The following is a 72089-nucleotide window of genomic DNA, read 5'->3' on the forward strand; positions in this document are numbered from 1 at the left end:
CAGCCCAGAGCCTGACGCGGGGCTCGAACTCACGGACCGCGAGATCGTGACCTGGCTGAAGTCGGACGCTTAACCGACTGCGCCACCCAGGCGCCCCTGGTGTCTCTTCTTATAAAGACACGAATCCTGTTTAACCAGTGTTCTACCCACATGACCTCATTTAACCTAAATTCCTTCAAATACACACTGGGGACTAGGACTTCAACATACGAATTTTGGAGGACCAGAAACATTTTGTCTATAACATCAGGTAAAGTCTATCGTCTGGCTTAGAAATGAGGAACTTTAGCAGATATACCTAAACCTAAATTTGCTAGTCTTACTTTATCCTTCTGAAAAATCACTCCCCCCCCCCCCCCCCCCCCCCTGCTTTTTTCCATCTTGCTCTGCCAGTCTGGCTTTATTCAGTTGGTTGAAATAGGTCTATTTAACAAAAAGTGAGGGCCTTTTGACAACATTAATTCCCCCTCCTACCTCTTTTCTGTGGTCTCATTGGCATTTTTTGAGCAAGGCTGTCAGTCAAGCAGGTGATTGGAGACTCTCTGATGTCATTCTCCACACTGATGTCAGACGCCAACCTTGGGGCTGGCTGAGTGGAAAAATGACCAGCTTGGCTCTTACAGTTATGGCTCCATGTTGCAAGAAGTTGGCAATTCTCTTCTTGCTTTTTTCTTTTTATTGCTTGTTCCACAGTCTGGGAAGCATACACAGCTGCCTGGCAGTTCTGCTCCTGAAGCTATGGCACTCACCATCAAAGGCTCTTACTCTGCTTGCTGCTCCAGATAGAAGAACAGTGACAAATAATAGTAAGCCATGCCCTTCCCCTAAGGGTCTCTGAGCTAGAAGTCTTGTACGGAACTTACCAGAGGAAATCTGCCTGAAACAGTCCCCAGTAGCACATAGTGCCACATGTTACCTTTATGTGCAGAGTTACCAACCAGAAAGGTGTATGTGAATATGGCTCTGGTAAAACTTTTGGTTAATGTTCATTTCATTTTTTATTCTGCCCCACTATCCCCCTTCACACCTGGGAATCACTCAGTATGAAGTAAACTACAGTAGTTTCCAGAACTCTGTGTGTGTGTGTGTGTGTGTGTGTGTGTGTGTGTGTGTATTTTCAACTGCAGATGTCCAGGAAACAGTAAACTCTTGTTTTGAAGCTTTTTAAAAATTGAGCTTTTGATTCCAAGCAATTGAAAATTGTTCCTGTTTATGCTTCTTATTGGTGATAGTTTAACTAGCTCGATTTTGTTTTCTCTGGATTATGTTTTTTTTAAAATTTTTTTTTTTTACGGTTTTCCTTTAGGAGTTTACCAGTCCTTGGAGCTCACTGGTAGCAGAGGAAAAAAGTGTCTAGAGAAATTGAATTTCTTTCATGTTCACAGAAAAGGTGGCCACTTGCCATTATAGGATAAACTCAGGGCATTTTTCCCAGGGGTTCATGGATTAGTAAAAATCTGAGAAATATTCATACCCTTTTTTTTCTTCTTTTTTCAAGGCTAGAATATATAGCCTCTACCTACACTTAAGTATCTATAAAATTAAATCAAGATAATCACTTACTTCTGGCATTTGTGATGGGATAATTATACTAATAATTCTTTACTCTTGTAACTTAGCAAAAGGGATGTTTTGTGGTGCTTGGGAAAGCATGACTAATGGTCATTCAAGTGTAGATGGTTTATTCAAATGTCTAAATCCTTCTCTTACATTTACTGTAACAGGTACTTGTTACTATCCTTCAGTATTTTCAACAGTTCTTCCCGTATCCATCAACTAAAATCACCCAAGCAGTTACTGAGAATTCACTGTGTGTACATTCCTGAGTTCTGGGATGAGGGTTGAAGAATTGGTATAATGAATAAAGGCTTTGCCAGGGTATATTTCTTACAGGAGAGTTGAGGCTTTATGTGGATTATGTGGAATAGATGGTGAGAAGTGGTAATTCTAGGCTGGAAGATAGCTGAGAAGAGATGTGCATGGAAAAGCCAGTTGGTAAAAAAACCAAATACTATTGGACAGGCACTTTGCTAAATGCCTTACCATGTCATGAAACATTTAATCTCTATTAATTTACAGTATGGGAGGTTTTGCCTTTATTTAAAACTGAAGTCATTTAAAGAGCATATATTGGAGTTGATAATGAAATTCTAGTCTACTTGACTCCAAAGAATGCAAATGAGCAAGACTTGCTTGGGGGAGCTTTCCCTGGCTGGAAGGGAGGTCCTCCATAGGGTGGAGTGAGAGATGAAGTTTGATACTTTGGCAGGGGGATAGTGAAGGCACATTTATACCTCCTAGTAAAGATAATCCAGAGCTCCTGTAGATCCTAGAGTTGAGGCAGTGACATGAAGGGAATGAGAGTAGGGGGTTACTGGCTGGGGATCTTGTGCCCCTTCACAGGTAACTGAGAACAGTTAGCATGAAACCTTAACATCGTGACTTTCATTCTTGCCCAGCTTGCTCTTAGCCATCTACATTCTAATTGGTCCTGCTCTCAGCAGTGAGACTTGGCTCTTCTAAGTATCATTTGGAGTACATTCCTTTCTTCTCTTGGAATAGTTCTGAGGACCTCAACAGTGTGCTTCCTAATTGCAAGCCCACTGTCTCTTCTTTTGTACCTTCTCCAGCCCAGCACCCATCTACCCTTCTGATGGCAAAACTCTTGTATTCTGCCAGAGTTTCTCTATTTTGTTAAATGAATTTGACCTTTCCTGTTAAGGTCCATCTTTCTAGATGGAATAAACTTGGTTTTGAGGGTCATTCTAACAGGTCTCTTGGTTTTTGTGATCAAAATAGAGGTATATTCACTAATATTTTTCATTAACTGTGTTTACATAAACTGATGTGTAAACTCAAGGGCAGTCAAGGGACTGTCTTGTTTAAGGCTTTGCCATCTCCCCAAAATGCCTGGTTAAATACTTTGTCTTTGATAGTCACCAGATTGTTGCCCAAGTAGGTATAGCACACTTCTTCACCTCTTTGGTTCGGTTTATTCCTAGGTATTTTATGTGTGTTTTGTTTTTTTGTTTTCTGGGTTTTTTTTTTTTTTTGGTGCAGTTATAAATGGGATTGATTCCTTGATTTCTTTTTGTTGCTTCATTATTGATGTATAGAAATGAAATCATTTTCTGTGCATTGATGTTATATCCTGAGACTTTGCTGAATTCATGGATCAGTTCTAGCTGTTTTTTGGCGGAATCTTTTGGGTTTTCCATATACAGTATCACGTCATCTGAGAAGAAAGTTTGACTTCCTCCTTTCCGATTTGGATGCCTTTTATTCCTTCGTGTTGTCTGATTGCTGAGGCTAAGACTTCCAATACTATGTTGAATAACAGAGTGGACGAGTGGCGAGAGTGGACATCTGTGTCTTGGTCCTGACCTTGGAGGGAAAGCTCTCAGTTTTTCCCCATTGAGGATGATACTAGTGTTGGGTCTTTCATATATGGCTTTTAGGATCTAGCGGTATGCTCCTTCTATCCCTACTTTCTTGAAGGTTTTTATCAAGAAAGGATGCTATATTTTGTCAAATGCTTTCTCTGCATCTATTGAGAGGATCATATGGTTCGTGTCCTTTCTTTTATTAATGTGATGTATCACATTAATTGTCTGGTGGATATTGAACCAGCCCTGCATCCCAGGTATAAATCCCACCTGATCATGGTGAATAATTATTTTAATGTATTGTTGTACCTGGTTGGCTAGTATCTTGTTGAAGATTTTTGCATCCATGTTCATCAGGGAAATTGGTCTATAGTTCTCCTTTTTAGTGGGGTCTTTGTCTGGTTTTGGAATGGAGGCAATGCTGGCTTATAGAAAGAGTTGGGAAGTTTTCCTTCCATTTCTATTTTTGGAATGGCTTCAAGAGAATAGGTGTTAACTCTTCCTTAAATTTTGGTAGAATTCCCCTGGAAAGCCATCTGGCCCTGGACTCTTGTTTTTTTTTTTTTTTTTTTTTTTTTTTTGGGAGATTTTTGATTACTGGTTCGATTTCTTTACCGGTTTTGGGTCTGTTCAAGTTTTTCTATTGCTTCCTGTTTCAGTTGTGGTAGTTGATATGTTTCTAGGAATTCATCCATTTCTTCCAGCTTGTCCAATTTGTTGGAATATAATTGCTTGTAACTCTTATTGTTTGTATTTCTGCAGTATTGTTTGTGATCTCTCCTCTTTCATTCATGGTTTTATCTGTTTTGGTCCTTTTTTCTTTTTGATGAGTCTGTCTAGGGGTTTGTCAATTTTGTTAATTCTTTCAAGAACCAGCTCTTGTTTTCATTTATCTGTTCTGTTTTTATTGATTTTGATATTGTTGATTTCTGCACTAATTTTTTTAAATTTTTTTATTTTTTCAAATTTACATCTAAATTAGTTAGCATATAGTGCAACAATGATTTCAGGAGTAGATTCCTTAGTGCCCCTTACCCATTTAGCTCATCCCCCCCTCCCACAATCTCTCCAGTAACCCTCAGTTTGTTCTCCGTATTTATGAGTATCTTATGTTTTATCTCCCTCCCTGTTTTTTATGTTGTTTTTGTTTCCCTTCCCTTATGCTCATCAGTTTTGTCTCTTAAAGTCCTCATAGGAATGAAGTCATATGATTTTTGTCTTTCTCTGACTAATTTTGCTTAGCATAATACCCTCCAGTTCCATCCACATAGTTGCAAATGGCAAGATTTCATTCTTTTTGGTTGCCGAGCAATACTCCATTGTGTGTGTGTGTGTGTGTGTGTGTGTGTGTGTACCACATCTTCTTTATCCATTAATCTATCGATGGACATTTAGGCTCTTTCCATACTTGGGCTATTGTTGATAGTGCTGCTATAAACATGGGGGTGCATGTGTCCCTTTGAAACACCACACCTGTATCCCTTGGATAAATGCCTAGTAGTGCAACTCCTGGGTCGTAGGGTAGTTCTATTTTAAGTTTTTGAGGAACCTCCATACTGTTTTCCAGAGTGGCTGCACCAGCTTGTCTTCCCACCAACAATGCAATAGAGATACTCTTTCTCTGTGTCCTCGCCAACATCTGTTGTTGCCTGAGTTGTTAATGTTAGCCATTCTGACAGGTGTAAGGTGGTATCTCATTGTGGTTTTAATTTGTATTTCCCTGATGATGAGTGATGTTGAGCATTTTTTCATGTGTCAGTTGGCCATCTGGATGTCTTCTTTGGAGAAGTGTCTATTCATGTCTTTTGCCCATTTCTTCCCTGGATTATTTGTGTTTTGGGTGTTGAGTTTGATAAGTTATTTATAGATTATGGATACTAACCCTTTATCTGATATGTTACTTGCAAATATCTTCTCCCATTCTGTTAGTTGCCTTTTAGGTTTGCTGGTTGTTTCCTTCCCTGTGCAGAAGCTTTTTATTTTGATGAGGTCCCAGTAGTTCATTTTTGCTTTTGTTTCCCTTGCCTCCGGAGACATGTTGAGTAAGAAGTTGCTACGGCCAAGATCAGAGAGGTTTTTGCCTGCTTTCTCCTCGAGGATTTTGATGGCTTCCTGTCTTAAATTTAGGTCTTTGATCCATTTTTGAGTTTATTTTTGTGTATGGTGTAAGAAAGTGATCCAGGTTTATTCTTACATGTCGCTGTCCATTTTTCCCAGCACCACTTGCTGAAGAGACTGTCTTTATTCCATTGGATATTCTTTCCTGCTTTGTCAAAGATTAGTTGGCCATACGTTTGTGGGCTTATTTCTGGGTTGTCTATTCTGTTCCATTGATCTGAGTGTCTGTTCTTGTGCCAGTACCATACTGTCTTGATGATTACAGCTTTGTAGTATGGCTTGAAGTCTGGGATTGTGATGCCTCCTGCCTTGGTTTTCTTTTTCAAGATTGCTTTGGCTATTCGGGGTCTTTTCTGGTTCTGTACAAATTTTAGGATTCTTTGTTCTAGCTCTGTGAAGAATGCTGGTGTTATTTTGATAGAGATTGCATTGAATATGTAGATTGCTTTGGGAAGTATTGACATTTTAACAATATTTGTTCTGCTAATCCATGAGCATGGAATATGTTTCCATTTTTTGGTGTCTTCTTCAATTTCTTTCATAAGCTTTCTGTAGTTTTCAGTGTATAGATTTTTCACCCCTTTGGTTAGATTTATTCCTAGGTATTTTATGGGTTTTGGTGCAACTGTAAATGGGATCGATTCCTTAATTTCTCTTTCTGTCACTTCATCGTTGGTGTATAGGAATGCAACCGATATCTGTGCGTTGATTCTATATCGTGCAACTTTGGTCAATTCATGAATCAATTCTAGTAGTTTTTTTGTGGAATCTTTTGGATTTTCCATATAGAGTATCATGTCATCTCCGAAGAGTGAAAGTTTGACCTCCTCCTGGCCAATTTGGATGCCTTTTATTTCTTTGTGTTGTCTGATTGTAGAGGCTAAGACTTCCAATACTATGTTGAATAACAGTGGCGAGAGTGGACATCTGTGTCTTGTTCCTGACCTTAGGGGGAAAGCTCTCAGTTTTCCCCACTGAGGATGATATTAGCATTGGGTCGTTCATATATGGCTTTTATGATCTCAAGATATGTTCCTTCTATCCCTACTTTCTTGAGGATTTTTATCAAGAAAGGATGGTGTATTTTGCCAAATGCTTTCTCTGCATCTGTTGAGAGGATTATATGGTTCTTGTCCTTTCTTTTGTTGATGTGATGAATACGTTAATTGTTTTGTGGATACTGAGCCAGCCCTGTATCCCAGGTATAAATCCCACTTGGTTGTGGTGAATAATTTTTTAAATATATTGTTGGATCCGGTTGGCTAATATCTTGTTGAGGATTTTTGCATCTGTGTTCATCAGGGAAATTGGTCTATAGTTCTCCTTTTTAGTGGGGTCTCTGTCTGGTTTTGGAATCAAGGTAATGCTGACCTCATAGAAAGAGTTGGGAAGTTTTCCTTCTATTTCTCTTTTTTGGAACAGCTTCAAGAGAATAGGTGTTAACTCTTCCTTAAATGTTTGGTAGAATTCCCCTGGAAAACCATTTGGCCCTGGACTCTTGTTTTTTGGCAGGTTTTTGATTACTAATTCGATTTCCCTACAGTTATGGGTCTGTTCAAATTTTCTATTTCTTCCTGTTTCAGATTTGGTAGTGTATGTTTCTAGGAATTTGTCCATTTATTCCAGATTTCCCATTTTATTGGCATATAATTGCTCTTAATATTCTCTTTTTTAAATTTCTGCTGTGTTGGTTGTGATCTCTCCTCTTTAATTCTTGATTTTATTTATTTGGTCCTTTCCTTTTTTTTTTTTTTTTTTTTTTTTTTTGATCAAACTGGCTAGTGGTGTATTAATTTTGTTAATTCCTTCAAAGAACCAGCTTCTGGTTTCATTGATCTGTTCTACTGTTTTTTTGGATTCAATAGCATTAATTTTTGCTCTAATATTTTTTTTAATTTTTTAAATGTTTTTATTTATTTTTGAGACAGAGGGAGACAGAGGATGAGCAGGGGAGGGGCAGAGAGACAGAGAGAGAGACATGGAATCTGAAGCAGGCTCCAGGCTCTGAGCTGTCAGCACAGAGCCCAATGTGGGGCTTGAACTCACGGACTGTGAGATCATGACCTGAGCTGAAGTCGGACGCTTAACTGACTGAGCCACCCAGGTGCCCCATCTGCTCTAATCTTTATTATTTCCTGTCTTCTGCTGGTTTTGGGTTTCATTTGCTGTTCTTTTTCCAGCTCCTTAAGGCATAAGGTTAGGTTGTGTATCTGCAATCTTCCTTCTTTAGGAAGGCCTGGATTGCTATATACTTTCCTCTTATGATCACCTTTGCTACATCCCAGAGGATTTGGGTTATGGTGTAATGATTTTCATTGGCTTCCATATACTTTTTAATTTCCTTTTTAACTTCTTGGTTAGTCCATTCATTCTTTAGTAGGATATTCTTTAGTCTCCAAGACTGTTTTTACCTTTCCAAATTTTTTCTTGTGGTTGATTTCGAGTTTCATAGCGTTGTGGTCTGAAAATATGCACGGTATGATCTCGAACTTTTTGTACTTACTTAGGGCTGATTTGTGTCCCAGTATATGGTCTATTCTGGAGAACGTTCCATGTGCACTGGAGAAGAATGTATATTCTGCTGCTTTAGGATGAAATGTTCTGAATATATCTCTTAAGGCCATCTGGTCCAGTGTGTCATCCAAAGCCATTGTTTCCTTGTTGATTTTTTGATTAGATGATCTGTCCATTGCTGTGAGTGGAGTGTTGAAGTCTCCTATTAAGGTATTACTATTGATGAATTTGTGATTAATTGATTTATATATTTTGGTGCACTCACATTTGGCACATAAATGTTTAGAATTGTTAGGTCTTCTTGGTGGATAGACCCCTCGATTATGATATAATGCCCTTCTGCATCTCTTGATACAGTCTTTATTTTAAAGTCTAGATTGCCTGATATAAGTATGGCTGCTCCAGCTTTCTTTTGTTGACCATTAGTATGATAGCTGGTTCTCCATCCCCTTATTTTCACTCTGAAGGTGTCTTTATGTCTAAAGTGGGTCTCTTGTAAACAGCATATAGATTGATCTTGTTTTCTTATCCATTCTATTACCCTATGTCTTTTGATTGGCGCATTGAATCCATTGATGTTTAGAGTGAGTACTGAAAGATATGAATTTACTGCCATTATGATGCTTGTAGAGTTGGAGTTTCTGGTGGTGTTCTCTGGTCCTTTCTAGTCTTTGCTGCTTTTGGTCAGTGTTTTTTGTTTTTTTGTTTTTTTGTTTTGTTTTGTTTTTTTTTTTGGTCTTTCCTCCCCTCAGAGAGTCCTCTTTAAAATTTCTTGCAGGGCTGGTTTAGTGGTCATGAACTCCTTTAATTTTTGTTTGTCTGGGAAACTTTTAATCTATTTTCAATGACAGCCTTGCTGGATAAAGAATTCTTGGCCACATGTTTTTCTGATTCAGCACATTGAATATATCCTGCCACTCCTACCTGGCCTGCCAAGTTTTTGTGGATAGGTCTGCTGCAAACCTGATCTGTCTTCCCTTGTAGGTTAGGGACTTTTTTCCCTTGCTGCTTTCATGATTCTCTCCTTGCCTGAGTATTTTGTGAATTTGACTATGATATGTCTTGTTGATGGTCGGTTTTTGTTGAATCTAATGGGGGTCCTGTGTGCTTCCTGGATTTTGATGTCTGTGTCTTTCCCCAGGTTAGGAAATTTTTCTGCTGTGATTTGCTCATATAACCCTTCTACCCCTATTTCTCTCTTCTTCTTCTGGGACCCCTATGATTCTGATGTTGTTCCTTTTTAATGGGTCACTGATTTCTCTAATTCTTAAATCATGCTCTTTTGCCTTGATCTCCCTCTTTTTTTCTGCTTCATTATTCTCTATGATTTTGTCCTCTATATCGCTGATTCTGTTCTGCCTCATCCATCCTTGCTGTCGTGGCATCCATCCGTGATTGCAGCTCAGTTTTAGCATTTTTAATTTTCATTCTGACTAGTTTTTACTTCATTTATCTCTGTAGAAAGGGATTCTAATCTATTTTTGACTCCAGCTAGTATTTTTATTATCGTGATCTAAATTCTGGTTCAGACATCTTGCTTGTATCTGTGTTGGTTAAATCCCTGGCTGTCGTTTCTTTGTGCTCTGTCTTTTGGGGTGAATTCCTTCATTTTGTCATTTTAAAGGGAGAAAAGGAATTAATGAGGTAGAAAAATTAAAATTAAAATATTAAAATTAAAAAATTAAACACACACACAAAATTGAATAAATGATGCTAGATCCTAGGTGTGTTTTGGTCTGGGTGTTGAAAGTGGTTTGAAAGATTAGAGAAAAAAGGGAGGTGGGAAAATGAAATCGTTTGAGAATTTGAAAAAATGAATACACTAAAGTGGACTAAAATGAGATGATGGGAGTAAATAGAATTTGAAAAAATTTGCACAAAAGTAAAGAAAAATATTAAAGTAGAAAAAAGTAGAAAAAAATTAAATAAAAATATTTTTAATAAAGATTAAAAATAAAAATTTTTCGCTTTCTGTAAGAAAAAGAAAAGAAAAAAAATCGTTTGAAAATTTGAAAAAGTGAATACACTGAAGTTGACTAAAATAAAATGATGGAAGTAAAATAGAATTTGAAAAAATTTACGCAAAAGTAAAAAAAATATAGTAAAAAAATAAAAATATTTTTAATAAAAATTGAAAATAAAAATAAATTTTTTCTTTCTGTATTCAAGAAAAAGAAAAGTGATAAAGAGAAAAAATAAGAAAGAAAATTGAACAGATGGACCTGCTAACAGATTGAAATAGGACTAAAATTACTTTGTTTTTCCCCAGAAGTCAGACTATGAACTGCTTTATAGTCCATAAACTAAGCAGGCGGAGAGACTTGTGTTCTTGTAGAGCCAGGTTGGCCCAGTTGGGCGGGCTCAGTGTAATGGCTCCGTTGTCCACTAGATGGCGCTGCTAGCCTACTGGGGTGGAGTGTTGTTGAGCTCGCAGGTGCATTTGCGCATGCACGGAGTGGTGAAAATGGCATCACCCAGTACCCAGTCTCTAATATCGGAGCTCTGTTCTCCCGGATCAGCAGTTGTGCACCTGTGCTCTGTCTTTAGCTTATGTCCACTCCCCGCTTTTTCACTGTCTGTGACCAGGCCCCAGGCAGTACCTCTCTCCCGAGTTTTGTCTCAGATGTGGCTGTTTTCCCCGGCCCTTTACTTCTGAAGGACTGCCGCTTTGACCTGTTCTGCCCCTCCGCGGGAGGGTCTCAATGAGCAACGGCTGAATGTTGGCTGTACCCAGGAACGCTTGCTGGACCCTGCTGCTGCTGGTGTCCCAAGATCGCGGCCAGGTGCCAGCCCACCCCAGAAAAAGTTCGTGAGATAGTGTAGCAGCACCTTTTCAGAGATTATGGAAAATCACAACACACATCTGGCACCGGACTTCACCCTTAACGACCTTGTTCCAGCACCCAGAAATGTGGCAGTTCTCTGGGGTCTGCTGGGACCAGGTGGTTTCAACAGTCTCTACCAAATGTCCTTCCAGCAGTGGAACCGCTTTCCCCTGTGTGGCCCAAGAACCTCCCGGACCCCACTCTGCTCCTGGGGATTCACCCTTCCCACCAGAACACCACCTGGTATGGAGCTGTGGAGTTGCAGACTTTGTGCTCCCCTTGTTTACAGTCTTAATGGAATTTAAACCCTCTCCTTTCTCCCTTTTTAGTTTAGTCCCTGTGGCTGTTTCCAATTTTCCACTTTTTCTCCAGCTGTTTTTGGGGAGGGGTGCTTTTCCCATATTCTTCCCCCTGCCCCAGCCTCTCTCTGCCTGCAAAAGCACCTCCCTTCCCATGGCTTCTCGCTCCCCAAGTTCACCTCTCCGCACTGCATACCTGCTGAACTCTGTGGTTCATGTTGTGCAGATTGTTGTGTTAATCCTCCAATCAGTTTTCTAGGTGTGCAGGATGGTTTGGTGTTAGTCTGGCTGTATTTTATGGACACGAGACACAAAAAACTTCGATGCTCTTCCACCATCTTGGCCCCACCCTCCCCAAGACCGATTTCTGCGCTAATTTTTATTATTTACCTTCTTCTGCTGGTTTCGAGATTTATTTGCTGTTCTTTCTCCAGCTCTTCAAGGTGTAAGGTCAGGTTGTGTATCTGAGACCTTTCTTCTTTCTTTAGGAAGGCCTGGATTGCTTTACGCTTTCTTCTTATGACTGCCTTTGCTGCATCCCAGGGGTTTTGGGCTGTGGTGTTATCATTTTCATTGGCTTCCATGTACTTTTTAATTTCCTCTTTAATTTCTTGGTTAACCCATTCATTCTTTAGTAGGATGTTCTTTAATCTCCAAGTATTCGTGGTCTTTCCAAATCTTTTCTTGGGGTTGATCTTGAGTTTCATAGTGTTGTAGTCTGAAAATAAGCAAGGTATGATCTCGATTTTTTGTACTTGTTGAGGGCTGATTTGTGACCCAGTATGTGATCTAGTCTGGAGAATGTTCCATGTGACCTTGAGAAGAATGTGTATTCTACTGCTTTAGGATGAAATGTTCTGAATATATCTGTTAAGTCCGTCCAGTCCAGTGTGTCATTCAAAGCCATTGTTTCCTTGTTGATTTTCTGCTTTGGTGATCTATTGCAGTAAATGGGGTGTTGAAGTCCCCTACTATTATGGTAGTGATATCAATGAGTTTCTTTGTTTGTGATTAATTGATTATATATTTGGGTGCTTTCATATTGGGGGCATAAATATTTACAATTGTTAGATCTTCTTGGTGGATAGACCCCTTATTAAGATAGAATTCCCTTCTTTATCTCTTGTTATAGTCTTTATTTTAAAATCTAGGGGCGCCTGGGTGGCTTGGTCGGTTAAGCGTCCGACTTCGGCTCAGGTCATGATCTCACGGTCCATGAGTTCAAGCCCTGAGTTGGGCTCTGTGCTGACAGCTCAGAGCCTGGAGCCTGTTTCAGTTTCTGTGTCTCCCTCTCTCTCTGCCCCTCCCCTGTTCATGCTCTGTCTCTGTCTCAAAAATAAATAAACGTTAAAAAAAAATTTAAAAAAATCTAGTTTGTCTGATTATAAGTATGGTTATACCAGCTTTCTTTTGACAATCATTAGCACAGTAGATGGTTCTCCATACCCTTACTTTCAATTTACAGGTGTTTAGGTCTAAAACGAGTCTCTTGTAAGCAGCATATAGATGGGCCTTGTTTTCTTACCCATTCTGATAAGTATAGCACACTTCTTAAACTTTCCTTCTGGTGAAAATTCTTGGCTGATAGTGGCTTCATTTTCTTTAGGCCTTAATGATTATTTTTGGTTCTTGGGCCTTCTCACTACTCTTAGCATGTATGCTTAATACTACAGGTAGGTCAAGAGAAGCCTGCTGGAAATGAGGTTAGTGATTCTGCCTTATGTGGAGGTGGGGTACAGGGAAAGGAATAATAAAAAGAAATCCAAACCTCCTAATTCTCTTTTCTCTTGTACCCCCTTTGCAGCCCCAAAGCTCTCCTAGAGAGATCCTAGCTGCACTGCCCTCTGGAAACCCCATAGGGACATACACAGCTCAGCAACATGTCCTGCTGGGGTACCCAGCATAGTGTCTGGACAGCTGCCTGATTAGGCCAGGGAGGAGCCCTTTACTTGTCTCCTGGTACCTACATTATTCCCTTGCCTGTGAGTGGCCAGCCAGGATGCCTCTGCCTTATTAAGCCAGGTACTTAATATTGAGCTTATCCCTGCACATGCTTCTCACTTTAGATTAGTATAACCATCTCTAGTTGACACAGGAGTTGGCCTCTTTATGCACAATTGGATGTGTGTTCTTTAGGCACAGTGACAAACAAATTTCTTTGATTATTTTATGTTGATTATTATGTCAACCAGTCCTCTTTTTTGGTTAAAGCATATAACAATATTTATGGCTACTCTATATTTCATACTTTGATAGGGCACCTGGGTGGCTCAGTCGGTTAAGTATCTGACTTTGGCTCAGGTCATGATCTCGCAGTCTGTGAGTTCGAGCCCTGTGTCAGGTTCTGTGCTGACAGCTCAGAGCCTGGAGCCTGCTTTGGATTCTGTGTCTTCCTCTTTCTCTGCCCCTCCCCCACCTATGTGCACGTGCTCTCTCTCTCTCTCTCTCATTCAAAAATAAACATTAAAAGATTTAATATTTTATAGTTAGAGATGCTAAAATAGTTAAAACTTAGCTAAGTGAGTCTCCTGTAATATCTCCTAGTTAGGAGGTATTCCTCCAGGAAGCTATTAAAATACTTAGTGAATCCTTTCTTGACTCAGGAGAGTTGATCTTTCACTGGGTTCTGTTCTCCAGATGAACTTGCTTCAATCATGGTCTTTCCTCTTCTTCCCAGAGCCCTAACTGAGCTTGCCAGTGGCTCACCCTTACTGAGAATGGTTTGATTATTGATATGTGTGTTTCTGAGAACCTATAACTGCTTCCTATCACTCTGTGAAGGAAGTGATAGCCTCTTTGGCTATCTTCTTCTTCTAGTCTCTTCTCATTCTTGTCTAACAGAATTAGCTGACAGGGTTTCAACCAAAAAAAGAAGAAAAGGTTTGTGCCTAATGTTTCTGGAGGTTAGTTCCCTTAGGTGTGGGCTGTTCTGGAGTATAAGAACATGAGGTTCAAGATTCTATCTGTTTAGGCTTTTTATGCAGCAACTAGCAGTTAACTATAAACATGCTTGGAGACCTAGCTCCAGGCTTACCTTTTAGATAGATCCCTTTAAGTCCGACCTTGGTCATGGAGTGCCCTGCCATTGTTTGCATTCATAGTGCGTATTTGTATAGTGTTCTTGGCGACTCTTCTTATTCTGATATCTCTAAGCTAAATCTCACACAGCTATTGAACTTCCATTTTTAAATTGCACTGTAACTTGCACATATCATTTTAAATTTCCTATCGATTAAATCTTACTTAATTTTTACATGTGTGTATAGCCATGTAATGACTACTCAGGTTATTTCCAACACTCCAGAAAATTGCCTTGTGCCCACTGGTAATATCTCTGTCAAAGTAGCCACTATTTAGACTTTTATCACCATAGATGCATATCAACTATTTTTAAACATACATATAGAATTCTATAGAGTACAGCTTCTGCTCGACATTATATCTGATATTCCTCCATGTTGTTGAAAGTTGGTATTTTTTTTTTTTCTTATTGCTGTCATATCTTATATAAATAGATCATGATCTATTATTCCACTATTGATGAATATTTTGGTTTCCAGTATTGGGCTACTATGACAAAGCTGCTAATGACATTCTTATTCAGGTCTTTTAATGTTCAAACCCACTCATTTTTGTTGGAGATATACTTAGGAGTCATAGGCATACGTGTGTTTGGCTTCAGTAGGAACTTCTAAACCAAAATGTGTTGTACCCACTTACATGCTTACCACCTGTGTAGGAGAGTTTCAGTCCATGTAACTTTCATATCTTGTCTCCCTGACATGACTTGACAGGACAGTGTGCAACCAGGCTCATATATTTTGTATTAGACATGGGGCCTGTACAGAGACTGTGGGTGGTAGGAGTGTGATAAGCCTCAAAAGACTGAACAACATGAAGCTCACACTGACCAGATCTCTACATTGCAGAAAGACTACTATAAACTGCAGGAAAATCAAGATCATTTAGATCCTGAGAAAGGGAACAGTATGACTCAAAACTTCCATGCACTGTTTGAAAATCTTACCGCAGTCCTTACGATTTAATGTCAGGATATTACCCAAGGTGAACTGAACGACTGTTTGTAGACAACGCAGCCAAAAAGCCTGTTTAAATAATAGTCTTCTGCAAACAGCGATCTTTTTTATTTGAGAATAATAAAATGGTTTTGTCATCTTAGATGATCTAACATTTTCTAGGAAATAACTGTAGCTCTTTGTTCTAAGCTCTCCTGTAGGTTCAGGCAAGGGTCTGAAATAACTTCTAGCTAGTTAATGACCATGGATGGGACACTCCTTGCAGAGACTGATGCATGATGTAGTAGAAAGCACATGATTTGGGTTTAAAATCTCACCTTTGATAAACCCTCGCTATGTGACCATGACCAAGGGTTTGTCTTTCTGGGTTTGTTTGTTCATCTTGGTGAGGACCATGTCTACCTGTCTTTGGGTTGAGAAGATGGTGATTGTGAATATGCACCTCTGGAGATGGCACATAGTTGAGGCCTTAAAAAAATGTCAGCCTCTCTTCAGTTTTTTTTTTCTTTTTACTAATTTTTTTCAGCTTTATTAAGCTAGAATTGACCTATAACATCATGTAAGTTTAAGGTGTACAACGTGTTGATTGGATATGCTTATATGCTACACATGTTTTCATCAGTAATGCTAGCAGACCTGTTATCACATCACATAATCACCATTTTTTTTTTTGTGGTGAGAACATTTAAGACCTACTCACTTAGCAACTTTCAAGTGTATAATACAGTATTATTAACTATAATCACCATGCTGTGCATTAGGTCCCCAGAACTTATTTCATACTTGGAAGTTTGTACTCTTTGGCCAACACTGCCCTCCTCTAGCCCCTGGTAACTACTAACTCTATTCTGTTTCTAGGAGTTGGACTTTTCAAGATTTCACACATAAGTGATATTGCAATGGTATTTGTCTTTCTGTATCTGACTTATTTCATTTAGCACGATGTTCTCAAGGTCCGTTCATGTTGCAAATGACAGGATTTCCTTCTTCATGGCTGAGTAGAATACCATTGTTAATATATACCACATTTTCTTTATCCATTCATCTATTGACAATTAGGTTGTTTGTGTTCTTTGGCTATTGTGAATAATGTAGTGAACATGGGGGTGCAGATATCTCTTTGGGATCCTGTTTTCATTTCCAAGAAGTGGGATCATATGGTAGTCCTATTTTTAATTTTCTGAGGGACCTGTGTACTATTTTCCATAATGACTTCACTTCAATTCCTTGGTGATAGTGATGGTTGATGTTAGCATTGGTTTAGAGTCTGACCTGAATGGGAACCTGGAACCTGGCTTTGACATGAACTACCTGTTTGATTTGGACAAATTACTTAACCCTACTAAGCCTCAGGTTCTTCATTTGTAAGAAGATATTTCCTACTTTATAGTGTTGCAGTGGGATTAAATGAGCAAAGTAGACTTCTTAGTTATATGTAAAGCCACCTACTTAGAGGCTGATGCATAATAGTAGTTTGATATCTTTGTTTTCCTATTCTAGGATTTCTCCAACACAAGAATTGTGACTCTTAAGGTTTTGAATTTCCCAAGAATCTTAGCATAAAAGGTCCAAGTTGCAAGGTGTTCAGTGATATGAAAGACTTGCAGTTATCTGTTTATCTATAATCAGAATATGCAAATCTTGAGCTTTTGGGGCAGAAACTAAGTTTTCTAATTGAGTAAAAGAATGGTACTACTAAACGGTTTCAGTTTTATGAATAATCATGTAGTAGGTAGTATATAATCAGCTTTTCAGTTTGTATTTGTTGTATAGGTTTAACCCTTTCCCTCACCTCCCAAAAATAATTGAGAAACACTGCCTGTGAACCCAACTTCCACAGCAGTCAAGGTGGATGTACACTGAAGTTCAAAAGGATAGCCTGTTTTCAGGTGGAGACTTTTATTCTTTATTTTTAATTTTATTTAAATCCAAATTAGTTAACATATAATATAATAATGGTTTCAGGAGTAGAATTTAGTGATTTATCACTGACATATAACACCCAGTGCTCATCTGAATAAGTGCCCTCCTTAATTCCCATCACCCATCCGGTGAAGACTTGTAGATCAGTGGTTCTCATTGGGGACATTTCTGAAATCTCGGAGTGGGGTATTAATGTGCAGCACAGAGCCCAAGGATGCAGTGTCCCCATAATATGTGGAATTGCCTCACATATAAAAAAATATCCTATCTCCTGCATTTTTGAATGTCTTCATCTTCAAGGTTAATCCCTCATTTTCCTTATTGCCTTCAGATATGAAGTTGCCAAAGGTAAGTGTATATTATAATATAATTTAGTATGCACCAGTAACTTCTCTTTCATTTTCTTATCCTTATACAGAATGGTTTCTGATGTGTTCTCAAAAGCAAACATTCATAAAGAGCAAATATATGTGTCAGATCATTTCATTGTTTTCTGCTACTGTAATCCTGCACAAGCATTTACATGTTGAAACACAAATCATTTTATCTATTATAGTTAAGGTAGTACGTATAAACAGTTTCAGAGATGGATACATGTGTAGGTTAGGATTTTTCAAGGCCATTTCAGAATTGTACAGTGATGAGACGGATAGGTTGGATCCCTTCTCCAGAAGTCCTTTGGAGAATTTTTTTTTTTTTTTTTTTTTTTTTTTTTTTTACTTTAATGAGCTTTCCAGTTCTATGCCTCTCCAGTGCAACATTCCTACATTACAGATAAGTCACACTTAGGTTTGGAGGAAAAAAAAAAGGTGGAGAGTCTTTGCACTGTGCCCTGATTATTCTCCTGTTGTGTACTTACGATTCTTCTAGGTGTCAGGACATTTTTCTATTAAAGGGCAGAGGCACCTAACTGCCAGAAGGACTGACCCTACCTTGTTTTCATTTCTACCCCCTAACACCTTCTTGTTCAGATGCCTTAAACCATACACCTGCCTCTTTGGAGACTTTGCTTCTCTCCTCCTTATCTCCTTATCTGCCTAGGATTTTTGCCCCATCTTCTGCTGGATCTAAGGCATTCCCTCCACTTACGGCTCTTTTCTTTGTTGTTCCTTTTACTCCCTCCTGCCCTCTTACCTGCTTGTCTGGTAAACATATGAAGGGATATGGTATTTATGAGCAGATCCCAACTGAGTAGGAAAGAGTCTTAAGCTCAGGAAGCCACATGGCAGAGCATAGCCTAGAGGCACAGCTACCAGAACAAATCATACTAAACAGAGATTCCCTTCTTTGGTGCCATTTTGCTCAAAAGGCAGAACTAGTCCAAGATAAGGGTAGTATCAATTCTGGGCATCAAAGAAGGCTCTCCTTTTGAAGCTTTGGGATTCTTTCAACAGTCTGATTTCTTTGTATCCTGTTGAGCTGAGTAGAAACAAAGAATCTTATGTCCTGTTTTCTTGCTAGGGGTGAGTGTAATGTATGAACTAATCCTAATGTAGAGATGATGTAGTGGTTAGAATGCAGGCTCTGGGATCATGTCCTTCACTTGATACTCCCTAGCTATGTCATCTTGGGCAAGTTACAAACTTCTCTGTGCCTCAGTTCCCTCATTTATATAATGGAGATGATAAAAATGCTTACCTCAGGGTAGTATGTAAAGGCTGACTTTTGTCTGTCGTATGGTAGGAATTTCTCCTGTCCAAGTATTAACTAGGCCTGACTCTGCTTAGATCTGAGATCAGATGAGATTGGGCATGTTCAGGGTGGTATGGCCATAGACTGGTAGGAATTTCTAGGTTATAAGTATGTAATTGTAATTTGTGAAGTAGTTTCACTTCCCCTGACCCTCGACAGAGGCCTCATATTTGTCATTAATTTTACAACCTAAGTTCAAGAATAAGTGTTAGTTATACATTTTATTGTGTTGCTAGGTTTTGAAAGATAAGATTAAATTTGTGGCACATTCAGATTCTTATAATGAGTTACTTTACAATGGAAGTCTACAACACTGGCTTTCCCAAGATTTTTACTCCATAGAGCACTATTTTTGCAAAAATGTTCTCCAGAAAAATTTTCTGGTTTGCAGCATGTAAAATGTCACTCTTGGAGACCCATGACCTACACCAGCATGTCAAAGGCTTGTACAAAAGCTTGTCAAAGTACTGTAAAGAAACTTGTTTAATTAAAAAAAAAAAGTATTATTTAATAGTTTTCCTAGAAAATGGAGCCTGAGCCAAAGTTTGCATCCTAAGGATTTATCAGAGGTGCAATCCTAGGGCAGTAAGAGTGAAGCAAAAAGGGAAGTGACACAGGGAAAGCAGATGCTAGACTACCTGTGTTACCCAGGTAGTCACAGCTTCATTAGTGGGAGCACCTTATGACCACACCAGGCAAGGGCTGTGTCTTTCAGAGCGGCTGTGTGGAACTGCCACACCTTGGAATCATCTGGAGTCCTTTCCCACTGAAGTTTACCCGTGAAGTGCTAAAGCCACTGCACTTAGGGGTTGTGTTACCTGGCCTTTTTGGACAGTTTCTGGGCTAGGTAGATCTTTTGCTCTGCAACATGGCCTTGGATCCCTGTTAGATCTGACCACCAGAGCCCCTATGGACCCTCTGCAGAGGACACAGTGATGGCTTTGTTAAAGCCTTGTCCTCACTCCAGGGGAGGCTGAGATAGCCTGTGGTGCAGTGCTAGGGGATGAGGCCATGGTGCCTGATGGCTTGAAAGAGTATGAGGACAAGCAAATCTGGAAGGCATATAAAGTGGCCCTGCATTCCTATCTGTGTACAAACTTGGCCGGTATAAATCTCACTTCTTCTCCTCCCCCCTTTTAAAATTATGTTATTTCCTAAAACTTACCTCCTGAGGCATAGATTATGGAGCTGAATTCAAGAACTGTTTATAATGTGGTAGAGAATTAATAAGACTGAATTGCATAGCTTTTGTGAAGATGTTTCTAGATACAGTGATATTTAGAATTGTAGAGCCCTGTGTTTTAGTTAAGATGGCCCATTTTAAATTTGGGCCAACAGTCACACTGAGTTAGAATCCTAATTCATTGTATACAGTATTTCTTTGCAAATAGATGATCCCAAGTAATACACTTAGGAGCAGTTGTGTTTCCTCGTAGTGTCTGTTTCCTCTTTTTCTGCAACCCTCAGTTTGTCATTTATCTTCTGACTTTGCTTTTGATTTTTTTAAAAAAACCCTGTAGATATTTAAAAATTAAGCCTTTTAATAACACTTTTTTAAATCTTGAGACTATTTGAGAAAAATTTAAAAACTTTACAGAGAATTCCCATATATCCTTCACCTAGAGACCCTACTCAAGGTTTGCCAGTTATCTCCGCGATCTCTATAGCAAGAGGACTGAGGTCTGAATCATGTGTGCTTTTTAATTTTTTAAATTTTAAAGCAAGAGAGAGGGGAGGGGGCAAAGAGAGATAATTTAAAGCAGGCTCCACACTCAGCGTAGAGCCAGATGTGGGGCAAAATCCAAAGACCCTGGGATCATGACCTGAGCCATTAAGAGTTGGATACTCACCTGAATGAGGCACCCAGGTGCCCCAGAATCATGTATACTTTTAGTGATCATGTCTCTCTAGAGTGCTTGAATCTGAATAGTACCTCAGTCTTGTAATGACTTTCATGATAAATATATTTTTAAAGATTATAAGCCAGCCATTTGGTAAAACACTGCTCGATCTGGGTTTTTCTAATGTTTCCTTATGACTAGACCCAGTGTGTCTGTGTTATTATTATTATTATTTTTTAAGTTTATTTTTTGAGAGAGTGAGCGGGCGTACAAGTGGGAAAGGGGCAGAGAGAGAGGGAGACACAGAATTGGAAGCAGGCTCCAGGCTCTGCACTGTCAACACAGAGCCCGACTCGGAGCTCAAACTCACGAACTGAGAGGTCATGACCTGAACCAAAGTTGGCACTTAACCAACAGAGCCACCCAGGCACCCCATTTTTTTTTTAAAAGTTGATTTATTTTGAGAGCAAGCATGAGCAGGAGAAGGGCAGAGAGAGAATCCCAAGCAGGCCCTGTGCTGTCGGAGCAGAGTCTTATGCGGGGCTTGAACTCACAAACTGTGAGATTATGACCTGAGCCAAAATCGAGAGTCAGACGCTTAACTGACTGAGCCACCCAGGCACCCCGAGTCTGTGTTCTTCATAAAACATAATGTGGCATATGTTATTGACTAATTACTGGTGGTTATTAATTTTATCAGTTGGCGAAGATGGTGTCTGCCAGGTTTCTCCACTGTAAATTTCCTTCCCCGCCCCTTATTGATGTAATTCATGAGTATTTTGTGGACGTATAGTTTGAGACTGTAAAACCCATTCCTCATTCCACTTTGACCCACTAGTTTGAGAATGCATTGGTTTCTTGCCTCCGTTATTATAGTTCTAGTTGAAAAACATGATTTCATGGTGCCACAATTTTGTATTTGTTGACATTCTGCTATAAGGAAGACCTTTCTTTTCTTTCCACTTATTTTTTCACCTATATATAGGAGTATGAACTACTGGATTCCAATTTGTTTAGTGGGTCTTAATCCATTACTATCCTTATTTATTTTGGTGCTCAAACTGTCCCAGACTTGACCATTAAGAGACCTTTCAAATTGGTTTCTGTGTTCTTTTGATACCTCTCCTTCATGTTAGGAGTACTTCCTTACTCGCCCATTAGACTGGTGTTCCAGGTTCATCTTGGTCTTTCTCTGCCCTAGTCTGAGAATCAGCCATTCCTCCAAGGAGCCTTTGTTTCTTTTAGTGGAGGGTGATACATTTTTTGTGAGTGTGTGTGTAGTTTTATGGTTTTTTTAAAAAAATTTTTTTTTAACATTTATTTATTTTTGAGACAGAGACAGAGCATGAATGGGGGAGGGGCAGAGAGAGAGGGAGACACAGAATCGGAAGCAGGCTCCAGGCTCTGAGCCATCAGCCCAGAGCCTGACGCGGGGCTCGAACTCACGGACCGCGAGATCGTGACCTGAGCTGAAGTCGGACGCTCAACCGACTGAGCCACCCAGGCGCCCCTGTAGTTTTATGGTTTTATTAACACAAATACTATGTGTGTATAAGCTTGTCTATCCAATTTCTTTGCTGTGCAGCTTGGTGTTGGGATTGGTGACTCTGGCCAGCTGGGCTGCTCTTTCTAAAATGGATTTGGCGTTCTTGTAAGAGACCTTACGAATAATCTCTGCACAGTAAGATTTGTTGCACATCAGCAGTATGTCAAGCTCCTTGACATTGTGGACTTGGAATTTCCAGAAACAATTAGGCAGCATGTGCTTTGTTTTCTTGTTGCTCCTGGAACCAATGCTGGGCATCAAGATGTAGCCCTTGAGTCTTCTGTGTACCCTATTGTCAATGTCTCTGGATTTGTGCCAGTTGCACTTAATTTCGACCTATTAGTCTGGTGCCGGATGAACTTCTTGGTCCTCTTTTTAACCATGTTGGGCTTTACCAGAGGTCTGAGGGTGGCAGTGATGATGAGTAGGAGATGGCTGCCACCTCTGCAGGCATCACTGAAGAGTGTGGAGAGTGATACTTAGAAATCTATATCTGAACAGTAGCTGTGCTCATTGTTTTTTTTTTTTTTTTTTTTAATTTAAATTCAGGTTAGTTAACATATAGTGTAGTACTGATTCAGGAGTAGAACCCAGTGATTCATCACTTCCATATAACACCCAATGTTCCCAACAAGTGCCCTCCTCTTTTTTTTTTTTTTTTTTTTTTTTTTTTGGTGCAAAAAAGGTGATTTTATTAAAGCACGGGACAGGACACAGGTGCAGGAAGAACTGCACTGGGGTCCTGATGTGTAACTCATTATATACCCTTAGGTTGCCAGGGGGTCAGGGATAGAGTAAGTCTCTAAGGAATTTTGGAAGCAAGGTTTCCAAGACTTTGAGGGGCTAGCTGTTGCTAGGGAAATGCCATTTATTACCATTTAATAAAACTTCAGTCATGAGACCCTTCAGATGTATAGTGGGGGGCCATAAGTTTGGAGTGTGATTGCCAGCATATATTTTGGGGCAGTTGAAATAAAACAAGTTGACTTACAGGGTCCTCGAGGTTGGGATAATGTTAAGCTAAGGTTCTCTTTTGCCCCTAGCAAAGTGTCATTATTGAGGCAGTTGAGCTGAGTTGAGCTCTTTGGACCAACTGTTACTAGTTGAGGGGAGCCTAGAATGCAGGGACCTGAACCCAATTAGAAGGGATAATTGTCCCAAGTGACTGGTAAGAGGTAAGCCAGAGGATAAAAGGCATTGTTGTCTTAGGAACAAGGGAGGCCAAATAGGGTACACAGAGAGCAAAAGAGGCCGCTGAGCAATTGCCATAAATGGAGCTATGGGACCTGATATAGTATTGAGGGGCTCTGGCTTCTTGTTTTATTTCTATTTTTTATTAAAATTTTTTTTTAAGTTTATTCTGAGAGAGTAAGAGCGTGAGCAGGGGAAGGACAGAGAAGGAGAGAGAATCTCAAGCAGGCTCCACACTGACAGTGCATGGCCCAGCGAGGGGCTCAAACTCACAAACCGCACCATCATGATCTGAGCCAAGATCAAGAGTCAGATGCTTAAGTGACTGAGCCATGCAGACACCGCTCTGGCTCCTTGTTTTAAAGACTAGAGTTAAGGCAGACAATAGCAGAACATGGAACTAATGTTTTGTGGGAATAAACTACAGTAAATGTGAGCTCCTTTTCCTAGATCAAAGTCCATTTGATCCCTTCATTTTATATGCATGTTTTAAATAATTTTAAGTAACACATTTGAAACATATAAGCCATTCTTTTGGTCAGTCACAGAAACCAACTTTGTATAAACCCAGATTTTGACTTATTTTTCCTGTCTCAGTGGGCTCTTTACCTGAAGGCTGTGGCAATTCCAGTTCTAGACACAGGTCCTGATCCAGGACAGGCCTTATCAACAGCTGTGATGCCAACGCTTGGCAGGACTTAGAATTAAATTTTCCTTTAAGACTTGGGAACTGGTGGCTCAGTTAACACTGGGAAACAGTGTGGTACAGTAGAAGGGTTCTGAGCTTTGTGTTCAGAGTCCAGCCTCAAGTTTCTATTCTGTCATTTACTAGTTGTAGGTATAGTTGTAGTTGTACTATAGTTGTAGGTGGGTAGGTTGCTTAAATTAAAACTCCTTTCCTTACCTGTGAAATGGAGATTAATCTATACCTTACATGACTTATTTGCAGAACCTGTTTATGAAGTGTACCTAAAGTACAATTTGGGTTTACTGCTCAGAAAATGGTAGCTTCTTTGTAATTAGGACTACTACGATGTTCCATGTTGCTTCTTGAGTTGCCCTATTGTGAAACATTCCTGGGATTCTCTAGGAATGACCACCAGATACTTGCAACTCAGAGGAATAGCAATTTCTTTCTCCATTCCAATGGGACTGGAGGTTTTGCACTCAGCATTTACTTACTCACTTATTCCACTATGTCTTTCTGTATGGTGGAAGCTGGGAAACCTGGGGTTCTGGATGAGAATCCATTTCCACCAGTTAGACACACTTGTGTGGTATTTGGAGCACTGCTTAACTATCTGTTAGTGAAAAGCAAGGTAGAGTAGATGCTGGCTTTTTTTGTGGCAATGATTCTACCACTTGACCCCTTGGTGAGGGTCGAGGGGTGACTGTAGTGATGATGGCAGTCGATTTGTACTGATTTCATTGATTGCAGAAGCATTCCAGGGTTTACTCCCTAGTGTCATGGGGGCAAGAGGCTGTTGTGGAGATGGTAGAAGCTTCTTGATTCTACACCTTCTTCCTGAAGGCAGAGGAAGCGACTCCCTTGGCAGGCAAATTTGGCATTGTTGTTTCACAAGTCCTTCTTGGAGTCAGCCTTGAGCCCATTTATCCAGCATTCTAATGATATTCCAATGAGGACTTGATTGTATTGAATCCCTTTTTCCTGAAGATAGCTAGAATGACTTTGGTTTTTTTCAGTTGAATGCTGTCAGATACAATTTCCACTGTCTAATTTTGTTCACGTTCTATTGGTCATATGCTCAGGCTTGTGACTACAGATCCTGGTCTTGTACCTTGCCTTCCACTTTTGAGACTTGTTCTGGGACTAGAGCCTTGACTCAAACCTGTCCTGTAGCCATGCACAGATATTCTGATTGGTACCTGCTGGCCTGAGGGAGCTCTAGCTTTTATTGCTGCTTAAGTTCCCCCACTGGGCTCCACTTGTCTGACTGGACTGCCTAGTGCATACTGTTGCTTGGGGTATCTTGAACTTGATACAGCTTTTGAACTCCATGAGTGGACTTCCCAACTGCCTCCCTTAATAGCCATTCATTCTCCCAGCCTGACTCTGGTCTTAAGCTGAGATGATTCTTGTGGTCTGTTCTCTATGGCCATGAATGATCCATGGCACCATGTACCATTGGCTTGATCACAGATCTCCATTGGGTTAGTTCCATGGCACTCGCCCTTTACCTAGAAGAGTTTAGGGTGAGGCACCAGTATATATTACTAGGTACTCATTTTAGATCACATGCAGAAATAGTAAATCTTATAAACCAAATTGTGCAAAAATATCAAAAAGTCTACTTTTCATATGTTTCCAGTTAGAGAAGATTTAAACTGCTCCTGAAGTAGTTCTCTATTGTGAAGAAATTGAAGGATGCCATTGTTTTTAAAATGTTTCTACTGAAGTCACCATATGTTTCTACCTATGCCATGATTGATAAAAAAGATGATTTTTCCCCCATCTTTAAGAGGATAGGAATAGTTTTTATTTTGGTTGAATTATAAAATTTGTCAGAGTAGTAAGTAGGTTAAACAGTGCTACACAAATTTTCTTATAACCAATGAGAAAATACATAAGTGAAAAGTTTCAGTTTGGGGGTGCCTGGGTGGCTCAGTCAGTTGAGCTTCCGACTTCAGCTTAGGTCATGATCTCACTGTCCATGAGTTCAAGCCCCACGTCGGGCTCTGTGCTGACAGCCTGGAGCCCATTTTGGATTCTGTGTCTCCATCTCTCTTCTAATAAGTACTCCATAGTACAGTAAGATATAAAACAAATTCTTATTTTATTTTTTATTTATTTTAATTTTTTTTAATGTTTATTTACTTTTGAGAGAGAGAGAGGGAGAGAGACAGCGTGAGCGGAGAAGGGTCAGAGAGAGAGAGGGAGATGCAGAATCCGAAGCAGGCTCCGGGGCTCCGAGCTGTCAGCCCAGAGCCCGACGCGGGGCTTGAACTCACAAGCTGTGAGATCATGACCCAAGCTGAAGTTGGACGCTCAACCAACTGAGCCACCCAGGCGCCCCAACAAATTCTTATTTTAAATAAGAGCTTTATCCCCTAGCTAAAATTTGTATTTGAGAGACTGAATGTACACATGGACAATGGTCAGACTATATATACAAATAGAACTTTGACCCACAACCTGCAGCAACCTGCCTAGGAAACTCATTTCTTTCTTTCTTTTTTTTCCTCCTTTTTTAAATTAATAGCCAGCCTTGGAAGCCAGAATGTTATCAAATCAGATTTGGAGGAGGTCAGACAGCTATTTTTAGTAATAATCCAGGCAGCCAAACAATAACCTCTGTAACACTTGGCCCCAAAGTAATCAGGACTTGATTAATAACTGACAGCTTCCCTAATCTTTGCCCCTGCTTCCAGCTGAGGAGCAATTGGAGAAAGCCAAATGTGCCCCCTAATCAGTCACATATCATGCCCCCCTTCTAGTTACCCCACCACCTCCGATCAGGGCATACCTAAATCATTCCCTTTGCTCCATTATGAAATACCCCATTCCTCTGCTTGCCTTGAGTCTTTGACAAAACTGTAGTATGGTGACTGACTCTCTTGCTATATAGCAAGCTCTGAATAAATAGCCTGCACCTGTTCTCATTTGGTTGGTCTTGCTTTATTTCCACATATCAATAGTGTCTAGGGAATCTTATAAAGTTGTTTCTTTTTTCCCTCTTGCCTTGAGTATGCTGATATTCTCAAAGTCCTGAGTCATTAATTTAAGGTTTCTTGATCTCTCAACTTTCCTGTTAGTAGAAATCTGTGTCTTCTGATTTGAACTTTAATTAAGGCTGAATTTGAAAATTTGGCTTATAATTTAAAATTCAACATTCTCTATCCATAATGAAATAGTTTGTCTATGGTTCTAGATTGCATTATAACTAATATTTTTTTTTACCAAAGATTGTTAAATTTGGAGCCCATTCTGAATGTTAACTAGAATACACCCATTAATTTAGTTTTATGTGTATGCTTATGTTTCTCCTCTGAGAAATGCAAATAATTAAGCAGGTGTCGACAAACTACAGTGCCTCATTTTTCCTTAAGTGTTTCCTGGCCTTCTAACATCTTCTCCTTATTAGTATTCTCATCTTATTACAGTCTTTATTTCTTTTTATTCTCTCTTCTTCCCTCGCATTATAGTAAGTCATTGTTTTTCAAATTGTGGTCCTCAAGCCACCTATATTACCCAAGAATCATGTCAAAATGCAGATTCTTGGGCCTCAGTTAATATCTACTGAAGCAGACTCTGGAGTGGGTTTCAGGAATTTGCATCTCAAACATGTCCCTCAGATGATTTCTGTATACATCACATTCATTTTAATCTTTGCATCTGTCTATATATGTTTACCTATGTATCTGTATACAGACTCCAATTTAGGAATCACTGGTCTATGTGACAGGCACTTGACAGGCATTATAATTTATCGCCATTTTCAAGATTAAAGAGATAATTTCTACTTTATTATTAAGGGGGACTGTGGCTCAAGATAGTGACTTGTCCATGCTCACAGCTAGGAAATTATAGAACTGGGAGTACAAGCCAGATTTCCAACCCAGAAATAATCCTTTATGTCAAAGAAAAAAATCTTTACCTTTTCTATGGGGACTAACCTTAATGCCTTACTGAGTCACTCATCCAATTCAGCTGCCAGAGTCTCTTTGGTAGCTGGATATAGACCTAGGCTAAGTTGTGAGATATGTTTTTGTCAGTGAAACTTAATCATCATCCCATTTATAAGATAAAGCAACATCTCAGTGGGGAACCTTGAGCAAAGGTGTAAATGATGAATTGCACCCAGGGCAGTTGTGGACGATTGGCTTAGAGCAGCAAGCAATATAGTTTCAGCAACGAATCCTGTGATTGTTGAGATTGGGACTAAACTTGAACTACGGGGATCTAAGTTCATTTTCTTTTGGCAAAACATCTTTAAGGGAAAGTCTTAAAAAGGCTTATAAAAACTTAAAAGGCCCTTGGACATCAAATGGCTCTTACAAATTAATCAGAAACATACGGATTAGATTTCTCATAAAATACATTTAAGTTTAAAATTATGGGAAAAAGCATCAGGCAAAATGTCTTTTAGGTTTGTCCAAACCAAACCCTAAATGCTTGGGAAAAGTTGGAAATACTTTAACAAAAGCAGGATGACACTGAGTACATATGTGGCATCTTTAGGTGACACAGGAAAACAGAATCCCTTTCTATAGTGGGGTGGGGCCTGAACTCACATGGAAATGTAGAAAGCAGCTCTAGCAGGTTTTGGTGATGCTAGGTAGTGGGATAAAAGTTTCAAGAGGAGACAGGAAGGGAGGAGGAGAGTTTGGAGTATGAGGAGATGGGCTTTCACTCTTTCTAGGGAGGCTGGCATTCTTTTTCTCCCTCAGTGCTGGCTCATTCCCACCCTTTGCGAGTCTTCTAGGAGCAACCTGGGTGTAAAGGAGTGGTATATGGCCAGGTGGCAGAAAAATCTACATTTAATCCTAGCTCTGTCTTTTCCTAGCTGGCTGATGATCTAAGGCACTACCGTCTAAGACAGAGGGATGACTACTGTAATCCATGAGGCTCACTAAGCCTCCATTTCCCATCCATTAAATAGGAGGTAGTACAGTCTTTGGCTGTAGTGTTGTAAAGGTTTGGGTGAGATGATTGTTTAATTCATTGAAGCACTAATTCGTGGCACCTTCTAAGGTTATTCTTTGACATAATCTTAATGTACTTGTTCTGAGATTTCTAAGGAAAAGGGAGACTTGCTACACAGAATGCATCAAGATTGAGGAATGGAGAAGGGTCTGGGGGAAAGAAGGGTTTTCCTTGCGTCCAGGTGGAAGAGAAATTTTAGCACTGAATTTATTATTTTTTAATGTTTATTTATTTTTAGAGAGAGAGACAGAGAGGGAGAGAGACAGTGTGAGTGAGGGAGGGGAAGATAGAGAGAGGGAGACACAGAATCCAAAACAGGCTTCAGGCTCTGAGCTGTCAGCACAGAGACTGATGTGGGGCTTGAACGCAGGGACTGTGAGATAGTGTCCTGAGCCAAAGTTGGACGCTTAATGGACTGAGCCACCCAGGTGCCCCAGCACTGAATTCAGAACTAAATGTGGAAATGAGTGTTCCCTTGTATGGAGGGGTGAATGTGATCTATTAGTTCTTCCTTTGGATGCAGACAGCTTTTGAGTCTTAAAAAAAATAAGTATCAGTATGGATGCACAAGTGGTTAGTCTTCTAAATTTGTATTCTGTTTTGGAAATGATCTAGTTTTTTAATAATATATATTTTTGTATGAACTATTGTTCCAAAGAATTTTGAGGCTGCAAAAATCTTTCCATGGACATGGTACCTTTCCAAAACCAAAAGGAAAGGTTATTGTAAATGAATAATTTGAGTGTTATGAAAATCCTCAATCCAGTTTGATCAGTTTCTTCCCTCCTCTCTGATCTAGGCTTCTGTGTAGAGAGCATGGCCTCCATAAGGGTAACTCAACTTTTTGTAAAGCTGACTAGGTCTTTGGAAGTGACCCAACTTTTCTCCCTCCTCCAACCCAAACTCACAGCTTACTCAAAGCTTGGGGAGAGGGAGTACCTGACTAAATTTGTCTATTTTTGGAATCCACCCACAAAAATGATTTCTTTTAAAATGTTTTGGTTACTGTCTTCCAGTTTAAAAAATAGCTTGAATTAAAATGCATAGACACAGCCATCATATAGTTGAATATAAACTCTGGATGTTTTATAAAATGTTAGATACTTTTAGAAATATGTAAGCATCTAGGTATGTTAATAACTTGTTCTTAGATCCTTTACATTTATTTTTGTGTTTGTATTTGTCACCTTGTAGACCATGGATCAAATAAAACACACCTGTCAAGTTGGAAAATGAATGTGAATCTCCTAATTGGTTGCATAATCATTTTTTCATCTGCGTGACTACATACATATTTAATTATAGATTTTTGAATGGGAGCTCAAATGCAACAATTTAACGTTACCATGAGAATTCAATTTATTTTCTTAAATTTATGTTTATGTTTTTGCTTATGCATTATGGTTGTTACACATTTTAGGGGTATGTGTACAATGGAAAACACCCATTTACTGCTGAGAACCTCTTGTTAAAACTGGGTTGTGTAAACTCAGACCAGTGTGTTACATAATAAGACAATTTACAATCATCATGATAACAGAGGCTGTTTTCTGGAAAGAAAAGATAACAATATCTGTAAAACTGCACCTGCAAGGAGGCTATAATTTCTGTGTGGCTGTGACAGACAATGTGAATCATGGATTATTACCATTTTTTTTAAGGGCTCCATGCATTTCCCATTATTTATTATAGCTCCTATAGGACCTGCTCCAGTATACTCCCATGGATTGAGATATATATTCAGACACACAGATGTATATATAGTTATATACTTCTATACATATATTACATGCACACATTACACTTGTAATTTATAGCAAAGAAAATAAATAAGCTCAGTGGTTAAAATCTTGCAAAACACCCAAACTCAGACAAAAGGAACCTTTACATCTGCCTGTTAGGCTTAACTCGAAGGATTCTCAAAGCTGCTGACCAGATTTTCAAGGAGAAAGCTCAATCTCGTTAATGAACCATAGCCAAAGTCCAGGGTTCCCTCTGGTGTACATGTAGCCAGTGGCTTCATTTGTCACTTGGCTTTGGGCTCTGCTGAGCTGCATCCAACCCCAAGTGCCCATGCATATGACTGATTCCAGCAAAACCCAATGGAGTTCTTTTTTTTTTTTCCCCTCCACTTTCCCTGTTGTCATCACGCTGTTTAGAAGCCCCATTGTCTTGGTGCCAAATGATTCCCTGCTGCAAATGAATCACTTCTGTGAAATACTTATAGGATAATCAATTAGATATTTAATAATTCTACATGGCGACAGGGAAAAACAAAGTGTCAAGTTTGATAGGTTTACTTTTTCTTTCTTGATTACCTTGACCATTCTCAAACATTTCTAGTCCTACACTTTCTGTATTGATTACTTACTGCCACAGTAATGCTGAGTAACAACTATGCAACCTCAGCAACACAATTAGCATTTATTCCTCATTCTGGAGTCAGCTGGGGATTAGCTAGAGGGTCTTGCTGATCTTGGCAGGGCTTGCTTACTCATATGGGGGGTATTGGGCCGTTGAATGGTCTAAGATGGCCTCAGCTGGGGCAACTGACCTTTGCTAGGTGTCTTCATCTTCTGGCAGTTGAGTCCAATCATGTTCTTATGGTGTTGGCAAGGTGTGAGAAAGAGGTTAAGCTCAACTGTGAAGCACTTTTCAAATCTTCTTGTGTCAGAATTGCTAACATCTCATTGGCCAAAGCAAACCATGTGGATGAGCCTAGGGTCAGACTGGTGGACATTGCCAAATTACATGGCAAAGAGCACAGATCTAGAAAAAGGTGAAGAGTTAGGACCATGCTTTTGATGTATTATGCCCTTCCTCCCATAGAACTACTTCTCAGGAAAGGATTCAAGTAATATTTCTAGTGAGCTGCAGTGACTGTTTTGTGCAAATATAATGCATTGCCAACACCATGGCTGCTTTTATAAGATAAAAATATAGAAGAAAAGGAATGAGGCTCTGTGGTGGGTTAAAGATGTCCACTAATTCTTAGACTCTTCCTCTCGGGGAGTGACAATTTCTCTATCCCTTTCAACTTGAGCTGGACCGGTGGCTATTTAATAGAACACAGTGGAAGTGGCCCATTGTCTTCTTCTGGGCCCAGCCCTAGAGGAGATGGGCAGCTTCCATATCCCCCCTCTTGGAATATTCATTCTTGTCATATCCTCATTCAGAACACAGTTGTGGTGAGATAAAAACCCAAGCCACATGGAGAGGCTATATGTGGGCTCTCTGGTCAAAAGTTAGCCTCAGCTGCCAGCCTTGTGATGTCAATGGTTCAGCCTAGTTTGGCTCCAGATGACTATAGTCCCAGCCAATGTGAAGAACATGCCTGCTTTGGCTAGCTTGGCCAAGAATGTGACAGATAATAAAACAATTATTGTTTATTTAAGTTGCTAATATTTGGGCTGGTTTGTTATACAGCTATAGATAACTCAAACAAGTTTATGAGCCAGTTTCCAGGCATTGGATCAGGGTGAAAGAGGTATTTTTGATGTAGGAGTGTTTCTAGGGACTTTAAAAAGGCAGGGACCTATTTTTACTTAAACTTAGAGCCAACTTCATAAATAGTTCTCTGGAAAAGTAAATGCAGTTTATCAAGGGTGCTGACTTGTAAGTAGAAAAGCATAAATCTTAGACCTTGGCCATTGTAGGTTTTGCCATATCATCACCTTGGACTCCGTTGTTGGCTGTAGAGAGTTCAACAGAGAGCTCTTTGAGCAAGAGGAGCTACCTTGTCTCTTATCACTTCCTAATGCATGCATGTGCTTACGTGTGTGTTTGTGTGTACTGCCAATTTCATTCTTCAGTGCCACCCAGCATGATTCAGGGCTTGTGTTTCACCCATTCATTGATAAATACCTATCTCTGCCTTGACATTGTATTTAATTTTGAAAGAGATTTGCTCTTGTGGCTGGCAAATCCCATCATGTCTTCTCAGGACAAATAGCATCTCTATTTGAATTGCCACCTGCTATGAGTCCTCCAGACTTTTGCTTCTTCCTTATTGCAGGTGGTCTGAAGCTGCCTGTACCATCATTTAACTCAGATGATTCTCCATTTAGCTGCAAATTCCTATCTGGTCACTTTTTTCTTTTAGTACCTCCGACCTTTATTGAGGTATAATTGACAAAACTGTATATAAAGTATACAGTGTAATGATTTGATGTGTACATTGTGAAATATTTGTCATAATCAAGTTAATGAACACATCTACCTCCTCACATAACCACCCCTTTGTGTGTGTGTGTTGAAAACATTTAAGATCTATACTCTCAGCAAATTTTAAGTATACAATACAGTATTAAGTATAATCACATGCTGTGTATTAGATCCTTGGAACCTGTTCATTTTAAGTGAAAGTTTGTATCTTTTGACCTACTTCTCTCCATTTCTTCCACCTCTCCGCTCCTGGCAACCATCATTCTATTCTGCTTCTAGGAGTTAAACTTTTTTTTTTTTTTTTTTTTAAGGTTCCACAAATAGATGATACCATACAGTATTTTTCTTTCTCTTTCTGGCTTATTACACTTAACAGAATGCCCTTCAGATTCATCTACATTGTTGCAAATGGCAGGATTTTCTTTTACTTTTATGGCCGAATAATATTCCATTGTGTGTATTTGTATGTGTACATATATATACATACCACATCTTCTTTATCCATTCATCTGTTGATGGATACTTGGACTGCTTCCATAGTTTGGCTTTGTAAATAAATAATGCTGCAGTAAACATAGGGGTGCATATGTCCCTTCAAATTAGTGTTTTTGTATTCTTTGGGTAAATATCCAGTATTGCAATTATTGGATCATATGGTAGTTCTATTTTTAATTTTTCTTTTCTTTTTCTTTCTTTTTTTTTGAGAGAGACTGCATGTGTGCACAATCAGGGGAGTGGCAGAGAGGGGAGTGAGAGAGAGAATCTTAAGCAGGCTCCACATGCAGTCATTTAACTGACTGAGCCATCTGGGTGCCCCCGATTTTTTTATTAAGAAACCTCTATTCTGTCTTCCACAGTGACTATTCACTTTACATTCTCACTAACAATATACAAAGGTTCCTTTTTCTGTCATTGCCAACACCTGTTAGCTCTTCTTGATAATAGCCATGCTAACAAGTATGAGGTGATATCTGTGACTCTTAAACAGATAAGCCACCAAAGAACCAGGGGCAAACTGCAAGCCTGGTACAGTGAAGATAGCTCTGGACTCAGGCTTAGAAGATTTATTACCACCTAACTGTGTGATGTCTGTGAGTCTCTTAAGCTTCCCTGGGTCTCCAGTTCCTTATTGTAAAGTGGGGGCTCATTAGAGACGACAGTCCTGTAAAGCCCCTCATAGCCCTATAATTCTTATATTTTATGGAGCACCTGGACACACTAACATTGACTTTTGGAAACTCCTGAGGGTTCTTTCCATAATGTAGGCAGTGTGGGTTGTCCTAAGGAACATGTACCTTAGGAAAGAGGATGACTATCATGCTTCAGATCCTTATGTCCTGGCTCTCCTTGTTTACCTGCATGTTGAAAATGGGATCCATGGTCTTAACAGTTCTTTGATGTACTGCCAGTATTTGCTGGAGCAAACGAAAGGGAGGATTCAGGCTAGAGTAAAGAGGAACAGCTGACAAAAAAATAAGTCCTTTCACTTCAATGCTTTGAAAACCTAGTTCTTTTCTTCATGGTGGAGAGGAGGTCTCAAGATCTCTCCTGGGTATGGAGGGCTGAGTCCCCATCCCACCCACTCTCTCACCACATATACTTCAGCATTTTATGAGCTGTTGGGAATAGCTCCTAACTCCTAGGGTAGCTCTGGGATTAGCACATCCTGGCCTGGATTCATTCCCTCAGGAGATAGGGGGCTAGACTTTGGGGTACATGCTAAGGGAAGCATACCATATGGTCAGATGAAGACCATATTGGCACCTGTTTCTGTGACAAAGCTCTGGGGTGATTAATGGTGCACTAAAATGATGAGCACTACATTAGAAACTTGGAAAGGTATATTCACACACTCATGGCAAACACGGCAGTGATTTGGATGTATCCAACCACTTTTCAAGTGCTAGGAGGTCAGCAAAAACATAAAGCTTGTCTTGGTCAGAATTTTTTTCCTCATAATTTTTAAACTCATGTACATTTTAATGGACATTTAATCATATGTTTCAGATTTATTTACACTAAAATCATCAAAATGTTTTGCAAGAGTGATTCAAGGTCCAAGAAGCCTTTTTGAGTTTTTTAAAGGTTTTTTAAAGACTTTTTTTCTTTAAATTTTTTTTAATGTTTATTCATTTTTGAAAGAGAGAGACAGAGCACAAGCAGGGGTGGGGCGGAGAGAGAGAGGAGGACACAGAATCTGAAGTAGGCTCCAGTCTCTGAGCTGTCAGCACAGAACCCGACCCGGGGCTCGACCTCACAAACCGCGAGATCATGACCTGAGCCGAAGTTGGATGCTCAACCGACTGAGCCCCCTAGGTGACCCCCTTTTTTTCTTATAAATAGGAAGCCATGTATCACTGAGAACAAACAAACTTGAACCCCAAAAGGTTCAAGTTTGATTTGAAACTTACAAGTCCTGAAGAATATTCTGTTGTGAAATTGATTCCCTCATAGCTGTTCCTTAGAAATTTATGGGGAAACAGCTGAGCATTTCAGCAGAATACTATCTTATTTTCTAAAATTAGTGAGTATCCTGAAATGTATCCTACAAATTAGCAATGTTATAGCTAGTTTCCCCCTTTTTATAGCATTACTTGCTTTTGATACATTTTTCAATGCTTATTTTTTCTGCATTGGGTGAAGCATGAAACCAGATCATAAGCAGAGATTTTATGTCAAGGAAGTTTCTCCATGTCCAGTTCTCTGAAATACATGATATAAATTGCTCTTATGTGAGCCTGTCATTTTCTTTCCTGAAGTTTGTGGTGTATGTGTGTGTATTGTTTTGATAGAAGAATAAGCCTTCCTAAGCTTTATATGCTTTGCACTGTGAATCTACTATAATTTTAAATATGGCTGTTCAAGGTAAGATTAGTTTTAAAACTAATCTTAATATGAAAGCAATTCATATTAAGTTTACTTAATTCATTTGGTGTTTACTCACTACCTACATGTAATGAATTGGATGGGTCTGAAAACTGTTTTCAACAATCTTAAACGTTAATTCTTGTTTTAGCATTAACATCTTATTATAGATAAAAAAAAGTCTGTAAGTGGCAGAAACACCTTTTGGAGAAATGAATAGGTTAAAAAAAATGAACCACTAAAATTTATCAATTCCATAATCACAGCCAATGAAGTGACTGACTAGAAACTTCCCCAGGTTCACATCCTTTCCAGCTGTTCAGAGGAACTCTATCAGATCTGCCTGGGAGAGCAATAAAGAGACTTGGTGGCAAAACACAACACAAATAATTGCTCATCCTGTGTGAAATGCCTTCCATCCGCTTTGGGGAAAACCTCCTTGCGGCAGGAAGAAGCCAGGTAGCACGGAATAAAAGGATACGTGGTTTCTGCCAAGCAAGTACCCAAGAGCCAGCTGGCTAAGAAGGACTTGTGGGCGGAGACCCAGATTTGAAGAGCAAAAGCCACAGGAAAAACAAGGATTGCACCAGCTTCAGAAACAAGCACTTAATGGCCTCATCGAAGACGTTGGGGAGGGAGGGGGTGGAATTCACATAAACAAAGGTAAACAAACTTAAAAACATGCTTTATAGGCCTGGTGTAGTGTGTTAGCTGTTAGGGGCCTCTGCAAGTGCCCAAGGATGTGTCATTGTGGGTGGTTATGGCTCTTGGAAAAATGTAGAACTGTGCTGGTCTTCGCTGGGGTGGTGCAGGTAAATTGCTGCACTTTTATGTGGAGGTTGAAATCTTTTTATGATTCACTTGCAAACTGGGTCACGCCCTGCCGTCCAAATGCTGGTCACATTCATCTTCATTCTGAATTTGAATACATCTACATTATCGGTGTTGCAGTTTAATAATTCTGTAACACCTCTTTTGTGAAGAATTCAGAGAACACATTGCATGTAGTTACAAATGATGTCAAAGCAGAAACCCTCAAAAAGTACGACCCACTTGTCCGTGCATATATATGTGAAACTCCCCTTTAAATGTTCATGTTACTTTTTTTTAATTTAAAGTGAAAATATTTTGATAAATGACATGGATTCCATGTGAGAAGAGGGCTTATAGACAGGTTTGTAGGGAAGTGAGAGTCTTCTTGGCAAAATTTCCAGTTTAGAGTTTTTGACGTACAAGTTCTTATTTAGATTTAGTTTAGGCTTATTATAGTAAAGCAAAAAAAATCAAAATTCTTTTTTTTTTTATTTGAGAAACAAAAATCTCCAAGTTTCTTCCCTTCTCCTCACAATCTAAACAAAATTCAAATACCCATTACAACTTTGTTTCATCTTTAGAGGCCTTTACTCAAAGAAGCCAAAGAATTTAGACTTCTCTGCTCCATCCCCTGGAATACATTTGGCTTTGTTCTTTGCAGTATAGGCAATTGCTGTTAAATAGACTTTAGGTTTAACATGTAATTAATAGTTTGGCATTTCCCAAGGGCTTTCCTTGGGACCCTTTCTGTATCTGTTTTGTATTACAGGGCTCCCTTGCTAAATATTTCCAGATCATATAGATTTAGATAAGACAAGTTCCAGAACTTAAAGTATTTTTTATTTTGACATTTACAGTATTTATTAGTGTAATGAAAATAATACTTTGACAAGTCCCCAAGTAATAAATGGCAATATTCTCAACCTCTGAGAAGTTTAGAGTAACTTTCAGTGGCTAGTGACCACCTGATATCCAACTGTTCTCTTTTCAGAGGTGTTAGCAAATTTAATGTTCCTTGGGATTGGTCCTTTTAGCATGCTTTCTGATGCTGGTAATTGTGTTTCCTCCCAGGCCCTCTGGGTGGTCAGTGGGGCTGACATACCTTGTTCCTTCATCTAGGAGAATTAGAGTTAAGAAAGGATGAACTACAGCTTTGGGCAAATCACATCCTTGTGCCTGGGCTGAGTCTGGGGAATGCTGGGAGTCTTGATGTATTGGGGAAGCAGCCATTACCCCCAAACCAGAGTGTGTTAATCAGAGGGCACTGTGGGTCATCCTGAGTATCAGGAGGCCTAACTGAACTGGAACATAATTTCAAGTCCATCTGGGAACTAATAATGGTTCCCTTGGATGTTTTCCAGAAGTCTTCAGTGAGGTGAGTTGGGTGGCCTTTATTCATTCTCCCTCCTACAGATTGTTGCTTTCTTATGGAATTCACCTCATTTTGCCTTATAGGAACTTGAATATGTTTATGCTGTACTAGGGAAGGGATATATTTTCTCATTGTTCAATCTCTCCAACTCTTAGCATTCTGCTTTGCATAAAGATTTTTCAAATTGTAATGAAGCTCCAAATCTCTTAGAACTCTGTACTACTTGTAGTTAACATCATGCTAGCTGTTTGTGGCAAATAAACCACCAAATTTCAGTGGCTTCACCTAAAAGTTGACTTCTCATTCATGTAATGGTCCATTGTGCATGTTCCTGGTCAGTGGCCACTTCACACAGTGATTCAGGAACCCAGGCTCCTTTTCTCTTGTGGCTCTGCCTCTTCTAGGCCTTATAATCCTCTACATCCAGCCAGAGATAGGGGAAGAGTAAGTGGAAAAGGGACATCAGCATCTTAATCACCTTGCCTGGAAGTGACAGGCATTATTTGCACTCATGTTCTGTTGGGGAGAACAAGTCACATGGCCCCACTAGCTGCAAGTAGTTCCTGGTAGGCTGCTGCTTCTGAGTGGAGAAAGGGAAGCTATAGAAGAAAGAGTACATTTTTGAAGACCACCTGTCTCCGTCCTCTCTCCCATGAAGTGTACAGCTTGAAGAATGACAGAGTTGTTCAACATAGGATCTGAGAGGACTTTAGAGCCATTATATCCCCTTTCTCCATTTTACAGCTGAGGAGACATGGATGTTAAGTGGTAATGAGAATGTTCCAAGTCCACACAGCTAGTTAATGGCAGAATAGGGGCTAGAAACGGGTTTTCTGACTGTCAGTTACTTTTGTAGCACTCTGATTGAAGTGCTTATGATTTTTGCACAGCTTAGGTATATATCAGGTGACTGAGAACAGGGGACGGGGAGTCTTTTTTTGTGGAAAGTTCAGTTGGAGTTGTGGTGTCAGGTTTCCTTTTGGGGTATTTAACCCCACTTCTACTTTCCCCTTCTAGCCTTTCATCTCTGGCATACACAAGTGAAGTGATTCCCATACTAGAAGGTAAGTCTTGGTATGATTTAAAAGAACCTCTATTCAAAACCTTCTAGTGCTCAACATAAATCTTCTTTTGAGATTTTTTTTAAAGGTTTCTAGAAGGTTCTTGTTAAAGTATACTTGTAGACATCACTCAGGTAATATATAAGCGTCCAAGAATCTCTCTTTACTGATTGGTTTGTCAGCATGTTGAACAGTGGTGAGCAGGGACTTGAGGGAACAAGAGAGGGCGGGTAAGTTTTGGGAAGGAAGAGGAGACTGAGAAGGTTTGGAGGGTGGGATATTTTGGGCAGGGGAGACAGGGATGATGGGAAAACTTTGGTAAAGGTTTGAATGAATGGCCTGGAAGGTGGAGGAGCACTCAAGACACGTTTCTTCTCTCCCCTTGTGGGTGATACCACTGGGGCTGACCATTGTCTTGTGGCAAAGAGTCTAGGGTTCTAGACCTGGTTCTATACTCGATCCTTGAATACCATTGGGGCAGAGACTTAACCTTTCTGGGCTTCAGTTTCTCCACTTTTAAAAGAGCAGGGTGTGTTAGACCAGTAGTTTTCTAACTATGTTATCTGGAGACTTGGGGTCTGGTGGATGTGCTTCAAGGGCATCACTGCAGGAATGGCTGTGAATAGCAAGTGGTTTGTTGTGCCTTGCCACCCCCACTTAAATTAGCTCTGCTCTGCTTTATATTGAATTTCTTTAATTCTTTATTTAAGAGAGCATGTGTGAGCAAGCAGGGGGTGGGAGGAGAGGGAGAGAGCATCTTCAGGCTCCATGGTCAGCATGGAGTCTGATGCGCGGCTCAATACCACAACCCTTGGATAATGACCTGAGCCCAAATCAAGAGTCAGACACTCAACTGACTGAGCCATCCAGGCACCCCTTGTATTGAATTTCTGTAGAAACTTTTTGTTTGAAGAATGGCTTCTGTGTGTAAAAGAGAATTTGGAAAGTATTCAGCCTAGACAGTTCTTTAGTTTTCTTCTAGTTATAACATTTGGGAATCTGATCAGTACCCAATGTCTTCAAATCTTGGAGGCTATATACTGGCCAGATCTTGGGCTTCCATGTTCCCTGTCCTCAGGAGGCTGTAAATAAAACTGACAACTATAGGGATTTGGACAACTATTGAATGGAACACACTGTCAAATGCACAATAAGGAAGACTCCTTTACTAAGTTCTACTAAGTGCCTGGCTCTGTTTTAGGCATTTTATGTAATTGAATATTTAAATCTCAATTCAGTTAGGTAGATACTGTTATTACCATTGTATTAAAAATTTTAAATGTTTCATTTTTGAGTTAGTGCACATGGGAGGGACAGAGAGAGAGGGGGACAGAAGATCTGAAGTGGGCTCTGTGCTGACAGCAGAGAGCCCACCCATGAACCGTGAGATCATGACCTGAGCCAAAGTTGGATGCTCAACCAACTGAGCCACCCAGGCATCTGCTATTACCATATTAAAAATGAGGAAATTAAGGCTCAGAGAAGACAACTCAGCTCTCAAGAAACAGGGTCAGGATCCAAAATTGGCTCTGACTCCAGGGTCCTTGCTCTTGGTTCTCCCTCTGAGTGGCTCTTGGCTCTGTTTGTGGGCTTTCTCACCCCCCATTCATCCCCAGATGGCTCTTCCATAGTGGAGAGACTTTCTGTCACAAGTAGGTTTAGCTATAGTAGCTACAGTCCTGTAGCTGTCAAGGTGACTTAAGTTCTCAACTGGGCTACAAATGCTTCAATAAGTACGGGTGCTTGGCCCAGGACAGTCTGATGCATGGTAAATGACCCATCACTTACAAGCTCCTTCAGGATGCAGACTTCCTGAGGGATTCAGCATAAGACAAGGAGCTAGGCTGCCCTGAGAACCTTATCCTGATTATTTTACAGTAAAGTGTACTAAGATTCTGGTTATAGGGAAGGAGAAACCACTTGACAAAAATGGACCAAAACCTTTAAGTCTAAAAATGGCCATATATTGAGAGGTACTAGATTGTTCTCAGATTTTCAACCTCCCTTGGCTTTTTGCTTCTAACTCAATATATTTTCAATACCTTTGCCAACCTTAGTAAATTACATTTACTAATGTAAATGCCATTCAACCTGTGAACTAATTGTGTAGGAGCAAAATGAAGTTGAAGACGGACTTGTAACCTATGCTTCCTCAGCCCACTTCTGTGTGTGCCTAAGTTGTAGGGTTTAGCCTGTCTCCCTTATGCTGGCTGTTTGAATAGTGTAACCTTGGTGATGAATTCCAGATGTTGAACTATGTAGTGCTTCAGGAGTTTAGATGTTGTAGTTCTGAGTGAATAAATGTATTTTTTTTTCTTGTGATTAAAAGGCTAAACAGCAGGTCATGCGTACCTATGCATGCAAAAGGATATTTGTATTTTTGATCAGGTGAAATGCACCTGGGGACTGTAAATATCACAGATTGGTGTAATGTGATTGAACCTAAAAGTCTAAATGGCTCAAAAGACCAACTCTAGACATTCTTTTTCCTTTTTCCCCAACCACAGTTCTTCACTCCCCTTCTGTTCCCTCTTTGCCTCTTCCACTCCCCCTCTCTCCTGTTCCTCCCTCTTTCTTTTTGCCTTAGTGGATCACTCATCCATTAGTAATGAACCTAGATCATCAGGGTGATGTGAGAATTGTCTTCAAGTCTCAGAAGAAAACCAAACTATTAGAGTTTATTGGAAGGTTTTTTGGGAAGCGTTTTAGTAGAGATCACAATCTTTAGATTCCTGTAGAAGTCTGGAGTTAACACCTTTTAGAGGATGGGTTTTCTCTAATAGTGGTTTTCTGATTAGTATTTTGGGGAGGTGTTTGGGATGGAAGAACTTTTCCCATGACTTCTTACATCTGGTAAAGGAAACTCCACTAGCTAGAGGGATATTCCTGGCCTCCTGGCCCACTGGTTGGAGAAAGAATGATGCAAAGTGGCCTAGCTGGCTAAGCCTTCTCTCTGGGAGGTATTGGATATATCTGTTACCTTGCTTGTTATGGTATCACAGGTGTTTGCATATGTCCAGACTCCTCAGATTGTATACGTTGAATGTGTAGTTTTTTTTTTTTTTGTTTAAAAAGCTGGAATAAAGGGGAAAATTACTGGAAAAAAAATTCTACCAAAGGGCACAGTCATATTTGTCTCTTTGTTCAGAATTATCAACCTCATGCCTAATTTCTGATTTTTTTTCTTAACCCCTAGAAGCTAGAGTTTTTTGTCATTTCATTTCATTCATTTGTTCATTCAGAAATCTTCATTACTGTGCTGAATGAATGAATAAATTGGGAACAACACAAATGATACATGGTTGAGCCCTTTTCTTCTGTCTGGTAGGGAAGAAAAATAAATAAGCCAAGAACTGGTATAAGGTGTGGTAAGTGTTCTAGAGGGGAATGTTGTATGTACCATGGCTGAGCAAAGGAGAAGGCAGAATATATGAATGGGATGGTTATGGAATGTGAGTATGACTTAGCCTGATCAAGTGGGGAAGCAGGAGGAAATTCCAAGAGTCCAGAACAGCGTGGGAAAGAACACTATGAGAAGAAATGACCTCCATCATTTAAGTAAAGTGAGGGAATCCTGATTGGCTGAGGAGGGCTGGAGTTGAATAAAGTATTAGTGGGGGAGATGAGCATGCTTGACAGTCTCTACATACCCCATGGTAGCATTACCGTACCCATCATAACTTCTTATTTACTTGTCTAGCACCCCTCCAGACAGAAAGTTCTGTGGGGGAAGACATTGTATCTCTTTGAGCACTGTGTGAAACCAGCATGAAGCACAGTGCTTGGCATGTGGTGGGGAGACTCAACTACTTAATGGATGATTGGATGAAGGAGGAAGGTGAGAACAGCATGTAGCAGGTATAGTTACCGGGTGGTTTCCACACCATGCCAGTCACACCTTAACTCCTTTCACTCAATCTTGGGTCAGTCACCCTCTCAGACTTGCACCCAGAATGCTTTCCTGGTGGCTGCCAGCCTTTTTCCATCATTTGTTGCCTGAGCCATCCTTCTGCCTTCTCCAGAGTCAGCTTTTTTGGTTGAGTCAGTTCCTGCTAGACTCCCTTTGCCCTCTAGAGACTGTCTGGTCAAGGCTTCCTTTCCCTATAATCCTCCCTGGTGTCCCACCTGTGAGGTATAACACTGACCTTTCATTTTTTTTTTGACTTAATATTAGTGCTCACATCGTATTACTTTCATTCTTCTCAGTGTTTTACCAAATACTTATTCACTATAGAATTATGTCATCAGAAGTTTCATATTCTTTAGAATATGTATTTCATGAGGACAGGGATTCCTGACTTTTCCCTTCCTGAGTATCAAGTGTCTAGTACAGTACCTGACATGCTCAATAAACACTTATAGAGCAAATGAATGTCACATACTTGTAGAGAACTCCAGGTGTATTGCACATATTGTGGTAGTTGCATGTTATGCTCTTTGTGTCTCTCTGTGGCAAGATTTTGAGCATAAGAAACATAAGGCAAGACTCTATTCTCTTGGATTTGATATTGAGGGATGGTCGGTTTTATTTTTATGGCTCATGTGGTAACTCTTGAATTTCTCTTTAAGCAGTCTCCACGTTATCCAAGCACAAGATTGCTATGCTGTGATCCTGCAGCCGCTGAGGCTGACAGCCTTCTGGGCCACACCCCCTTTTTTGAGATGGCTGATGTCAGTCCCAGCATGAGGCAATCTCTTAATTCCAGCTGCTGACCACTGGGGTTTTCCTTAGGTGTGCATGCCAACTCTCCTGGTTGAGTGCCCTCTAATATATAATTAATGATGACTCTCAGCAGTTCACATTTTCAGAAGCCTTTCTAGGCATGATCTCACCACCAAGCTGTGATGCCTCACTGCCATGGGGCTCCATGTGGGCCCAGGGGAGGTCTCTCAGTCCAGCCAGTCTGCAGATTTGGTGTTCAGTAATGTTACGAGGTGGGGAGTGTGCCTGGATCCAGCCACGCATTCCCACCCTGCCCCCCACCGCCCGTCCCCCCCCCCCCCAATGTGAAGCATATAACATTGATTTCCTATGGAGACGAAGTATCTACTGGATATGAGGCAAGCTTTCAATAACCTAAGAGCCTCCAAATACTGAATCTTAATTAAGGTGACCAACCGTTCATGTTGCCCAGGATTAAAGGGTTTTCTGGGAAGTGAGACTTGCGTTGCTGAAACCAGTTTAGGGAAAACTAGGATGGTTGATCACTCTAATCCTAATAGAGATTAAAATTAGAGAATGCAATTGGTCCTTGAATGGAAGAAAGCTGCATAAAGAGAGCAGGTCTAGCCTGATTTATCCCTTGGATGAAAACTGAGGGTGGTTTTGGTAACCCCTTGAACCTGCAATTGGTGTCAGAAGTGAGCAATCTTGTGGGTTGACTGTGCCCCTCTAATACTGTATAGTTAGCAAGCTCTTGCTCTTGGACTAAATTGTTTGCATCATAAGAAGCATTGGAACCAGGAACTGAACATCTGTTAAGCTCAGCACCTTAGTTTGGGTTGACCCAGAGACAGATCCTGAATAAGGATTTAAGTACAAGTGGTTTATCTGGGAGGTGAAGGAAAGCAATGGTAAGGAAAGAGAGAAGGAAGAGAAGGTGGCCAGTAAAGGACACCTTAGTAAGCTGGTTACTTGCTCTGGGGAGCTTAGTCTTTAATCTCTTCCACTAGAGCAGAGTTTCTTACACTTGATGCTATTGCCATTTCGGGCTGGGTAATTCTTTGTTAGGGGGCTTTCCTGAGAATTGTAGGGTATTTAACAGCATCCTGGTCTCCATTGATAGATGTCATGGCACTCCTTTTCCCCCAGTTCTGACAACCAAAAATGTCTGCAGACATTGTCAAATGCCCTCCTCGGGTGCAAAATTGCCTGGTTGATAACCAGTGTTCTAGCACACACACTCAGAATTATCCCATGTAGAGGTTGAGGGAGTTGGAGTATCTATGCACTAATTTTTCATTTTTTCAGGGCTGCTGAGGAAGGCTTCGGATAAAGCTGGCCATTTGTGGTTGGCTAGTGCACATGAAGTGGTATGAAGGATCTGAGCAGGGCACTGACAGTATCGGCTTCTATCTCCTATATTCTGTCTCTGCAAGCCAGTTTTTTCTCCATTTAGTGGAATCTGACTTCTGACCACGCCTAGCTGCACATATGAATCCTATCAGTCTTTAAATCCTAATTCCAAATTTCCAGGACAGATGATCTGAGTTGCCAAATTTGGGTCAGATGTTCAATCTGGCTAATCAGCTATGACCATATAGTACAAATACGGTTTTTGAGGGGCCCACTCCTGTTTCCGTTCAGTACAAGTGGGCAGCATGAGGAGATTGGATATTGTGTATAGCTGGGTTGAAGCAGGGATGGGCAATTATTTCAGCAAACACGTATCAGGCGTCTCCTATGTGCAAGGCTATTTGAAGAGTACACAGAACAATGACTTGTCAGAATGCCCAAAATGTGTGAACAGAATACACAGTTTAAAAACAGAATCTATACCTCTGGGGATGACATGGTAGGAAACGCTTTCTTTCACTGATACCTAGGTGAGTGAGTGTGCTGAGAGCCAGAGGAAAAGCTGAGGTAATTGTCACTCCATGTGTATACTCCATGGTGAACAAAATGGATGTCTTTTAAAAAGATTCAAGAAAAGATTCATTTTGAGCTGGGGGTGGGGGGGAGGGAGGGAGGGAGGGAGAGAGAATTAGTGAATGAATAATGAGTAGGGGAGGGGCAGAGAAGGAGAGAGAGCATCCTAAGCAGGCTCTGCACTGTGAGCTGAGCCTGATGGAGGGCTCGATTCCACGACAGTGAGATCATGACCTGAGCTGAAATTGAATGGAATGTTTAACTGACAGAGCCATTCAGGTGCCCCCAAATGGACATTTCGATGGGCTGGGGCAATTTTCTACCTAGACCCCAAGATGAATTTAGAGCTCATGACCAAATTCTCTCAGGCCTTCTCTTCTAGGGGAAGGTTGTGTGGTCTGGTATTAGGTTGACTGCCAGGGCAAAGAAGGTGGGGTGGGGAAGAAATGTCTATGTACGATAGCCTACTGTCTCTTTTCTGTCTGTAATAAGGCAGGGGCACGGGGAGTGCTGACTGCCAGCCCTTCTCATCGCCAGCCCCATTCTTTTTTCAGTGCAATTAAAGACACAACCAAATCAGGAACAGAATGATTCCTTGTTAGACTCTGGTGTGAGGGGCTCTTCACCCTTAGCAAGGCTGTTTGCTTGGCAAGTGCAGAGGGGTTGAATTGTCCTATGCCCTGTGAGTCTTTCAGATTTCACATGGGGACAGCAGTATATGTTTGGCAGAGTAAGGACCTTGGTTTTTACTTGGAACGTGTGTTTATTGGGAGTGACTTTCTGGAGGGTCTGACAGAGGTTATGCGGGTTTGGGCATAGCCCCTCCAGGTAGCTTAATGCCATATACAACCCAAGGAGACACCAGCCATGTGGGTTGCAGTGTGACATTGCCTCTGGGACAGTGGCTCTGCCAGTTCATGCCTAGTTCCTTTACAGAGAACCGCTTGCCAAAATGTGATGGTGCTTCTGCCCTGTTGTACCTCTTAGTTTCTTCTGGTCATTTCCCAGGCCTGACTGTGGTGGGGGAAGGTGAACCATTGTTTAACCTGGGTCCTCCTGAACTCTTGGAGGACAGCTGATTTGTTTGTGGTGGTTGTCATCCCAAACCTTGAGGCTTCATTTGGGTAGGAGGCCATTAGCTTTGAAATCCATGTCTACATTTGTGCTGAGGTCACTTCCTGAGGGCTGCTCCTAGCCTATGGCTAATTGTGGCAGGGAGACTGAGGCAGGCCTATTTATGGGGTGGGTGGGGGGACATATGTATCCTCTGGAGGCCAACCTTGGCTCTTGAGCTCACTGATGGCCTTGCCAAACCTTCTGTAGGCTACTCAGCCACCTTGGAAGCTTGCACCTACCCTCTCCTCCCTCTTGAGACATGCCCAGTGATCTGAGCACTCTCCAGCTTTATCCGGCTCCTCCCCATTTCATCTCTGTAAAGGTACTTCTCCTAATACAGGCCTTGCACATGTAATCCTATCTTGGTATCTGCTTCTCAGTGGGCCAGACCAACACAGATCACTCTGTAATTTACAGTTTGAACTGAGGTACTAATGGAGTGAAAGAAAAAAATGATAAAAAAAATAACAGTAGTAAACTAGAGCTGGCCTAGAGAGACCTAAGCAAAATTTTTGAAGAAAACCTGATTGCTTTGATGGAGATTCCTCAATGTACAAGTAAAGCTGATACCTGATACTTTGCTTGCTGAATATGAAAAATGAGAACTCAACCCATTTAATTCTACAAAATGACCAGTTTAGTTAAACTAACATTTGTAGAGTGACTCTTGTGTGCCAAGAAAGAGGCTGGGCATAGGAAGGTGAATGAGACGTGGTCTCTGCCCTCATGTGGCTTGTGATCTAGAGGGGAAGATCCACGTGTTTTGATAGTTTTACTGAAATAGGATTCGTGTAAGATAGAGTTGGCAATGGGACTGACTCTGCTGTATAAAGATAGGAACCAGTTCCCTCCCTCCCCCCCAATTCCTAGTACCTTCCTAGGAGGCAGTGTTGACACTGGGGGAAGGACTTGGGCAAACTTCGGAGGCCTGGTTTATGCCAGGGGAGGAGTGAGAGGGGTAGCCAGTGATAAAAGTAAGGCAAGTGAGACGTGTGTTCTAGCTCTAGGATAAAGTGCTATGGATCCCTAGCACTTCTTTTTTCTTTTAAATTAGCAAAAAAGGCCGTGTCCCCTTCCTCCCATACATGGGTGGAAAAACAGCTTTGTAATGCACACAGTGACTAGACTGAAGATGTGTTTTCTGAGGAATGCCTGTCATATGTACAAGTATACAGAAGCAAATCAACCAAGCCCTTGTGCGCCCTCCAAGGCAGCTTGCATTTAGCAAATACTGGCGAATAAAGCCTACTCAGACAAGCAGGTAGGTAATCGGCTTCCTCTGGGCTCTCTTTACAACACCTCTCCTGTGAAGCAGCTGGTGCTACCAGGTTTTCTGGCAAAGGTGCTCTTTCTACAAGTGGGACTAGGAAGGAGCACAGTGCAATGAAAAAACAAAACAAAACTTGAACAAAAATCACTTGAATAAACAGATGCCTGCTTTACCCCTCTAGCCTTTTTCTTGGCCTCATGATGCCTGACAAAAATCGAGCCGAAAGTGACGGCTGGGCTAAGATGAGGCCAGCAATATGTCACCTGATCATGCCGAGGCCCCAGGGGATGGAAAAGGCATTTAGCTCTAAGCTCAGCCATGGTTGCTGCAGTAAGACAAGAGTCTTGTAGCTCTGGCAGCTCCTCCTCCTCCTTTCTTTTTTTTTTAATATATGAAATTTATTGTCAAATTGGTTTCCATATAACACCCAGTGCTCATCCCAAAAGATGCCCTCTTCAATGCCCATCACCTACCCTTCCCTCCCTCCAACCCCCCCTACCCCCCCATCAACCCTCAGTTTGTTCTCAGTTTTTAAGAGTCTCTTATGCTTTGGCTCTCTCCCACTCTAACCTCTTTTTTTTTTTTTTTTTTCCTTCCCCTCCCCCATGGGTTTCTGTTAAGTTTCTCAGGATCCACATAAGAGTGAAACCATATGGTATCTGTCTTTCTCTGTATAGCTTATTTCACTTAGCATCACACTCTCCAGTTCCATCCACGTTGCTACAAAGGGCCATATTTCATTCTTTCTCATTGCCACGTAGTACTCCATTGTGTATATAAACCACAATTTCTTTATCCTCCTCCTCCTTTCCACATGATTCAGTTTCATGCCATTTGCAATTGTGAGACAAAAGAATGTTCCAAATTCCAGGCCCCCATCCTGAAGCACCCTTGGTAAGCCCAGGGAAGGAAGCTCAGCAACCTCACACATTCTGCTCGCCATGGGCAGCCAGTGGTGAGGTTTGAGGGATAGAGCCATTCCTCATTTTCAGCTTTTAACCCCAATGGGTAGGAAATCTCTTGAACTTGAAAACAAAGTTTTATGCTTTTAGGGAAAAATGTTGAAATGGCAAAAACTTCTTAAAGCCTGGGGTTTATTTTTCTGTGCTGCATAGGAGATCACAGCATTGGCATCCATAGCTGTAGTCCGTGAAAAAGTGCTAGACGTTGTCTGTACATAGCATATTTGCCTTATCCATGGGGTGAAAAGCAACAAGCATCTCAGAAAACTTCAAAGCCCACTTGCATGTTTGCTCAGAACCATTATCGCTTGCCACCTGTTGTATCATAGATTGCACTTTTCATCACTTTGGTGCTGGCTTTCACCTACAAGCCTTTTCAGTGCATGTGGCCTGGCTTCTGGGGCCTAAGCTTGTGTTGTCACAATTGGGCAGAGCTTTATGCAGGAATGCAGTGACTCTGGAGTGTGTGTGCACCTTGATAGCAAAGGGGGATTAAAAGACAGTACTTTTAGTCTTTTAATCTGTGGCCCAAAGATACCTTAACATGGGGTCATAGCTTGTCTTGTAGGAGCCTATGTCAAAATGAAATAGTACCATATTGTCATGATGGCACTTTGATTTCATTTGGATGGGTCATCTGAGCACCAAAGGGTTTTAGATTCTACCTAAACAGTTCTAGTGTGGTGCCAGCAGGGTGAAGCCATAGATCAGGTGAGGATGTGAGTGAGAAGCAACAAAAGGGAGATAGGGAATATAGGTTGCCCTTTCAAAATTATTTCTAGCTAATGGGAGGAGATCCAAAAGGTAGAAGATAGGTGTGTGTGGGGGAAATAGAAGAAAGTGTTGTGTTTTTTCCTTCAGTTCTCTTTCTTAAGAAGAGAGTGATAGGGGGCTAATGGTGGAAAGTGAGCATTGATGGGATGTCTTTCTTTCACTTCCTTCTCTTTCCCCTTTCTCTTCCTTTGCATCTATTTCTTCCATTCTTCCTAGTTAGCCAATCAACCTTGGTCAGGAAGAGGGTATAGTGTGGTAAGAAATTATTTGCAAAAAAGGAAGATCATTTGCTATTTACTATTCATAGACCCTGTCTTCTAAAGAGGACAGATTCTATTAGGTAATGCCTCTTGTTTACCAGAAGAATCACGAGTGTGAGGATTCATGATTAGGGAATCCAGGAGAGAGCTAAATTGCTGGGGGTGACAAAAGGGGCTGGGAATTAGGAATTTCCAGGAGGCAGTGAAGACTGAGATGGTAAGTCTCGAAAATCTGCATGGAAGAAATGTCAAGAGGAATAATTCAGACTGGGTCTTTAGAAGGAAACATTGATCTAGTCTGGATTTTTATTAAATTTCACTGGGTAATGTGTGATCTAACCTAGTCCTTCATATTCCCATTAGATTTTCAGCAAAAATCTGCATTTAATGCAGTATTTTTAGCACTTAGTGCTAATACTTGGCAGAATGGGATTTGCTTTTAAGAGCTATGGTGAAGTGCCAAATCCAACTTCAGGAAAGAATAGAGGATATTTGTTGTGTTCTGGAGGATGCTTTTGGCTACAAGTGACAGGGAAGCCAGCAAGCTGTGATCAAACCAAAGTATGATTTATTATCTGTTTAGCACATTGGAGACAGGTGGTTTCAAGACTGGTTGAACACCTCTAGTATGCCCCGATGCTGGCTTAGCATCTCTGGAATTTTCTTGATCTGTCCCTCCTGGTTGGAAGATGATGATGTCGTTCTAGTCATCAAGGCTTGGACTTGAAAGAATGAGTCCTTCTTTTCTTATTAGGGAGGAAAAGTCTTTTGCAGAGGACTCCCAACAGATGTTCCTATGTTTCTCATTGACCAACAGTAGGTCATTGGACTCCTCTAGCTGCAAGGGAGGCTTGGGGAACATCTGGTTTTTCTTAGTCTCTGTAGTGGGATTGAGCAAGAGGTGACTGAGAATGGTGATGGCATAGCCACTGCTGTGTGTGTGCAGGTGTTTGCAGGCACTGTAGGTCCTTAGAGGAGATGCTTGCACAAAGGCGGCTATGAAAGATTTCCTCTGCATTTTTCATAAAAATGGGCTTCTTTTTCTCTTTTTCCAGTATCTGCTTCCTTTATAGGATCGCCTCTGGTGATATTGGGAGATATTTGTTTGTATCCTGGTCCTTACACAGTGAATTTCAGAAAAACTCATTTTCTTTCTTTCCCTGGTGGAGTATATGTCACCTAATTCTGAGGAGACACAGCACATATTTCAGGGTACAGATCAGACTGGACCCCAGCAGGGTACTGAATGAGCAGGAGTCCATGGCTAACCCAGATTTAAGGAGCTTGGTTTTGTGATTGTATATTGCTAAAGCACCAGGGGCCCAGCTTTTAAATAAGAATTTCCTATACCTGGCTTTGTTTTTTTGTATGTTTGTTTTTTGTTTTTTGTTTTTTTTCTTCTTTCTTTGTTTTGTTAAAAGAAGTGACATTAATATGACTTTTGTAAGGGGAAAAAAAATCAGATTTCCTGGAGTCTGTCTTGCCTATAGGAGGCTGTTAGCTGCATGTATCTTTTAAAGAAGACCAGTTGCTGATAATAAAAAGGCATTTAACAGGACACTCTGAAGAATGGCTTCCAGACCCTAGAAGATTGAGTGCTGTGTTTAATGGTCACCTTCAGAAATCACTGGTTTATGTTCTTTCGATGTATCTGTTAACCCTGAACTTCAGTGAGTCACATAATTCTTGCAGCCTTTCCACTCCTGCTGGGTGAATGTAAATCTTGCTGAGAATGACCTCTCTATCTTTTGGCCTGTTCCCAACCTTCTGTGGGCAACATGGAAGCACATATCCACTCTTGTCTTCTGAGCATTTCCTTGTCTTCTGAGAGATGAGGCACATCTCTCTGGTACAGAGAGCCAATAATTTACCTTGGATTACACTGTTCACTATTGTTTGTGGGCTTTCTGATCAATGGTCTTTAGAAGCTTTTGGGCACAACTGTAGTTAGAGAGGTTTGTAAGAGAGACCTCTGCCAGATGGTCCTCCCTCCCAGCTCAGTCTCCCCTTGCTATGTGCATGGAGGTACTGCTCATCCTGTATCTCCTCTGGACTCCCACCTGGATGGTGCAAAGAGAGAACAACCAGCCTGTCTTGAGCTGAACACTGTTCTTCAGAAGAACCACCCAGGTGCATGTGATAGTCAGGTTTGCTTCCTAGGGCTGGTTCCAGGAAAGGCAGGGATGTGGACAACTTGGTGTAGAGGAGCACATCTAACACCAGATGTTTAGATGGTGGTTGTTTCATCTATTAACTCTGGCCTTAGCAGATTGCGTCTACCTAAGATGGGTGCTGTGCCTTAATATTTTCCATTGTGCCTGTGTCTGGAACGCTTTATATTTTAACTGAATTGATCTCATGCAAGGTGACTTAGCTCCTCTGAACCAGTTTTTACCTTTGAAAATGAAAATAATGATGTCTTATATGGAAAGGACTAAATGAAATAGATTTTCATAAAATAATTTGCTGTAACAAAGGGACACCAAAACAAAATGGCTTATATGATCTAGAAGCACATTTCTCTTAGCTAGAAGCTCAAACTCTGAGTTTGTAGGTAAGAAGATCTGGGTGAATGTGGAAACACTGTTGTCCTCATCAGACCACTCCATATATCATCATCTCTCAGCTAGTAGGAAGGAAGAAAGGCTAGGGATGCCGACACCTAAATTCTTTTAGGAACAAGACACAGAGTGGCACACATCACTTTTGCTCACATTGAGTTGCTTAGAATGTAGTCAAATGACATTGATGCAGTGGTGAACAAAACAAAGGTCCTTGCTCTGGAGGAATGAGGCAGGGTGAGAGAGTGGGGGAAGATAGATACATAAAGGGCCATAATAAGTAGCTTATGGAGAATGTTATGTAATAAATGCTATGGAAAAATGGAAATGTAGACTAGGGTAAGGGGACTCCTGAGTACCAGAGGTTGTAGGAAGCAGACTGTAGTATCAGATGTCCCATGAAGAGGGTGAGGGGTGACCAAGGGCATAAAGGAGACCAGAATTTGGCCAAGTGCATGCAGTGGGAGAGTGATGGAATGTAGGGCCCAGCTTATTGGTATTCTCACTCCTGTTGTTTGCCAAAGCCCACTCTGAGGCTAAATGCACATGTGCTATCTTCCCCTGCCTTCTGACCTTTCCTTCTATACCATTTTTCTTTCCTGATTCTGTTTCCTTTTCTATCTTTTCTCCTTCCAGCCCTAAGTGGGACTCAGTAAGGAGGCCAGAGTGATCAGTGGATTAAGCACTTGCCAGGATAGGAGAGAGGTCAGAAAGGGAATGGGTGTCTGCTCAGTACAGCTTCCCACTTTGGCTTTCACTCTGAGTGAAGGAGGAGCCAGTGGAGTGTGTTGAGTCAAGGAGTTTAGGACCTGAGTTTCCTTTTAAGAGGATCACTCCCTCTGGTTGCTGTGTTGAGAATTGACCATGTTCAGGTGGAGGCAGGGAGGGAAGTTGAGTAGCCACTCTAGTAATCCAGATAATAGACCCACTTGGCTTGGACTAGTCAGCAGTTTGGGAGGTGAGAAGTAGTTGGATCATGTGCCTTTAGTGGGGATTCAGTAACCAAGAGGTGAGAACTAGTGAACTTGCCCCCCTGGGGTTGATATGGTGGGTGGCAAAATGAGCATACCCAAGGGGGTTTGAGATGAACAGTCCATAGATCAGAGGAGGGGTGTGGCTGACACTCTGAGGGACAGCAAAGAGTCAAGCTGGGTGTTATTCAGCCAGTGGGGGTTCTTGAGCCCTGTCCTGGCCAACGGAACAGGGCATATAGGTCCCCAGCTGCTGATACTTGAGAAGGGTTTGCATTAGACAGAGGCCAACACCCAGGTATACAGTGCTAAAGAGAAGGGTAAAAGGGACTCCCCTTCTCTCAATGCCTTTAGAATGCAACAATGACACCTTGTACATACTCCCAATGTTGGGATACAGGAGGGGCACTTAGAGGAATAAAAACAGCCCTGAAAAGGAGTTCAAACTTTGAGAGAATATCCCAAATGATACCATTTTAAATGGAAAGAGACTGAATAGGCTTAACTAGCAAGATTATTTTCTGTGCTCTGTCTGGGAATGGGAGCTTTTGGCAGGTTCAGTTCAGATCTAGAAAAATAAAAGAAGGAACAGTTTTGCGCATTGGAGTGGTAGTGTGTGGATTTCAGTCCTTCAATACCTGTTACCAACTAGAAAAAATAATTGAGGCCCCTTTTGGTTATGATGTTGGATTCTGCCTTCTAAGTTTATTCTGGTTGGATTTCCTACCTCGAGGAGCAACTGAATGGTGGGAGTTTCCCACAAGAGGATTTGTAAGCTGGTAGAGGAGAGATTTGCGTCCTCTGGTTCTTTCTGTACCCCTCCTGTCAAACCAGATGAGTCCTGACTGTATTGGGTATGGGCAAGGCAAACCTTCCTGTATCAGAAGATGCTTTAGAGGTGCCTGGGTGGCTCAGTCGATTAAGCATCCGACTCTTGATTTCAGCTTAAGTTACGATCTCATGGTTCATGAATTTGAGTCCTGTGTTGGGCTCTGTGCTGACAGCGGGGAGCCTGCTTGGAATTCATTCTCTCTCTCTCTCTTTGCCCCTCTACCATTTGCATGTGTGCACTCTCTCAAAATAAATAAACATTAAAAAAAAAAGATGCTTTCAGGGACTGTGGAGGAATCACAAGTCCTTAGAAGTAACTAATCAAAAGGGAATAGCAATACCATTATTTTAGTTTTACACACATGAAGAAAACCACCATGGGTAAAGTTGGTATGATAAACAACCACTGAAACAGTGTCCCCTCTTCTAAAAAAAAAAACAAAAACAAAAAAACCCCCCCAAAACACAAAACCCACGGCCCTTTCTCCTCGCATTCCAGGCAGCCATGGCACTTGGGCATGGGGCTGCTGCCCCTGAGGAGCCATCTTACTTTGTCTGGTTCCCTAGTGGAAATCAGTTAGGTGACCAGATATGTGGCACTAAGCTTTGCAGATCCTCCCTCAGATAGCCCTTCCTCAGGCCACTCCTGGGGGCTGTGAAGAAGACAGAAGTTTTCTTGGAGCATGACTCACTTATTACCTCACACTCTGGGCATGCTATGATGTCATACTCTGCTGCAAAGCCTTGCAAAGGGGTGAAGCCACCCCAGGAAGCCTGGAGTCTAGGGGAGATGTGGTCAATTCTAGGAACTTTTGGGGGAGAGGCCAGGCTTGAAGGCAGAGCTTGTGTTTCTGGCCTGTCATGGAAAAGCATTGCACCACTTTCCTTACCATCCTGGAGATGGCTGGGGAAGATGGATGGCAGCACACTGGCCCACATCTGTTGTTGCAGTGAAGGCTCCTCTGCCATTCAGTGGAAGCCGAGAAGTGTGGTGCTGGCAGCCTGCTCACAAACTGTGAGGAGGGTAGGGTGGGGGCTGCCGCTCTGCCAGCAGAGTGGGGTTGGACCTGTTCCTGGGCGTGTGCCTGGATATGATTTGCTTCCCTCAGTACCAGAGTGTGGGCTGCGTTTGAATTGACAGAAAATAAGACGCTTTCTGCTGGTACTTTCTTACCTGGCTCTTTTCCAGGCATGGTCCTTGTGAGCCCAATGGGGCCCTGACATCCTGCTGTTTTGTGGATTAAAAGAAAAGTTAGGGTGCACCCTCCCCTGTTCCAGAAAGAATTTAAGTCCATTTGGAAAATCACACATGGCCCAACCAGATGGCACGTGACTCATCATGAATATTTGTTGAAGGTTGTTTCAGGGAAGAACAAGGGATAAAACAGAATACTGACAGGAGTTAGAAATGAAGGGAGTCATGACATCTTTGTTTTCTTTATTAGGTGCTATTAAAATGACAGTAATAATTGCACCTGCCTCAAAGGGTTGTTGCAAGGAAGAAGTATGTTTGAGAAGTGGTTAACATGATACTGCAACATGTAAGTGCTCCATATCTGTTAGCTATTACTATCGTGGCAATGATGGTTATTTCCATTGCAAAGTGCATCCATGTGGCAGTCTAGCTTACTGGTTAAGAACATGGGCTTTTCACTCCACTGAATGTAGACTTGAGCTTGATGCTGGGTTTACTGCCCTCTGTGATGGAGGACAGGTGAGGTGACCTTTCTCTTCCTAGACTTTTGTATCTCTTACATGCAGGTAGTAGTACTGACCTCACAGGGTTGTCATGAGAATGAAAATCAGAATGTCATGTTGTGTTGTCATCTTGAGCTGCTATAACAAAGTACCCTTAGACTGGGGGACTTAAATGTAATCTCATCCTGGAGCCTTGGAAATTCAAGATCAAGGTATTGGCAAGGTAGGCTTCATTATGAAGCTGCTTTTTTTGGCATATGGGTGGCCGCATCTCGCTGTGTGTTCATGTGACTTCCTTGTGTGTGGCAGAGAGAGAGTGCAGGATTGATGAAGCTCTATGGTGTCTCTTCTTCTAAAGACGTTAATTTCATTGGGTCAAGGCTCCATCTTTGTGATCTCATTTAACCTTAATTACTTCCTTAGAGGCCCATCTCCAAATACAGCCATACTGAGGGTTAGGTCTGGAGGCAATGGTGGAGGCACAAACATCCAGTCCATAATGGCTGTCTGTCAAGTGGTGATGTCCAGCTCACTCTGAAGGCTCAGTGCAGGTTTTATTTAGTGTTGCTTAATAACCCATTGTGTGCAAAGTGAGGGATTGAGACCTGTGGGCAGTGGATGAAACTGTGAGGTGGAGTTCTCCAAAGGGCTGACTATTTAGTGTAATGAGCAGACCACATCCAAAAAGAAAGGGAGTGAATACAGTGGGCTGCCCTTGACAGGGCTAAGCACCGACGAGCCTCTATACCTGAGCCAGAGTTCTGGGGAACAGCTGCTTTTCAATGGGAAGATTGTACACTGGCAGGGTGAAGTCTCAGGCAGTACACACCTGTGTGGCTATATCTGTAAATGATTGGTAAATGGTCTGGGCACAGCAGGGGCCTCTAGCGCCCTGCCCACCCCTTGGCTAAGTGCTGTCTTGTTGGTTGAGAAGCATTTCAGGTATCATGTCTGTATGTGAGAGTACAGTCTGGGGAGAGATTCAGGCTAAGGAGCCCCTGGGGCAAAAGTAAGGTAAGGGAGAGGCCCATTGGGCTTTTATGCACCCTCAGTCTTCTCTTTTTCATGTAGTTTTCAGGTATTTGTGTAAAAACAAAACTGTATGGATTATTATGCTTATGTATGCATGGAATATTGGATAAACTCTCAATCTCTAAGACTGTAAAATAAATCAAGGAATGAGACTGAGGGCAGGGATTCAGGACTCATATTTTGGGTGCACCAGTCTGAGTCATTTAAAGGTTTGGTAGCCAATGGACTTACAGGCTAGGGAGTCCCAGGACCATTATCTTTGAGGGAGTAACAGACATGGGGCTTTGTGGGTTTTTTTTTTTTTTCCAGTGGTATGGAGGAGGGATTCTGGACATTCTCTGGGGCTCTTTTATGGACTGAATGTCTTCCCAAATTCATATGTTGAAGCCCTATCCTCTTTGTGATGGTATTTAAAGATGGGGCCTTTGAAAGGCTTAGATGAGATCATGAGGGTGGGGCCGTCATGATGGTATTAGTGTGTTTCTATGAAGAGACACCAGAGAGCTTGCTCTCTTTCTCTCCAATCCAGGACCAAGCTCTCACCAGAAACCAATCATACTGGCACCTTGAGTTTGGACTTCCAGGCTCCAGAGCTGTGACAAAATAGATTTCTGTTTAAGCCACCTAGTCTGTGGTATTTCGTCAGAGCAGCATGAACTGATTAAGACAGGTTTCCCAGTTTTTATGTGTTGAAGGGTCAGTGAAAGGTCTTACTGTGTTTTCTGTGCCTTGTTTATTTTAAATGTGCTTCTTTGCACATCCTTTTACCTATCAGCATCTGTTCTCGTGAAAGTCAGCAACATGAAATTGTGGGCAGTGATGAAGATTAAAGGAGAACTAGGGTTTTGGACAAAGAATTTTTAACTGTGGCATGCCAAGCATCAAGTCCTTCCCATCATCTGGAGCTGGGCCAGACTTATGGTGCTGCTGGGCACACAGTGAGCACTCAGTGGATGTTGGAAGGTGACTTAGTTGAGCGTGTCAGTGTCTGTTCCATCAGCAGCCTCCTTAGAATATCCCGTAGAGGAGAAAGAACATTTCTTTGGGGTATTCTGTTCTCTAAGCAACCTCTTAGAAGAAGAAACAACTACCAGAGATTCAAGGAGTGTGGCTTTCTCTTGACTCCTCCCAGCCAGTTGAGGGCTATTGGCCATTTAACCGTGGCCTGTGGAACTGGAGAAATCTGGGGGGACTGGCCTTCTGTTCTCTGCTGTCTTGCATGTTTAAGCAATCTTTTTGTATTCAGGGCTATCCTCTGAAGCATTTGAGAGAAAAGAAACCCTTTCAGCATGTCTAAATTCAGAATTAGGCTACAGAAGAAAACACAACACAGGGAACTCTTTTTTTTTTTTTTTAAATTTTTTTCAACATTTTTTATTTATTTTTGGGACAGAGAGAGACAGAGCATGAACGGGGGAGGGGCAGAGAGAGAGGGAGACACAGAATCGGAAACAGGCTCCAGGCTCCGAGCCATCGGCCCAGAGCCTGACGCGGGGCTCGAACTCACGGACCGTGAGATCGTGACCTGGCTGAAGTCGGACGCTTAACCGACTGCGCCACCCAGGCGCCCCAGGGAACTCTTAAAATACCCTCCTGGCCGAGGATTCCTCTGAGCCACTTTGTCTCTAATACTTCAGTCTTTCTCTGATTAAAACCAAACCAAACCAAAACAAAACAAAACACTAGGTTCTAAGAAAAGGGGACAATTTGGGGCACCTGAGTGGCTCCGTTGGTTGGGTGTCAGACTTCAGCTCAGGCCATGATCTCCCGGTTTATGAGTTTGAGCACCGTGTTGGGCTCTGTGCTGACAGCTCCGAGCCTGGAGCCTGCTTCAGATTCTGTGTCTTCCTCTCTCTCTGCCCCTCCCCTGCTTACACTCTGTGTCTCTCTCTCACAAATAAATAAACATTAAAAAAAGAAAAGGGGACAGTTCTAGGTGGTTGGGTTGCCAGGGTACCAAACCAAGTGATCTCCTAAAGGGCAGAAAAGGCTAAGTTGGTTCCTTAAAACACTTTTCTTTTGTGTATAACTTTTGATTTTTTTCAGAGCATTTTCAGATCTATGATCTCGTTTATCTTAATGACAACCTTATGTGAAAGGGCAATGAAATTTAGGGCCAGAGCTGCATGGCTGTTTAATGCCTTTTAGAAGATCCTGTAGCTGGTTGACAACCAAAAGCAGGCCTAGAGAGGTGGCTGCTAGGGATGTGAGAGTCTGTGAGCCTCTTACAGGCTGGAGATTCCCATCCAGGCTGAGACAAACAAGTATTTCCTTTTGTCCCCGGTTAGCCAGGGCACAGGGAGGGACTGGGTGGAAACTGCTGGTGGAAGAGACATTGTTTACCTCCAGTGGAAGAAATGATGACATAGAGTGTGGGTGGGTTGGGCATGTCAGATGCCTCAGAATTACCAAAGCATTTGTTTTTCATCATTAATAGCAGCAACAAACATTTATTAAGTGCTAACTCTGTGCAAGGCCCAAGGCAGGATGCAGTGATGAATAAGACGTGATGTTTGTAGTTCATCAGGGGAGGTAAGACAGTCATTTGAAAAAACACAAATGTCAACACAAGATGGTATTTGGTGAATGCTGAATGAGTGGTAGAGAAACAAGAGCTCAAAGAGTTTGAAAGTGGGAGAGTGAAAATTCTCCTGAGGTGTCCAGGGGACATTTCTAGAGACGGGACCTTAAAAGGTACAGAAAAACAAAGAGCATTTATGGTTGAGGCAAATCATTTAGGGAAAAAGTGTTGAGAGAATGTAAGGTGGCTTGGTTTTGGGCTTGGATAGATCATTTTGGCAGGAAGAGAGAATTGACTTAGGAGAAGGAATGGGAACCTACCCTGGAAAGGGAAAATGGAATGGGGCTGAAATACCACACTAACAGGACTTAGGGCTTTGGACTAAGAGTCTACAGAGAACCAGGGAATATTTTTGATTGACATGTAAGGCAGAGTACAGGGAACAGCACATCCTTTGTGAAGGCAGTCATCATAGTCCTGGCTTCCCAGAAAGCATGCAGTGGGGCTTTGACATATTAAGTTGCTACTTTGTGCCAGGCACTGTGTTAGTTCCTGAAGACGCAAAGGTGAGAAAGAATAGTTCCTGTCTTCAAGGAGCTTTTAGTTCAGGTACTTGGACTAGAGCATACTCTTCTTAGTAAAGAATTACTGTCTGCTCTGCTTCTGACAATTTGACATTCATTCATCCCTTCCCGCATTTGTCTTATTTCCTGTCAGCCTCCTGTTTGTGTCTTTCCTTTAGTGATGTAAATACCTTTCATTAGTTTCAGTGAAATCTACTGGAACCTTTGCATCACTTGGTCTCTTCAAGGTGTCTTTGAATACTCTGGTCTCAACTCCAGCATTATGTGTTGATTTTTGTTGGATAACCCTCAGGGGGGGAAGCCTTGTTTATTTTGTCTCTGAATTAAAAAGGAATGCTCTGTTGCGGTGCCCAAAGGTTGTATACATATAGGTTCAACCATAAGCTTGAAAGTCTAGGGTTTCTGGAGTACATATATATATATTATTCTGTTTTTGAAAATAGGATCAGAAGTTGCTCAGTTGCTTTTCACATACCTCCCCAGTTTCACATTCCTGGTTGGCAACGGACAGTGGCAGATTCTCTTTGTATTGGGTGTAGGTTTGATTCAAACCTGGGGCTTGAAACCTACTGAAAGCTGTTAAATGTTCTCTTTCTGGCTCCTTGACTACTAGGGTCTCAGGATTTTCTCCACCGCATCATCACCCACTATCACCTTTATTGTTGAATATCTATTTGCTAACAAATGTACTAAAAAAAACCCCCTAGTTCTAAAATAAAAATATATCTATATTCTTAGTAACACTGGAAGGTAGCTGTTAATATCCTTATGCACACACGGAAATTGGGGTCAGATTGTGTGATTTGTCCTGGACCACATATCTCCTAAGTAGAGAAACACAGGTCTGAGTGCAGATCTGTCTAGTCCCAAAGCTAGAGTGTGAGCCCTTGCACCATACTCCCTCTTCCTCTCTTATGTTCTACTTCTTTCTAGCCCTATTCTAGCCACTATTTGTGGTTTCCCACCTTAGTGGGAAAGAAATGCCTTTCTTAGTGCCTAAGAAAGGCATTTCTTAAATGCCTTTGCCTTTAGGCTTCATCTTCAGAGAAGAGGAATAGGAAGGCAGACTGGGTGGGTGAAAAGAGTCAAACTTGAGAGATAGGAATCTGAATCCCGAATCTACCACTTACTAGCTGTTATTACTTAATCTTGTAGAGTCTTTGTTTCCAGATCTGTAAAAGAGAGAGAACTACCTCAGAGGATGTTGTGAGGTTTCAGAGAGACCTGCATGTCTCCTAGGACAGAGCCTGGAATAATGGTAAATGCACAAAAAGTGGGGCTGTTACTCACAAAGCCTACAGTCAGAGCTTGGAGGAGCCCCAGTTCCTTGGCACTACTCCAGTGGTGCAATTTCTCCTCATCCACTTTCCCCCTCTCTGTCAAGTTCTTCTACTCACCACCTCCTTGCCTCTGGTTCTGATGCTTTTCTATCTGAGGAACTTTTTTTTCCTTTTTTGGGTTTCCATCTCAGGCTGCTCTTCTACATTTTGTCCCATAACTGGAATGGCTTCTTAATTCCTTTTCTGCTTTGGCTTGAGTCACTCAGATGTATGGCACACACGATTGCTGACTGGCTCAAGGAATTAAAGGCAAACTTAGTTCATACTATACAGGTCACTGGCATTGATATTTTACTGTCCACAAGTCTTGGGACGTGTATATTGTGCTTTCTCTAAACTAGGGGTTCTTGGACCAGTACCATCAGCATGACATGGAAAACTGTTAGAAATGCAAATTATTGGGTTCTGCCCCAGAAACTCTGAGGGTAGCTAGCTATTTGTGTTTTAACAAGCCCTCCAGGGGATTCTGATCCACATTAATGTTTGCGAAACACTGAAGAGACCCTCCATAAATCAGGACCTTGATTGTGAACCTCTGGGCTGCCTAGCTACTCCCTTCTTAGGGCTAGGCTTAGCCTGTGGCCAGGTGTTACTTACTTGCATTAGTTTGCATATTCTGATTGAGTAACCTTGTGCCAAAGGTCTTTGATAGCTCATGTGCTGTAAGCCCTTGGTATAGATCAAATGGCTTCTTAGAGCTGAATTCTTGAGATTTATTTTATCTTATTTGAATTTAATTTAGGTTAATTTCGTCTTTTAAAAAATTATGTAGACTTTTTATTTAGCCCAATCTGTATAGCTTTCTTTTATTATATAGCTCACGTATCCATTTATCTCTTAAGGATCACCTTTATCTAGTATATTTGAGGTGTGTTATTGTTAGGGCTATTTGAAGACCAATCTTGGATGAAATCTTGTTTGAAGACTATTCCTGGATTAATAGGAATATGGGTTATATGGACTTAACAATTTATATGGATGGAGTGGACTAAAAACTGAAATAGGTTCAAGAAGAATGGGCCTCATCAGACTGTGAAATGTAAGGAAGATCATGTCTTACTTGCCTTTGAGTCCCCATCATTGAGTACCATAGCCATCAAATATTTATTGAGAGCCTACTGTCAGTAGGCATTAGGATTTGTGGCTACAGATGAAAAAGTGGATGTGGTTCCTGCCCTTAGAAAGTCTATAGTCTGTTGGTACTCAATGAATAAATCACGACTTAGTGGGAAACAGTATATCATGTGTTGTTAAATGAAACGAAGAGTGTATGAGATTTCTTGGACCCAGGAGTTAATATTGGGGAGGGAGGAATATTATTTCACCTAATGAAAGAAATTGGGCTAATGCTTTAAAATAACTTGATAACATATATGAAGCCTAGTCTTAGTGTGAGCTTCTCAGAAGTCCTTACTGTTGGCAAAGATGAAAATAAGCTGTATTACTTAGCACCTCAGAGAAGCAGAAATAATGACAGTAGCAACAGGGACAGTCACAGCCAACTTTTGTTTCATGCTCCCCATGTGCCAGGGTGCCATGTGCTATGCACCTCTGGTCCTATTAGACTTATGAACAGTGAACAGAGAAAAAAATCTGTGTTCTCCCAGCTCTGCCACTGACTTGTAGTGGGAATCTGATAAATTGCTTTGATTCTCTGGCACTCAGTGTTTTGTTTTTAAAATGAGGGGATTAGATTAGATGTTGTCTGTGACATAAGTTTAAAAGCCCACTCTTTGTGTGTATTTTGTTAACAATTAGCGGAAATACTCAGTTCGAGATGTAGGTTTAAACCTCACCCATTTTTCTTGTATATAATGCTTTTTAGCACAGTGTGCGAAGCATGGATAATCTATGAAGCTGTAGCAAGTTCTGCCCATATACTAGGGCATGGTATAGTGTCCATAGAGGATAGTTCCTTAAATAGGGCCCTGAGTTAGGAACATATATGCGTGAGGATCTATACAACTGTCCTGTCCTTTTGGACTGAATTTACCAACAAAATTTTTGCTTATAAATAACAAAGTAACGCATATTGTTATTTAAAAAGTATGTCCATGATATCACATTATTTTGCTTATTAACAACTACAGAACTTATGCTAAATTTATGAGACGTGCAACAGAATGTTACAGCGTTCTTGAGCCACCACTGTTTTACAAATTTGGCATCTGCAGGCCTCAAAAAGCTGAAATGTTTTAAATTTATTTACACCCTGCAGTTTCCTTAGGGAACTGTTTTCCATAAGCTAATGAGGCGCTGGTGCAAGGCCTCTCTGTTATTCCTGGCAGGAACACTGAGACACATCGGCCTGCTGCCCTGCTTTTTTTCCTCAGTAGTCCAGTGCAAATAATAAATATGGGAAAATACATCATCCCTTTGAATGTGGGAGCCAAGCTGCAGGGCTGCCAAGGTTAAAACAAAGCAATTGCGAGCTTGGAGTCTGTTTGTGTCCTGTACCACATGTGCCCGCATTTTAGGGACACTGAACGTGGCCTTTATCATGTCAGATTACTTATTCTGAGCACATAGTCCTTTGGAATCTACTCCATAAAATAAGCCTTTCTGAAAACGTTTTGTTTTAGTGGATTCAATGCTACCCTGAGGTCAGGGAACTTGTCTTCTCGATTATGGGTTGAATAGAATTTATCAAGCCACCTTCAGGGTGCCCGGCTCTGTGTTTTGACAGCAGCAGTGAAAAGAGGTAGCAGGGTACATGAGTTCTTTAACAAACACTGAGGGTCAGCTGGACGGTGTCAGTTTCAGGTTATGAGGGTTGCTCTTATCAAGGTCAATAACCCTCATATGTCCACCCAACTTACTGAGGAGTTCAACATGATGGAGGCCTGGATGCACCCTTGACACACAGTAGGTGCCCAATGAATCAGTGAATGAATTGAAGTCACTGCTTTGTTTCTAGTCTCCTATGAGGGCAATCTAGCTGGTATTTTAACATGGGGGTAAGTTGGTATTAATGTTGGCAAAGCCCAAAGATTAAACAAATGGCTTAGGGGTACCTGGGTGGCTCAGGTGGTTAAGAGTCTGACTTTGGCTCAGGTCATGATCTCTCGATTTGTAAGTTCAAGTGTGCATCAGGCTCTGTGCTGACATCTCGCAGCCTGGAGCCTGCTTCAGATTCTGTCTGTCTGTCTGCCTGTCTGTCTGTCTTTCTCTGCTCCTCCCCAATTTGTGCTGTCTTTCTCTCAAAATAAACATTAGGAAGAAAAATGGGTTAAATGGTCTCATGGCCTTCCTAGCCTCCAGACTCAGCCCCTAATGCATGCAGACATTCCCACCTCCAGCTGTCCTCTGATATCACCCTTGTCCAGCTTAACTCCATATGGGCAATTAAATCCTACTGATTTAATTGGACGCATTCCCCCCCACCTTCTTTTCTGCTTTATTTTCTCTGCTTGTCACTCAGAGCTGGTTGAGGTCAATATGCATGTGTTTCCTGAGTTTGGGGAGGTAGTAAAGAGAAAACAAAATTCACATGGTGGCTCATAAGAAATGAAGGTCTCTTTAATAATTAGACTTGTTTCTGTATTTGCTCTAGTTCTTAGGTAGTCTTGGGTTTTGGGGGCAGAGGATGAACCTGATGATTTTGAAAGTCCTTTTCCAGTTCTGGGACTTAACTAGAACAACATTATTGATGCTTAGGAGACCCTGGCACAACAGAGCTGATCCTCAACAAGGATATGGAGTGAGTGATGCTTTCTTGTGCCCATTCACCTCCTCCCCTGGTATCCACCCCTCTCCTCCTGCTCCCATCCCTTAACTCTTGATTGCTTTCCCCAGCTGTCTGATACATCCTTGGATTTTGCCTGTCCAAAAGCTGACTGTCCCTCAAGGTATTATTGGAGAACCAGAATCTTAGCTAATAAGGGCTCAAGGAAGTGCTAATGGAAAAAAGGTAGATCAGAAAAAGGGTGGATATGGGAGCTAAAGACTATGTTCAGGGTCATTGCAAAATAGCATGCCTGTGGCCTTTGGGTATATTTCTGGCACACTTTGGCCTCTTCTGTCTAATAAGACCTACCCTTATGTGTACTTCTCCATTGCTTTTCTGAGACCACAGATCTGAATGCTGGGAGTTTGTTTTAAAATATTTTTAATTTTAATTTTATTTTTTAACGATTTTATTTATTTTTGAGAGAGACAGTATGGCCAGGGGAGGGGCAGAGAGAGAGGGAGACACCACATCTGAGGCAGGCTCCAGGCTCCAGGTTCTGGGCCGTCAGAACAGAGCCCGACACGAGGTTCAAACTCACAGACCATGAGATCATGATCTGAGCTGAAGTCGGACGCTTAACTGACTGAACCACCCAGGCGCCCCTCTTTTTTGTTTGTTTGTTTGTTTATTTTATTTAGAGAGGGAGCAAGCACGTGAGGGCATGTGAATGGAAGAGTGGTGGGGGGGGGGGGTAGAGAAAGAGAGGGAGAGAATCCCCAGCAGGCTCGATGTTGTCAGCACAGAACTGGACGTAGGGTTCCATCTCACGAACTATGAGATCATGACCTGAGCTGAAATCAAGTCTGACGCTCACCCAACTGAGCCCCCACAAGGGTCCCGGGAGTTGTTTCAATTCTGTTATGATTGACGCTTACCTGACTGAGTCATTCCCCTGCCCATGGGTTCCGGAAGTTGTTTCATTCTGCTGTGATTGGGATTAGTTTCTTCACACAGGTATATGGGCCTGGAGAGGAAATCGGGAAGTAAGGGCGCTGTAAGATTTTTTTTTTTTTTTCTGGGGTGCTGGGTCCTTCACATATACTACCTCTATAATTGCATATTTAAGACAACCTTATGAAATGTATATTTTATCATTTTATGGACAAGGAAACCAAATTCTGAGAATTTAATTGCCTCAAATCACCTAGCAATTAGTAATTAAACCAATATGCACACCCATGCCAGTCCCCCACCCCCCCCCCCATTGTTTACTACACCATGTTACTTCATTCAGTCTGTCAGCCCTGTGAGTTGTCTGGACAATTGATTTTAATTCTTCCCTGATCTTTTCAGGGTAGACTATTTGGCTGTGTCCCTAGAACCTCTTTTCAAATGGTAGGAAAGTTAGGAGCCTGGCTGTGGGTAAGGGCTGAGTGTTCTGCACTTGGACAGAACTCCTGGCCTTGCCCTCCCACAACTTCATACTCTCCCCTTTTCCTGCTCCCAATGTAACTGAGAGAATATTAGTCTTCTGTAAATCTCCCATGTGTGGCTCTAGTAAGAGGAGCATCTTTCATGCCATGCTTTCCTTATTTGTATATATTTTTGTATATATGTCTGTATCCAGAACATAAAATCATGAGTTTGATGGAGACCTTCTGAAGCCTTTATACTCAGCATGACAGACATTTAGTAAAGATTTAATAAATGACTCCTTCAGTAAAGATTTAATAGATGATGCAGAGAGACAAAATTCTCATCACTCCTCTGTGTTTCAGGATGACACCTAGCTAATTCTTGCCTGAGCATGGGAGAAAATTCCATCCTCTGGAGGTTACTGTTTGTTAAAGCAAAGACCAATGGTGGACTGGAAGTGTCAGAGTATAGTGCTGATCAAGGTTCTCCTGAAGTTTTGTCACAGAGGAAGACTATTGACAGATTGTCCCCACTTAACTTTGTGTCTCCCCATTTAGCCTAGGTTGATAAAGTCTTAAAATGGAGACCCCTTCCAGAGGAGTTAAATCTACTGATGTTTCAGTATCATTTATTTCACTCATCTTAGTAATTATTATATTAATCATTTTTAAAAGATTAAAACTGCTTTCAGTCTACCTGAGGTGATCTCTTTGAGGGGAAATAGAACAGGGAATGGGATGGGGTACTGGCTTGGAGGACACAGAAATCCCCTGGGAAGATACCACTTTGGGGAGACCTTTTCTCCCCAGGAGGAGTACCTTGGGAAGGAGGTTGTGGGCAGCCAGAAGCAGCATGAGGTCACGTGGAGCTATGAGGAGAGAGAGTAGGAAAGGGAGGAAGAGGAAGACCGAGAACAGTGCCATTGCTCTGATAGTGAAGACAGACTTGCAAGGGAGGATTTCCTCCCATGACTGATGCCTAGACTAGAGCGAGACTTGTCAGTGAAATGACCATATTTGTCTGTGACTGTGAGTAATTGCTCTTGAAGAGGAGGTCCTCTGCTGCACATAAATGGTGCCAGCACCTAGGAGGTCTCAATGAACATAAAATTAACCTCGGTTCAAAGACACTTCAACCACATGGAACATAATTCACCAGAATTCCCAATTAACTGATCTGTTTGAGACAGTCTGCAATTAAGAGAAAGCAGCAGGAGAGAGCAAGCTGGCATCTAGGATTTATAGGGGCTGTTATAGGGACTAAGTTTTAGATCTAGCAAATTGCCTACAATGCCTGCATCTTGCTAATGAGAAATTACTTTGAGAATGAGAACTCTGGAGTCTTGCAAGATTCTCATTCACCAAAGTTAGATCTTCCAGTGAAGGTACAGCAGAAAGGTGATAAGACTGTTCTTTGAACCAACGCACCAGAACTTGCACACTCAGATGGGTTTTCCCACTAAGTCAAAGTAGTTGATGTAGGAATGTACACTACAGTTTTATCTAGGTAATCCATCCCCATAATCTTATCCGGGCCTGTGGTTCTTTCTTCTGAATATCCCTGGTGGATTCAAATTCTCTTCTGCCAGTGGGTGAGTTTGGTGAAAACCTCCCAGTGTCTATAGGTAACAAGTTTGGGGAAGAAGACAGCTGACCAAGCTCTATAAAATGATGTAATTTTGATACAAATGAATGTGTAGCTTTGACAGATGAAGTCATGGAGAGGTTTGTGGGTGTATCAATCACTGGTGCTGTGAATGCAGCCTGCTGCAGAACCCAGGGCCCCCCGCTGTGGTTCAGGAAGGGCACATTCCCAATAGAGCCCCTCCCACCCCCCCAAATCAATCCCTAGTTCTGACCCAGCACCACTGTTGTGGTGCCTGAGATAGCAGCCCAAACAGCAGTTGGCATGAGAACCTTTTCTGCGCATCTTTCAGAAGACTAATAACACAAAGGAAGGGGGTCTTAGACTGACACTGATGCCCATTCATGGCTCCTACAGGACCTGTGGGAAGGTGTTTTGTTTGCAGAGTAGTGAGAGTAATGACACATGGGCTTTGGGGTTTGCAGAACTGCATTTGAATTCTGAGACTAGGTGGCCCTTATAAGAATCATGAGAACCTGTTTTCCCATCTGTCATATGGTGATGATAACCTTAGAAAGTTATTAAAAGACTAAAAGAGAAGACAGAAAATTCCCAGCACATAGTAGGCTTTTCCTTTAGCTAACTCCCTTCTATCCATAATAGTTTTGCTCATATATGCCTTCCCTCAGGAAACCTTCTCTGATCTCTAAGTCTATAGACTGTCCATAGACACTATTCTTCTTTACTGTACCTCTTAACACACTTCAAAACATTGTTTTCTAAGCTCCACACTTCGGTTTTGAGCAGTAAGACTGTGTTTATGTATCAGAATGCCTGACGCACCGTTGATTTTCCATATTCAATATTTGTTAAATGAAGTAAATGAATAAACAGTAGATAGTATTTGTTTCAGTCCTTTGATGGAAGGAAGAGGCTTACTGGTGTGGCAGAACAAGTCTGGACATAAGATTTTTATGGGTTCAACTTGGTGCTGCAAATAATGGGGTGCTGGGAATGGTCACCCAGATGAGGCAGCTCAGCATTGTTCACTTGACTCTACTGCCTCCTTTAGTTCTGGCCACAGCTAGTTTTGAACATGATTGCCCGCTACAGACAAGTCAAGAGGGGAAATGATGTGTGTGTGTGTGTGTGTGTGTGTGTCAATTACAGGTATTGAAATACTCAATGCATGTGGTCAGTGGTTAGTTGATAGAAGGAAATCTAGATATTTTGTCTTGAGTCTTTAAAAACATGTTTTTTAAAAAAATGTTTGAGAGGGGTGAGCCGGGGAGGGACAGGGAGAGAAGGAGACAAAACTCGAAGCAGGGTCTAGGCTCTGCCCTGTCAGCACAGAGCCAGATGTGGTGCTTGAACCCATGAACTGTGAGCTCATGACCTGAGCTGGAGTTGAGCACTTACCTGACTGAGCCATCCAGGTGCCCTGAGTCTTTTTTAAATGTTTATTTTGAGAGAGAGTTCAAGCAGGGGAGGGTCAGAGAGAGAGGGAGAGAGGGAAGGAGAGAATCCCAAGTAGGCTCCATGCTGTCAATGCAGAGTCTAATGTGGGGTTCGATCTCACAAATTGAGATCATGATCTGAGCTGAAATCAAGAGTCAGACACCTAACTGACTGAGGCATCCAGGTGCTCCTCTTGAGTCTTTTTTCTAAAGGTTAATAGGTGGAGCTGTTTATTTCAGGCTTGATTCTACCCACTGGGTTGAAAGGTGTACAGTTGTTGGACTAACATGGGGTTTAAAGAATCTTGGGTTGGCCCTGGGCATGTACCAGAGATTCCAGAAATTTTGATCTGTGTTTATCAAATAGCAGTGTATGTGGGGAATGGACCTAGAGTCAAATGACCAGAGTTTATGTGACCTATCATCCTTGTGCTAGCTGATAATCTTTCTGACTGCCCAACCTGTCCCAGTTTGCTTATGTGTGAAGTGGGCCCAGGAGTACTGATTTTACAGGCTTGTTGCAAAGATGAAATTAGTGCTGTATAAGGAAAGAAGTCCTGTATCACAGTGATCTCCAGTAGTTGCATAGGCTCTGCCCAGTGAGCACGCATGGGAACAATTTCTATTGTGGCAGGTACCAAGAAATTTGGCACCCCTCTGCTGTTCTTTTCTGTGATGAAATCAGCCATCAGGCTCTGGTTGGCTTATATGTAAATAGAAAAATAATACAACCAAAGTAAACAAAAATGGGAAATTGCATTTGTATAACTTAAAAATAGTTTATTTTTTAAAAATTCAAGTCATTTGTTTTCATTCAAGCCATTTCCTCTTGGTTTGAATGGATTATTGCTTTGTCGTTAATTGCACTTTGCTTAGAGTCCTTCTCATTCTATTTCAAGACCAAATACTATTCTTTTGTTGACATAACCACTGACCTTATTAAAAGTTTGTCCAGATAAATCATGATTTTTAAGATAAGAGGGACACTAACACAAACATGGAATGCTGGTCAGCACATGGAGGCTTGGAAAAGCCAGTGCTCTACAACTGGTTAATGGGGGCACATTTTAGCCCACGGTTCTGATTTGCCTTTTTCAATCCATTTGCAGCCTTGCTGGTAAATGGGGAGGAGCTGTGAGTTTATGTATAGATTTGCAGAGTGTTACATTTTTAAGAAATTTCCAAAGCATTTTGATTCAGACAAGCTTTTTGTTGGCTGAGAAGTCATATGATGCACCCAAAATACTTATGCAGAGCGTAGTGGTGTTGAGTGCCATTTTATTCCCATGAACTAGAAGTTCAGTACAAAAGGCCAGGATTGAGAAATGCAGTCTGACATTTTATATACTTACATATATCTCACTTAGGGCCAAGCCATTCCTGAAAGTTAGTTTAAATTTTCTGGTTATCTTTAGGGAGAGACAAAAGCCTCAAAACCTAAGAGATAGAGAGGCATCTCATTTGTGGGGCTATTCAGAATTTCCATTTCTTTATTATGTGTGGATGATGGAAAGCTCTTTAATGTTAGAAGTAAATAATGGCCTTTAAGGTAGAAGCACTCAGATTAGTGCCTTTAAATATTTTTATACATTTGTAAATGCAGCCAGATTATTTGATAATGCCTGTCTCTGTCTATTATCAGAGAACACTTGGAATGCTTTTGCCCTATTTTACAAAGTTTTGTTTCATAAGAGGAAGTTGATGTTTTAAAATATGATAACAAGGTTATGAAACTTCAGTTTCAGATGTAAAGAATGGTTGTTTGTGATGAAAACAGAGCATGGCCAAAGCAGAAAGGCTTTTTATTACTACCATCCAGGTTGACCTGCTTTAAGCAACAACAGATGAGTCTTTTGGATACTAGATAAGGTGGAGTGAGTTGTAATTGTATTAGTTATCTGCCCTTGTCTTAATTCATATTTACTTATTGCAAATGTAATTGTCTTATTTATCTGCATTTTCTCAGGGTACAAGGGTGGGAATTTGGGCACCCTTCCTACAGTCTTTCCTATTGACTCCCTACATTCTAGTCTTCTATGAGCACATGACTACATCATAGACATCTAGTACAGAGCCCCATTCTGCTAGGTAGCAGAAATAAACTGACCGGTTTACGAGTAGTCCATAACTTGAGTTACCAC

At 41.3% G+C, this 72089-nt stretch overlaps 1 long non-coding RNA gene and 1 pseudogene across 1 annotated transcript in view; both read right to left on the reverse strand.

Moving 5' to 3' along the window:
• Positions 1 to 22196: 22196 nt before the first annotated feature.
• LOC131494527 (large ribosomal subunit protein eL32-like) lies at positions 22197 to 31634 on the reverse strand (annotated as a pseudogene).
• Positions 31635 to 66198: 34564 nt separating this feature from the next.
• Positions 66199 to 72089, reverse strand: part of LOC131494917 (uncharacterized) — a 14494-nt gene continuing 8603 nt past the window's right edge. The window contains exons 2-3 of the long non-coding RNA XR_009253642.1: positions 66427 to 66515; positions 66199 to 66342 (exon numbers count right to left, since the gene is read on the reverse strand). This is a non-coding gene — a long non-coding RNA (uncharacterized LOC131494917). The remainder of the gene's footprint in view (positions 66343 to 66426; positions 66516 to 72089) is intronic.

This window comes from Neofelis nebulosa, chromosome 14 (genome assembly GCF_028018385.1).
Source record: "Neofelis nebulosa isolate mNeoNeb1 chromosome 14, mNeoNeb1.pri, whole genome shotgun sequence".
Lineage (NCBI taxonomy): Eukaryota > Metazoa > Chordata > Mammalia > Carnivora > Felidae > Neofelis > Neofelis nebulosa.